Source organism: Emydura macquarii, unplaced genomic scaffold (assembly GCF_026122565.2).
Source record: "Emydura macquarii macquarii isolate MOO-44397 ecotype Brisbane River unplaced genomic scaffold, CSIRO-AGI_Emac_v2 contig_2897, whole genome shotgun sequence".
Lineage (NCBI taxonomy): Eukaryota > Metazoa > Chordata > Testudines > Chelidae > Emydura > Emydura macquarii.
In genome coordinates, this window is record NW_027133034.1 from 49,600,560 (window position 1) to 49,672,648 (window position 72,089).

General features: G+C 42.2%; 2 protein-coding genes across 4 annotated transcripts; both read left to right on the forward strand.

Annotated features, from left to right (window-relative positions):
- The first annotated feature begins 5,984 nt into the window (after window positions 1-5,984).
- S100Z (S100 calcium binding protein Z) lies at window positions 5,985-12,499 on the forward strand. Of its 3 annotated transcripts, XM_067568605.1 has the most exons (4): window positions 5,985-6,008; window positions 8,312-8,401; window positions 8,969-9,126; window positions 11,184-12,499. In XM_067568605.1, the coding sequence occupies exons 1-4, from the start codon at window positions 5,990-5,992 to the stop codon at window positions 11,352-11,354; spliced, it is 438 nt and encodes a 145-aa protein (XP_067424706.1). In that variant the 5' UTR covers window positions 5,985-5,989; the 3' UTR covers window positions 11,355-12,499. The 3 variants fall into 3 exon arrangements, with proteins under 3 accessions (XP_067424706.1, XP_067424708.1, XP_067424707.1); XM_067568607.1 differs by lacking the exons at window positions 5,985-6,008; window positions 8,312-8,401 and adding an exon at window positions 8,476-8,539; XM_067568606.1 differs by lacking the exons at window positions 5,985-6,008; window positions 8,312-8,401 and adding an exon at window positions 8,524-8,593.
- A 20,070-nt stretch (window positions 12,500-32,569) lies between these two features.
- On the forward strand, window positions 32,570-52,308 carry CRHBP (corticotropin releasing hormone binding protein). Its single transcript, XM_067568642.1, has 7 exons — window positions 32,570-32,697; window positions 33,153-33,246; window positions 33,848-34,005; window positions 39,472-39,682; window positions 42,335-42,483; window positions 46,034-46,151; window positions 50,407-52,308. The coding sequence occupies exons 1-7, from the start codon at window positions 32,617-32,619 to the stop codon at window positions 50,562-50,564; spliced, it is 969 nt and encodes a 322-aa protein (XP_067424743.1). The 5' UTR covers window positions 32,570-32,616; the 3' UTR covers window positions 50,565-52,308.
- The last annotated feature ends 19,781 nt before the right edge of the window (window positions 52,309-72,089 follow it).

The following is a 72,089-nucleotide window of genomic DNA, read 5'->3' on the forward strand; positions in this document are numbered from 1 at the left end:
TTATATTACAGACCATGCATCACTTGCAGGATTGGTTTCCTACTCTAGACCCAACTCCTGAGAAAGTGCTGTCTCCTACGTTCACAAGTCTCTCCATACCGGGCGACAGTTTCATTGTTCTGGTGGAGCACAGTTAGCAAGAGTGGTCACGATCATTGAGAGGCACCTATCAGGCCCTAGTCTGGGCCTGCCAAAACAAAGACAGAGGCCTTGAACTGGACTCTGTATTCAGAAGGGAGCCAGTGTTGTGAAAGGAGTGGCAGGGTGATCGATATAGTCACACTGACCTAGGTTGCTGAACAGAAGAGCAGTTGCATATTTTACCAGCCGAAGTGTTTTCATTCCCATATATAATGAATCAGAGAATGAAAGAAATGTTGGGCTTGGAGGGACCTCATCTAATCCATGTCCCTACACTGCGGCATGAGCATCCCTAGATCATCCCTGAGCCTGGCAGTTACTAACATTTATGGTCTAGTTTAGCACTGTCAGAGCCAATTCAACACAGAAGTGCTGCCTCCTTAAGTTATAATGCTACAGCTTCTCTCCCCAGGTCTTGAGAACAACTCAGCTACAGCAGTCTGAGGCCTAGGTCAAAACCCAAAAGCAGCTTTCTAACTGGGGACATTAGCCTTAAATAATGCCTGGAGCTGGCCATGCCAGGAGTGCAGGGCACACAGCTCTTGCACAAAATATACGCTGTGAACTTCTGGTAGTGGTCTCTGGCTCCCACTGGTATAATGGTATAATGCCTGGAGCTGGCCATGCCAGGAGTGCAGGGCACACAGCTATTGCACAAAATATACTCTGTGAACTTCTGGTAGTGGTCTCTGGCTCCCACTGGTATGGCCAAAGTGACCAGCAGCAGCACCTGAAGTGTTCCAGCAGAAACCTTTCTTGTTGAGCATTCACCTTGGCTTCCCTATTCAGGAACGGACTGGAAAATGATGCTGGCTCCCAAGGACTTATGGGAGTTTCTCTAGGGAACAATGGGTGTTTGACATCGTCCCCTACAATTCGCTGGAGCTCCTACAAGAGCTGTCAAAATCCCCCCAAAGCCACTAATCCATGGGTCTGGGCTGGGCATTGTGGGCTGTGTGCCCAGAGAGCAGTATAACCCCGACAGTGTGGTACAGTGCATGTATGGATACAGAAGGATTTGAAACCAAAACAGTGTTACAGGAATACGCTCTATCTGTAAGTACTGCAGTTACCTAATAGATAAGGTGCTAGTAGATGGCGCTCAAGATAACTTGTTGGGCACTGCAAATGGCTTCTTCCTCTGGCTGCTCTTAACAGCATTGTTCACGTGGACACATGGCATTGCTGTCACTAACGCTGGTGCTGTCCAATTGCTTCAGTTACCTATAGTTCAGTTTTGTAGTGCAGATGCACAATGTCAGAGCACCGGCAATCATAACGGCAATGGGTATACTTGTGTATAGTTGCAAATTCTTTTGTGTGTGTACCCATGGTTTGTTACACACTTGCCGTGGAGTTGTCTTTATAGTTGTTGTCTACATTAGACTTTTTGGAAAAATCGCTTACTGATGTGGTATCACTGATGCAGTTCCATCAATCTTAACATTGGTTGAAGCTCTAGCGTAGAACAGACACTTGCATTTTAACTACCATGTTGTCTAGACCTGCTCTGACCACATGGCCCTCTGGGATGGAATTTAAAAGATGCACATTGGAACTGGAGGTGATTCCGCAGCACAATTAAGGGATAATAATATAATATAATTAAGAATAATTTCGTCTTATTGCTGTTCTTTGCTCTCTCTCCCTACATGCTCTGGTGCTGGTGTGAAATGCTTTTGGTCTCTGTTTTCTTCACCCTGGGGAAGTTTGGGTTAAGTTCTTCAGAACCACGTATTTGCACAGCCTAGGGCTATGTGCTTGACTTTCACTAATGGAATGCACAGCCTGGATTCAGCAAAGCTGGTGTTTACATCCCATTGATTTAAATTGTCTTCAATGATATTTAAGCATCTGATTAAATTCTTTGCTGAACCAGGCCTTAGTAATCTGTGGGCAATAGACATTTCCTCTCTTATTTTTATCCATGATATTTGTTCTTTTGCTTGTTATGGCAAATACAAACCTCTTAGAATAATGAAGCCTATTGACAATACAAAACAAAGCAACATCTGTGTTACCTCGAGCAAATCAGACAGAAGCTTTAAACACTTTCAGCCGCCGCCCCTCAGGCAGTGTAAAGTCTGGCAGCCGTAACTTGGTGAGCAGTAGCATTTCTTCAACAGGACACTAAGGGGCAGCCGTGTACCAAAAGAAATGATTCCCAACAGTTGTATATGCACCGAGTGAAAGCTGATTTTCACACTATTTTATATAGCAATATAATATTGGCATTATATGGAAATAGGCAATGATGCCAATCTTAACACGCTCCCTCTCATGCACCCTTTGGGCAGTATTTATTGCTGCTCATGGATAGAGGTCAGGTCCGTTTGTTTGTCACCGCTGGACTGGACCTTTTCAACTCACAGACCCAGAGACTGAAGGCAGACGCCACCAAAAATGCAGCTAATTCAAAATGGCCACCTTGCTTCTTCCATCAAATAACATATGCTAACAGTGCTTTATGATTTACACTCACTCCCCATTCAATGTTGAAGTGGCCTTCTCTGCACAGCCCTCTCCCCGTGGAGCTCATCTCTCCCAGAAACCATTGTTGTTACTAATTATATTACAGCAAAAACAACGAGAGTCCTGTAGCACTTTAAAGACTAACAAATTTCTGCAGGCATAAGCTTTCGTGGGCTGCAACCCCTCTGGAACTTTTCTCAATTATATTACAGTAGCACCTAGAGGCTCAACAGGGATCCTGAGCCCTGTATCTACACATAGGTAGAGACAGTGCCTTACCTGGATAGCTTACAGTCTAAATAGACAAGACAAATAAAAGCTGGGAGAAAGGAAGGATTATTATCACCATGTTACACACAGAGAACTGAGGCACAGGCAGATTAAATGACTTGACAAAGGTCATACAGGAAATCTGTGGAAGAGCCAGGGAGTGAACCCAGCTCTCCTGAGTCCCAGTCAACTGGTTTAACCAGAAGCACCTTCTTCTTGGGCAAAATCTCAGTCAGGGTGTGTAAAGGGACTACCTCTTTTTGCAGAGCAATGAAATACCACTGAAGGGGTTTTAAAGGGGCCTAATCCTACAAGGTGCTGAATATCATTGGCGAGGCGCTGAGCACCCATGACTCCTGCTGGAATCCATGGAGGTTGGCAGATGCTTATCAGTTTGCAGCATTGGGCCGTAGAACACTTCATTATTTATTTATTCAGAGCTAATGACTGTGCCGTGCTCATGTATGAGTATGCAAGGTGGGGCAGGCACACGTAGCCTTTTCTCCCTCCTTGCCCCAGTCAAGCACAGTTGCAATCTCTTGATTGCACAGGAATTGCTCCATGTTAGCTGACATAACCATGTTGGTAAAACCCCTGGTGTAGACACAGCCATGCAGACGGAAGTGTGTCATTCAGGGAGAGATGGTCCAGCTGTGCTGGTAGAACTCCTTCTGTCCGCTTACACTGCAGCTCCAGTAGGGGGGCTTTGCAAGCATAGTTATATAGTATAGCTCTATCCACAAAGCATCTGTAGTGTAAATAAGCCCTCCACTCACAATCCCCTGCCTCCCCTCCCCCCGCACCTACTAGTGGAACTGGCCAGCCACATTGAAGAATGCATACTCCACCGTTCTCAGGGTGGAATAGTGGGCATGCTCCCGGTGTGCCTGCAGTGGGGTGGTTTCTGGCATGCATGGTGTCTTCCAGAGTTCACAAAGAACCTCAACGCTGGGCTGTGCCTTAATGGCATAGTCTGACCCTATGTATGAAAGCCTTGGATGAGATGAAGCAATTGGGCATTAATGGGGATTAGGAGAAATGTTTACTCCCCCCACACACGACACACACACACACACACACACAAACAGACACACACAGAGAGCAAGCTGTTTACAATTCACGTGAGTTTGAAGCAGGGTGAAACAAGAGTCAGTTAGAATTAGCACTCTGAAAGGATGGGTTTGTCTTGTCAATGAGTGGATTGCCCACAAAGGAAATGACTGTCTTGGCCTGGTCTGGAAGGTGGTGGAATGCCAAGTGCTAATGGCAACTTGAACTGCCAAAGCCTAGTGGCAGGGTCTCCGGTTCCAGACGGAAAGCGAGGTACTTCAGGGCTATGTAACTGGACTCCTCACTGAAAAGTAGAAAGAGCTAGCTGTATGCGGAGGCCTTGCCTACGCTGGGTATTTTGCACCAGTTGGTGTAGATGTGTTGGTGGGTGTGGCCACCTTGGGCGTAATGTTGCTGTATACCAGATAAAGGTACCTGACTGACAAATTCCAGAGTCGAACTGAGTTTTTGGGAAGCGAGTGGAAGAGGATCGTGGTGAATCCTAACATTCCCTTATCCCAGGGGGAAGTAGGCCATTCCTGGCCCATGCCAAGAGCACGGTGCTTCTTCTGCCGCCACAGCTCCAAGATGCTAGCCAGCATGTTGTGGGGAAGCAAGCGGACCCAAGACTTCACCCATTACATGCCCCTAACCAGCCACCCTGCCTACCTGTGTGGAAGGGGGAGGAGTGGCCCCACAAAGACGGGTTGTCCCCCAGGCTGGGGCCCACCACGTATGTAGCCCACACAGAAGAGTAAAGGAGTGCCTTATGCCCCCTGATATTGTTGCGCAAGTGTGTAGGACAAGGGACAATTTTCGCCTATGTGAGTAGCCCCATTGAAGTCAGATGGGCTATTTGTGCAGTAAGATACTAGCCAGCATGAATAAAGGTGACAGAAGCTGGCCCTATATGGTGGGTCGATTCACACTATTCACACCATACAATATGAAAACACGGCTAACCTTGCCATTACACCTTGGACAGCAATGGGTTTTATAGGGTGCATTTCCCTATTCAGGTGCAGGATCAAGCAGCTCTGCATTAACAGCTGTGGGGAGGAGTGCAGAGCTGGGACTGTCTGAAAGCAGCAAACACAGAAAATGTCTTCAGTGCTTGAGCTATAGTAGCTAAGCCAGCAGATCAGGCTGTGTTTAATTTTGCTTCTGATTATTAGGTCAGGAAGTTGAGAGAAAGTTTGGTCATCAACTCTGAAGGGAATTTATATAGGGCCCGATCCCACTGGGAGCTTTTCCATTGACTTCAATGGGCTGTTGTTAGCTAGCAAGATACAATATAGCCTGTATTAAAACAGAGCATGTAATGCAGCTTGAAAGGAAGGTGAAAGAAATTCATTGATTTCCATTCATTTGGGGGTAACCACATAATTCTCTAGGGCCCGATCCTGAATGGTGCCAAACATCCTCCCCTGTCCTTGAAACCAGCTGGACAGGGAGGGTGCTTAGCATCCTCCAGGGTTCCGATAACAGAGGAGCCGAGTGAAATCAGGACAGTTTCTTGCAAAACAAATGAAAAGAATCTCTTGACACAGCTGATCTTGCTACTAAAAACAAGCCAGACCCACAGAATAAAGGCTTTCTTGGACAATTAGCTAAAGTGAAGGAGTCAGCATACTGGAAGGGGCTATGCAGATTATATCATTGTATACATTATTGAGCTGATGTGGTGGAAAAGACAGATATAAGTTTCTTTCTTGTGTCCTGAGGATGGGGGCACTGAAAGTTTATACCTCTCATCTGAAAGTTAGACCTATTGCTTTCTCTGCTTAGCTAATTGAAGTTACAATGTTCAGTAGCTGGATGGTGAATGTGGTTCAGAGAGCTGCAGGCTGAATTATATATATGACTGTGGATGTGCCATAGTTTTCAGTACCCTTCATTTGTGGATTCAGCAGTTTTTAACTTAGGCTGTTTATTGAAGAGCCTTATTCAGGTATTTTTATTTGTCTTGTTTAATGAACATTTCTGAGCAATGGAGTAGGTATTAGTGACCACGGGAAGCTACAACCCTGAATGGCCCTGGCTGCTTCAGATCCTTATGTACCATATCAACAGTGGTGAGTAAATAGAATGATCCTCTAGTCACAGTACCCAGATTTATGACTGAGGGCTGTGTAACAATGTCACTAGAGTGCAAGGCTGCCTCCCAGTAGCACCCTATGGGTGTTAGTCACCCCAAAAGGGAGAGCAAGGGGAGGGGAGCACATGCTGCATTCCCTGCCTGGGTATAGTACAGGGTCAGAGCCCTCTGCACACTAGGTGCCTCCCAGAATCCCTGCTGGGATGGGGCACCTCTGTGAGTCCTCCCCATTCTGGGTCTTTGCCTAATAAGCACAACTGAGCCCCATATGTTTGCATTGATTTTTCAACAATCAGAACAGGCTCGGGAGCACCTTACCCTGATGGAGTTCTTGCCCTGATGGCGAAGGAAGCAGACAGATAAGGAATGAGATCTATCTATCAAGATGCTTATGTGGCCCCATCATTGTAGTATCTGAGTGCCTCACGCCTATTTAAAATAGACATGGCAATAACAATCTGTCTCTATTTCTTCCTAGTCTGTAGGAGAAACAGATTTATACATAGCATTTCTGTTTGCTTGCTTGTTTACATTTGTGTGTGAGAGAGAGAGAGAGAGAGAGAGGAAGAAGTTAGTGAAGGAAACTAAAAGAAAGAAATGAGTTTTGTATTTAGTTCTGAAAGCAGTGAGGGCCTGTGGTCAATTTTCTCTTGTGGGGGTGAGTTGCATAGGGCAGGTCATGCTCCTGTACAAGCTCTGTCTTCCACACCCACAAGCCTCACCCTGCTAGTCAGCAGTGTCATGGTTCCAGTGGAACGTAGCTGTCATGAGAGGTCCTGGTCACAGAAGGAGAGGCAATTCTTTGGTAGCTAGAGCAAATCCAATGGAGGGCTTTGATTATCAGGACGGAGATGCAGAATTGGGCTCTGTATTCATTGGGGAGCCAGACCAGAGAGAGGAGCTCAGTGATGATGTGTTCATGGCAACCTGTGTTGCTAAGTAGATAGGCTGCTGAATTTGGTATCATTTGGAGCTTTTCAGGGTGTTTGGCTTCGTTCTTAGGTATGGGGAGAGAGACAGGAAAAGAATGTCGTACAGGGAGAGAATACCCACTAGACATTGGGGTGAATGGGAAAATAGGGAGATAAAACATGTTCCCGAACTCTGAGGACTGGTAGCAGGAGATTCTTGCTGGAGGGTCCATGACTCTTAATTTCACTTCCCTCTTTGGTTTGACAAAGACCAAGACAAGGCTATTGACCTGCGGAGCAGACTGCAGGACTCATCTATAAATTTATTCAGCCCTTTATGTAAGAGAGGTGATCTGGTTTTTTCCTGAGTGCATTCATCCCATGATGAGGACCTTATCCAGCAAGGGTCAGATTCATAACGGCATCTAGACTCCTAAAGATGCAGATAGGTGCGTAGAGGGATTTCAGGGAATGAGGCACCGAAATGTATTTGAGTATCTGGGCCCCAGGCACTTTTGGAAATCTCACTAGGCATCTATTTGCCTCTTGATGTACCTAAATATCTTTCGTGGGCAGAAACCCACATCGTCAGATGCACCGGACGAAGTGGGTTTCTGCCCACGAAAGCTTATGCCCAAATAAATTTGTTAGTCTTTAAAGTGCCACAGAACTCTCATTGTTTTGCTGAAAACAGACTAACACGGCTACCCCTCTGGAACTAAATATCTTTGCAAATCTGGCCCCAAATGCCCAGACATTAAGGTTTGCAGCTCTAGAAATGAACATAGGTTAGATTAGACTAAATTGTGGTTTGGCTTGGAGGGAGTTATTTTGAGTTGACTTTTGTCATTGTCACTGTTTTCTAATTTTGATCTTCACATGGGCCCATTTTTAAAAGGTCAAACAATAAAAGAACAAATATTTTGCAGGTACCATTTCCAGCACTTCTGCTGCTTTCAGTGAATTTTTAGGTGACATATTCATAGTGAAAAAAAGTATTGTTACCATTCCAGAAAAGCGTGCTTGTGTCTGTGTGTCTAGATACTGATAAAGCACTCAATCACTATAGTACACAGGTGTGTGTCCATGTGTTTTAGAAATAAGGTGGCAATTAGCTAATGTTCCCTGTGTGAATTTTCTTGATAACATTTCATTTAATCTGTAAAATTGATAAGTCTCAGTTTTTGCTATGTGAAATTGCTTGTGACGTTCCTGTTATCTTTATCTTCATTATGGCTTTGTAAGATCTCTCCTTAGGTTTAAGCAAAGCATTATTTCCCCTTCACCTGAGTTCTATTTTTAGTTATTTTCCCAGTCCTCTGCTTCCTAGCAACTAATTATATTTCCACCCTTTTCTGTTTTAATGAAGGGATTGCTCTTCTCCTCCTCAGCGAATGCTCAGTGAAGCCAGCCCCCAGAAGGCCACATGGGGACAGAAGCTCACACCTGTTCCTTCCAGGTAACTTAAAAAAACCCAAAACAGTATGATCCAATAAATTGAAAGTTAATGCTCCAACACTTGAATCTGCTATCATTGGTGATTTCTTGCTGACCATCAGGGAAATTGGTGTGCTATGGTGGAGCCCTCAGTATAAATGTATGTACGATTTAGCTATCATTACCAGTTGACAATACACTTTTGGCTGAACAGGTAAGAGATAATGTACTTCTATCATATGCTTTCTTTATGCCTGTGGTTTCAACTTGCTGTACAAATGGTCTCCTGTTGATCATAGTAGCTTTGCAAACAATTCAGTACTGGATGCACAGTAGAGTTTTCATTTAACCCTTCACATTTATTTTCCAGATCTAATCTATGATGTCTACAGTACTATGTTTTGTTTTAATATCCAAGTCTAGTGGTGTAAACAACCATTCAATTGTATGGATCACATGAATACACGTTTTCAGTATTTATGACAACTTCTGTTTTACAGCTACTCCAGGTAGTTCTCCATCTCCTCAGATGCTTGAGTTCTATCTGATTCATGTACAGTACCAATTATTTTTGTTCTCTGTCCTGTAGCTGTTCCACTCCCCAAGATGCCTACACAGCTGGAGAATGCTATGGACACCTTGATCAAGATTTTTCACCATTACTCAGGCAAAGAAGGGGACAAATACAAACTGAATAAAGGAGAACTCAAACAGCTCCTTACCAGTGAACTCACTGACTTCCTTTCAGTAAGAGGCAGTTTCTACATTTCTTTAAATTAAGGTTTAGTGAGTGAGGGAAATAGCTAGTGAAGCTGTTGAAGGACTCTGGAACAGCATATCCTTATATAATCAAGTCTGTGCCGACAGCATCTAAACTATACAATCAAATGACAGCTGTGTTTGTGGAGCCAAAGAGAAAGCGTTAATATCAAGTGTCTTGTTTGTCAAGTTTGCTTTGAACCACCAGTCGCATATGATGAAAACCACATAGTTCACTGTATATTCACCAATTATTCAGCTGTGTGTTTGAACATCCATGCCAAGTGCAATCTAGAAATAGTAGGAAAAAAGATCTAGTTAAATCAGATTTAAATCAATTTAGTTAAAACTGTGTGTAGTGTAGACCAGCCCTCAGCATAATTGGATACAATACAGGTATATAGTCTCAGGAGGAGAGAGAATGTTGGAAGTGTAGTGAATGGAAATGACTCTGCAGTCCCAAACATACACAGACTGATTGCGATCAGCACTGGGAATGTTTGATGCTCTTTAAGGGCTTCTTCAAGCTTACAGTTGAATGGTACACATTTGTACACAGATTTATGGGCAATCCTGTATGTTCTAAATACAGCTCCCTATCTGTACTACACAGGTATTGCTGAGAAGAGCGTTCACAATCAATGCTGATTTGAATTTATTTATGCACACCTGTTATGTTCTTAAATCATACAAACTGAAATTCTCATGGAATCTGATACATAATTAATTTCCTGTATTTTAGTAATCCTAACAATTTTGTGGTTTTAAACACCAACAGCAGGATTTTTTTTTATAATCAATTTATGAAATGTCTTGGACTAGATTTTCTTTTTAATCCTGTCTATTGATTTAATATGGGAAGATTCTGCTGCCCACACTCTTACTGATTAGGACTTGAACTTGCTAAGTGAGGTGCTACCAATCATGACAAAAAAAGGCATTATCTGGCCCTATATAAATAATCTCTTGAAATTATAAATAGAAGTTTAAAAAAAACCCAAATAGCATTAATATAGTTGATATTTTAAAATAGACAGAATGGGCCAAATTTTCATTCAGCAGCTCCACAAATATGATTGCTTCATTTAAGTGCCTGTTTGGTGCTGAGTTCTTTTGAAAACCTGGCCCTATGCTGTTAACACTGTTAATCCTGATATACTGACACGTAAATGAAAATTTCACGCAGCTCTTATTTTTAACTTTTACAACATATTGAAAGAATTGATGCTACTTAAACTTTTAGCACATTACTGGATTGTATTATGTTATATAAGAACTATACTTTCAAGATGTGATAGTTAAGTCATTTTCTTACTAAACTGAGTACAAATTCAAGACATTGGAATAGTTAAAGATACAGTAAATGTAAAAAAGGAATTACTCCAGTGCTTGTGGGTCTAGTGTGTGTACCTTCAAGAAAATGAAAAACACTTTAAACCTGTAATACAAATAATGTCCAGATAGATTATATTTAGGATTGAAAGGATTAGATTCTTATCAGTAAATGTTGGTAAGCATTGATTTCACTGCACACATACAAACTGAAGAAAATTATTTCCATTGATAATAATCAAAATGTTCAGATAGGCATAGTAAGAAAAATGCTGTTTGAGAATTTATAAGAGTTTGATTTAAGGATGTTTCCTTGGGATTTTTTGACATGTGATGTTGACAATTTGTGTTTTAACAGTTATAAATCTCTAACTTTTTGAATATCAACATCTACTATCATTCAATAATTATTGCCTGACCCTCTCCATAATTTCCCATACCTGTGAAAATTTAAATTGATACACATAGAAAAAAATGCTTAGAAACCATAATTATGCACAACTGTAAAAATGTAAATAGACAAAAATACTTTAAAATAAATGGAAATTGGTCAAATTATATATATCTATATCGATATAATCTATATTGATATAGATATATAGATATATGTGAAAATTGAATTCTGCCAAGCCTAGCTATATTTAAGAAACATCAAACTACAGGTCAACAAATCAGGGTTTTTTTTAAATATCCTTTTCTTTTTTTCTTTCTAGTGCCAAAAGGATCTTCAGCTGGTTGATAAGATCATGAAAGATCTGGATACCAATAAAGACAATGAAGTAGATTTTAATGAATTTGTCATTTTGGTTGCTGCTTTGACTGTAGCATGCAATGATTTCTTCGAGGAACAACTAAAGCAAAAGGAAATTGGAAATGATGAGTAAATTAATCACTCAGACACAAATGTAATTAAATCATGTTTAGTTAGCACTCAACAGAATTTTGTGGCTACAAACTGTGTCGTGTTAATGTTATTTAATCCTAAAGAGCAGGTTGTCAGCTGATGTAAAGCAGCAGGACTCTGCTGACTTCAGCGGACCTACCTCAATTTACGCCACCTGAGAATCTGGCCCTAAGTATCTTCCAAGATTTATTTTCTGCTTTTGCATCATGCATTTATCAGAGGCAAGAACTCCAGATGACAGTTCACTTGAATGAGTTCCTGAGTTTTCACCCTTCCTACCTTCATTCACCCCTTCTTCACCCATCTACCTTTACCATCTCCCACATCTGAAGTGCTGCCCCCTCCACTGGCATGCATCCCATAGGAAACTCCAATCTGCTGCCTGATTTTTATTGAATTATTCAAACAGAAAATTTTCCTGATGAAAAATGAAGTTTTGTTGAAAAGTAAATTTTATTGGGAGGAGGGTTGGAAAATTTCATTTGACACAATTTTTTAATGGAAAACTTTGGAATGAAATGTAATGAAAACTTTCATGTTGTTTTGAACTGAATGTTCAATTAAATTTTGAATTGTGCTGTTGAAAACTCAAAATTTTTGGCAGGCAAAAAAGGGTGATTTTTTGACCAACTCTGCTTAGTTTGGGCCACCTTCTTCTCTGTTTTCATTTCTCAAGCCCAGCCTTCACTTGCACTGATAGGCTGCAATCACTCCATCCTCCCATCCATTTGGACAGAATGCATGGCTGCCTAACCTCGCCCAGGTTCACTTTGATTGTGTTCATACCGCTCTGTTCAACCTCTTCCCTCAGCATAAAGGACTTCATTTATAGGATACATTATTTAAATAAATAAATAGAGGACTTTGTCAACCAATTGCTTATAGGCGGCATGGAAGAAGTAGGTCTTCAGTGGAGATGTAAATGAGGCCATATCATGATTCTGTTTTCTTTGTGCTGCATCATTAAATGGGAGGACTCTTTGCAGGCCTGCTGCAGGGGAGGGCAGTTGTTGTGGTGGGAGGATCTTGCCAGGGAGAGGAGACACTTTGTTTTTGACCTCATAGAGACTTTAAATTTGCTTCTTCTTCCTTCATTGTTTTCCTCAGTCTACAATAAAAGGTATCTGGCTTGATAGTGCATGATTTGCTCTTGTGTATGGGAAAAAAGTCATTTCAGATACTGTCTGGCAGGGCATGACCTAAGACTGGAGTAATTGACTTATCTCTATCTCCCCAACCCTCAAACACCTTTCGATAGTGATTATACTATTTGTACTACATAATAGATCATTACTGTATCATAAGCCCTTAACAAAGCATCATTCCATAATCCAGGAGAGCATCACCAGCCATGTCTAGGAGCAGTTGTCAGCTCCAGAAGAAGAAGTCTGTCACCACCAGATGTCATGTCATGCAATGCTGGAGGCTGTCCAATAGTAGCAGAAGCCGAATGTGCCGCCTCTCTTTGCAATGTGTTTAGCTATGCGTTGACTGACATTTATATAGCATTCACCGAGGATTCACTGTGGGTGAGTGGCAAAAAGAAAAAAAGTGTCTACTGATTTTTTTCAATTTTGGTCTCAGGTCTTTCATGCCCCTTGATTTACATGTCAGTTTCACTTTCAATGAGAGCACAGTGACAGCTGGGAAGCATTATCTGGAAAATCAAGGTGTGATGGTTCTTGAGGTACCCAAGGCTGAGAGTCAGCTTGTTCCCCCCTGCCACCTCCTGTGAAAGGAAGACTTGCATATGCTTAAATGGGTGTCAGCTCCCTGACAACGTCAGCACGTTAGCTACTCAAGCCCTTTCCTCTGGGCTAGGTCAGCCCTTACTTTGCCTTGCAGGTTAACAACTAGTGAACCCCGGTCTCCGAGCCCCTTTGAAGCATTCCTCTGTACTGTCCAGCCCCTTATCCACTGAACTCTCTCAGAAATATTAAATCTGCTACCCTAATGGGAACAGTGTAACATGCCAGCCTGTAGGATTCAACTCAGGATCAGCTCCTTGTATAATACCACAGCACTGTTTTATATATCTAATAGGCACTGATAAGTTTATTATCAAAGATGCAAGAGATAGCAAGTAAGGATTATGGAAACAAGGGGTTATGTATAAAACAAAATCATTACATGTTTTCCAGAGATTACCTTAACTAAGCAGGCTAACCTTTTGTCTAAAGAAGCTTCTCCCCCCAAATGTCCTTTGCAGTGTTTCAACCACTGTCAGTTGTGATCCAGTTTTCATGATCCAGGGTGCAGGATAAGGTGTCTTCTTTGTCTTCTCCTTATATCCCCCAAAGTTCACTGTCAATACTTAGAGTCAAGACAACCATGTAACTTATTCTGCAGTGTGTTGCCTTCCCGTTGATTTCACATGCTCACGTTGTTGTCGTATGTAAATGCTATTTTCATTATATTGGCTTACAATGTGGAATTCACATGCTGACAGAATAATAGGTGAATAAACATCTTTTGTCCGGCAGAAAAACCAATTTGCCAACTCTGCCTTGATACAAAGTTTAGGAACATATTTTCAGCGTACGTAACTCATTGCTTGTGTCTGTATATGCATTTCACAGCTCTGTGAATGATCAGTGTGATCCGGGCTTTCATTTAAGATCTCACACAGTATTCTTTGATGAACCGGAATGTACAACCCAGGATCAGCATATCCTTGTAACCCCCTTGTCAGTTGGCATTGAGAGGTTCTTAGGGTCACACAAGGTACCTCTGTTAGGGTCTCTGGGTTCTCCAGAACATTACTGGTCCCCTAGTCCTTCCCCTTCGCCCAGTGAGGAGAGCAGTGTAAATCTTTAGACTAGGTCACATTGACCTTCATTATTTGCTTGGTCAAGTTAATAGTAGCCAGAAGTTAGGGGTGGGGAGGTCCCAGTTAGGACCAGTTTACTCATTACTAGTTTTAACTAGGAGGCCTTTGAAAGAAATCCTCAAAGCTGGGAAAGCTTATAAACCCACTGCCATTCCCTAATTAGATACTGAAAAAGAAGCAAACTGGACCCTTCTGAGAATTATGCCAAGTCACCGTTAGCCATGATGTGAGCCTACTGCTAATGGGAGATGGCAGTCACGGAGGAGCCATTCAATGAAATAATCCAATGGTCAGAATTTACAAGGGAATCAGCGTAGCATGAACTTCTTGTGAATGGGCCTGTCTTGCACATGAACTGCGTGTGACTCAGAGAATGACTCAAATCATATTGACTCCAGATTAGAGACAACAGACATTGTGTAAATCACTAGAGGGTTCTTGCTACAAAGACAACTGTCAAGTTCTATCAACTTTTAAAAGTGCCCTTTTCTGAGCACAGTCTTAAGACCAAACAGACAGAGGAGAAAATAGCCCAAAGCACGTTCAACACTAAAAATCAAAATGGCAAAATCCTCAGGGGGATTTAAGCCACCTTTGCCACTCCAGCCCTGGGTCAATTGTGTTCTGGTCCAGACCCTAGATATAAATTTATATCAGCTATCAATCCCCACCAAGGGAATATTAGGGCATTTGGAGATTGCCAGAGAGCAGGAAAGCCTCAGCCATGCTCCCTGTCTTTGGCACAACTCCTATGCCAGCTGCAGCATGGTAGCTATTATACAGGCCATTATGCTGGATGAGGGGAGAATCTGCATTGATAGTTGCACACATTCATTGTCTCTCTCTCCAAAGGGAAGGTTAAAATCATTACTTCTTTGCTTTAGACATGACAGCATTATGTTTTCTATTAGCAAGACCAACCAGAGAGAGCACGAGTAAGGTTGAAGATTTATCTGTTGAAGTTAATTAAATTTGCCCTAAATTCAAGAATGTAGAGACCTTTTTTTAATTGAAAAGTGAACGTGTGCTAGATGTGTTTTTCCAAATGCTATCAGCTCTAGAGAAGACACATCATTAACACTTAAATTAAAAAGATGCCTTTTATCAGAGTCTATCTGAAAAATCAATAGAAAAGTAAAAAGTGTTTATGGTCTAATATTTTTATAGTTACATTTGAGGTCGATAAAAGTTACATAGCGATGTCAAACAAGCTCCTTTCTAGCTATTATGAGGTTCTTTTTTGTATTACACATACATAACAGATGTTTAGAAGACAAATTGCATTGTCTTGAAACCTTCAGACAGTGACATTTACCTTTATTTCAGTTTCAATGATATTTTAAGTACCATTCGGGGAAATAACTGGATTAATGCATCCTGATGTGCTACAAATCTGTGTAAATAATCTTTTAACGTCCTCAAATGCTATAGCCAGCCAGAGATCTCAATAAGCTGCTTGATAACATCAGTGTAACAATGACGAATTTGAAATGGCGCAGTCCCTTCAGGCACTGATTTACCCAGTAAATCCACATGGCAACACCTTCTTTATTCTGTTGCAGCTTGGAGGTATCAAGTGGCTCAGGAGGTATTAGTGTTCAAGGTCAACTGGAATAACCATCATTGTACAACAACTTTCATCCATAAATAAGAGCAACCTGGTATTTGAATGGTAAAGGCACAAAGCCTCTAGTTGTAGTGGGAGGGGGGAGAAATAAAGAGCTGTTAAAAAGATCATGGCAGATTTTTCCTATTGACAATTTCCAATAGACAGAATTCTTAGTAATTGCATTCCATCAAGTGTAGTTAAAGAAATAGTTGAAAATGAATACATGGGATTATTTTAGGGGGGCCATATTGCAGACATGCATCTAATGCAACACTCATTTCCAAGGGACATCTTATATACAACATATGAGATACCATGCTATGAAAGGAATTTATTATGCAAGTGAGAATACGTAACATAGTGAGTTAGTGTTGGTTATAGAGTGTGTGAGGATTCATTTTATCAATTTATTTCAAAGCTTCTTATAAGTAATTTTGTTTCATGATCAAGGAATGTGAGCTGAAACACCATCAAGCCTTTAAATATTTTCATTGGCTAGGTAGAGGAGCCATGCTGCACTTCATTTCAGGCCAGACTCTGATACCTTTACTCATATTGAGGAGCTCCTTACGCCACGAGTGATACCATTCATTTCAATGAGAATGTTCACGGAGTACCACGCAATGCAAGCGAATTGGAATCTGGCCTTTCAGTACATGATGCTGTTGTTTCAGCCTTGGTCATGACATATCATAATTTGTCCTAAATACAGGCTTGTTTCCAGAGTGCCCTCTAGAAAATAGGACTGAATAGGCAACTCCAAGTTTTCTCTCTCTCCTAGGAACCTGAAGATTGTCCCTTTTCCTCCCAGGACCCTGAAGGTCGTCTCTTTTTTGAGGTAGCTGTCAAATCTATAAGGGAACTCAACACATACTGCCAGATATCCTATTTTATGGGCTCAGAATCAGTGCAGCTGTCCTGGGTTTCTTTTCCTCAGAGATGGCAACCCTTCAGTACCTAGCAGGAGCTGCTCAGCTACTCACAGATTTAGGCCCAAAGATGGTGGCTGAAAGGTCAGTCACAAATGTGAATCTGCAATCAGATCCATGTATATTAAGGCTCTTATCTTAAAGGACAGGAAGATTTGTTACACAGTGATGCGGCATGCATGTCTAACAACATTTTTGATTGACAGTTTAACAATTGATGAATTCTTCCTTACACAGATAATTCAGTCTGTTGCACAGTATACATTGTTTGGAGGAAAAATCAGTAACGGTGTCGACTTTATCTTGCTTCTGCCACATGATACCAAATGAGAGAAAATCTTTTACTATCTGGTAATTTATTTTCTAAACTAGCTCAGTCTGGAGCCTCTCCTAAGAGTTACAGTATCTCTGGCTACGTGGACTGGATAGCAAGCTGGGTAGTGCACATTAAACATACTAAACTGAATGCATAAAAAACAGGTAAGGTCACTTTCTTGAAAGATACAATTCAGCCCTAGCATAAGCAGTCACAACTACCAGTGCTGTTCACTGCAGCTGTATCTGCTTATGACAGGTAGAAATACAGGTAGCGTAAAACTGTAGAGCTCCATTGAAGTCAAAGGAGCTGTGCTATTTAATATCAGCTGAGGATATGACCCAAGGACTTTAAGCTAGTTTTAAATTATAAGTTGTACTTCCACATACTGGAGGGATTTCAGTTCAAGCTATTTGGAATGCAACTATCAAATATCCATTTCTAAAATCCTGCATCTAAAACTCCATCAAAGTTAAATAATAAAACAATTTTATGACACAGAAGATGCATTATGTAGAAATGCAGAATAAAGACATGCCAGGGGAAATGCTGAGTAAGGACAGATCTCAGGGAATATGGAAGAGGGACCTGTCCCCAGGAGTGCCAAATAAGGGCATAGCAGTCAGCGTTGCCAACCTTGCATTTTAGTTTTTATTGACATGAAGATCTGAAGTTGATTTTTTTGACTGACACGATGAATGTTTTACTGACATCACTAAAAATACCATAAACAACACAAGAATGTCACAAAAGTGTGTACTCGCTCACGATATTGGGTACACAGGAATTTGGAATTATGCAATTCTTTTATCTGCAGTTAATTGATCAGTCAGGTTCTCTGGGCATGTGCAATAATAGAAAACAGGAAATTGATAAAGTCACGATCAGTGTAGTTTTATGATACAAGTGATTCTGAATGACGACAGTCAATGTCAAAATACAATGTGTTTTATTTCTAGCCAATTTTACAGACATTTTCATTCATTTATGGATTTACTGACAGTGTTAAAATTGTACATTTTTTTACTGACTGTCTATAAATTTACAGACGGTTGGCAACCCTGTGGATTGGAAAAGGGCAGGCATCCAGGAATGCTGAATGAAGGCATACCTTATGCAGATCTAGAGGAGGACATACCTTGAGGGGAGGTACAAATTATAGCTCACAGTCCCTCATGGAGTGCTAAACAACGGTATACCTTGGGAAGAGAGATGGGTACGTATTTTTCAAGAAGGTGTTAAACTGACTGCTTGCATCTACAGCTCTTTTCCCCACCCACGGCCCAGTTCTGCAATCTTCACTGAGGCAGAACACGTGATGATGTCAATGGCCCAGAAATGATGTTCCAATAGCTGCTAATCAGCTTTCCTCATGCAACATCATCTAACAGTACTATACATTTCGTTTGCCGGAAGCTGGGAATGGGTGACAGGGGATGGATCACTTGATGATTACCTGTTCTGTTCATTCCCTCTGAAGCATCTGACATTGGCCACTGTTGGAAGACAGAATACTGGACCATTGGTATGACCCAATATGGCTGTTCTTATGTTTCTATTTTGAAGTTGGAATGGAATGGCCTTTTTCAATTACTCCATTCATACATCTACGTTCACGTTGTGCTTTCCGTCAGCACAGGTACAGATTAAAACTTTTCATTAAATCATTACACGTCTCACTTCCAAATGCTTTGTGCAGACTTTGGGTTGAGTCATAGATGACGATCATCATTAAAGCAGAGCTGGTAATGATAGTTCCCTTAAGGGTAATCTCACTTTTTTAATACAATGTTTGCCTGAGTCTTTGTAACCTGCTAAACTGAGAGCTTCAGTCTTCTCTCTTATTCCGTGTCAAAAATAGTGTTAATGCAACACTTGCCATTTAGCCTGTATAAAATCATTAGTGTATAGATCATTTACATTTGACATTTCTTTAGCCTCCCTTCCTGACAAATCACACATCCCTTATGTCACACTGTCCAGTGTTAACAAACAGTTCTCATTTTCCCTTATTCCAAGTTCATATTTATTTTATTTGTGAAGAAAATGTAGATTCAAAAAACTAAGAGACAGTCTGACTATGATCAGAAAAAGAAAGAACGTTCTATTAAGATTTTTATTTGAAGACAGGCTCTTGTGCAAATTTATCATGTTTTGAAAAGGAACGTTTTCAATATATTCATTAATTGGTTCACATCTTATGATGCTTCCATTTATTTCAAAGGGAATGGTCAGGGGCTTACTATGTTAAAAGCATGCCCTGGTAGGAAACCTCTCCAATACCTAGATAAAAAGTTCTGAGTGAAGGACTAAGTATGATCCTTAAGTGTGCAGTGTATTGCTTTGTAGAGTTTACAGCTTTGTAGGTGTCATTCAGTGTCTTAAGGCTGCTACTTTGTATGTGTGAAGGTAGGTGAATGCACTTATCTTATTTTCAAAATGTGCATAGAGCTAATTCTGCCTCCTTTATTCACACTGAACATGTATGTCTACACAGCGACAGCGGCACTATTGGCGCTGCTGGATCGATTCTGTGGGATCGACTGAGCGGCAGTGGAGACCTCCTCAATCGATCCGGAAATCGACGGCGTTAATCCACCCCTGCAGAAAGAGTAATGCTGTGTTGACCGGAGGGCATTACCACTTGGCACAGCGTAGTGGGAACGCCGTGGTAAGTAGAAGTTAGGAAGTCAACGGGAGATACGCAAGCTACTCTATGTAGCTTGCATTTCTCCTGTCAACTGCCACCGAAATTTGCCGGCAGCATAGACCCATCCTACCTTACTACATGAGCAGTTCTATAGAAATCACTATTCTTCATGGAGCAAGTGGGCCTATGATGACTTAGCTTTTTGTTTGTTGCAAATAAATTCTAGAAAATTTTAATATCCTGAAAATTTGGTGTCAGATATTAACGGGAGTGCTGCTGCTGCATAAGGGACTGAGAGTGGAAACAACATTCATTAAAAAAATAGTGTAAATTTAGAATGGTGAAAGATGTCATACTGACAACCTCAACAATGGAAGAAATTTACCTAACCACAGGAAACAGCAGTAAACCAAAGTGCGCTACAGGACTTTCAGTACAAAGCAGGACCCACGTGGGCAATTAGTGTGCAGCATGCTAAAGCATTGTAGATATACACACCAGCTTGCTCTACACTAGTTCTTTGTGTAGACAAGTCCTCAGATCACTCTATTTCTCAATCAGAGTCGATAGTTTTCCCAAGATGTGTCTGTTCCCAAAGTAAAAAAAATTGGCTGGAGACATTTCTAAGTATCAACAACGAGATTCCTGTAGCACCTTAACGACTAACAAATTTCTGTGGGCATAAGCTTTCGTGGGCTGCAACCCACTTCGTCAGATGCATCTGGGTTGCAGTGGGAAAGATTGAGAATCCCGGGGCATAATGGCATAAAGGAGGAGTTCTATATGCATCATTATTTATTGCTGCTCAAGGGCTGACAGTAGGCTTGGCACTGTACAAGAGACAGAGAAAGTCCCTCCCCAGAAGAGATTACAATCCAAAATAGGGGAGCTCAAAACTGTCTCAAAGTGTGGACCAGAGCATAATAGGGAGATTGACTGATTGATACCTCCCTGTACATTTGTAATTGCATGGGCCATCTCATCTGTTCAAGAAATCTCTGAGACAGGTACAGCAATTGGTACGTGGGAAAGGAACGTAACAGGAAAGGATTTTGGTATTTTCAGTGTTAATGTGATAATTGTAGCTATTTATTGCATAGAACAGGAACTTTTATTTGAGCCATTAACATTTTTCTACATGTAGAGATCCATTAAAATGCTTTTATCCATTTAAAAATAATTTACAATTATGGGACTATTAAGTGACAAAGCTTTGGACTCTTGTCATCCTTTGGCCAAATATTCATGGTCTTGCAAGATTGTTTCCAGTAGGAGGAGAAATTGGTGATGGACTCAGGTATTTCTTTGATGCAATCCTGTTTATTTACAAAGAATGTACAAGGTCTTGTTTCTCTGAACACAGTAGAGACAAACAACAGTAGGCAGTTTCCTTGTCCACAATTTTCAGGTCTGCCCCTCTAGTCAGTTCTGTGGCCCAAGGAAATCTCTCTCTCCGCTCCCTTTCAGGGATATGCTTACGACTGCTTCTCTTGTTGTGTGCTCACTTCCCTTTCTCTAACACAGCTTGCCAAACAATCCCCCGGCCTGTGCATTTTCAATCAGGGAACCCCTCCATAAAACTTAGGGCTGGTCTACACTACAGAGTTTTGTCGACAAAAGCTGACTTTTGTTGACAAAACAATGAAGATGTACACACTGAAATGCTCCTCCCACCGATATAACTCCCCTGCTATGCCGACATAATAAAACCACCTCACTGAGAGGTGTAGGGCTTATGTCAGTATAGCTGTTGGCTGTCATTCTTGTCAATTCACAAGAAAATTGGGCAGCTAGAGCCCAGCTGTCCCCTGCTCTTCTAGAAAGCTAAGTGGCTACTGGGAGTGGGGCAAGAAGCCGGGGGTGGTTGGACCGCTCCTCCTGGCAGGGGATGGGGAGAGGAGAAGCCTGGGTGGCTTCCCCCAGTTCCCAGCAGGAAATGGGGAGGAGAGAAGCCCACCTTGAGCCTGTGGGGCAGTTGGGCTCCCAGCAGGGAGATGCCAGAGGGTCTCTCAGCTCCCCACACTACCCATCTTAGGTGAATGGAAGTGCTCCTGATGCACATCACCTACCTAAGGAGGGTACCATGGACATCAGCCACTGCAGTAATTAATGCGATGGCTGTAAGTTGACCTAAAATAAGTTAATTTATCTTTCTAGTGTAGACAAGACCTTAGCTTCTGATAAGGCTTTGCCATGCAATCCACTACCTTGGGTGGTGACTCCTATTATTTTCAGCTACCTTATTCCATAAAGGGGCTTAATTGCACCTTCCATTTAGTTTGAATGAAAGGTGCTTAGCACACTCATCAGCTTTAACCAGATCTATAATAATCTATAGATCAAAAAATCCTTGATGGAAGCCACTAACACCTTCCAGCATAACTACACACAACTACATTGTTGGTGCTTCCAGTGTTTCTTTAAGCACCAGCCATTCCTAAAATACTTGCTTAACTGCTACATGTGAAAAGTTATCCAAAATGTTCCTTGTCTTTCCCCTTCAGAGTAATACTATTAATGTGTTATCAACATGTTTTCTCTCTACTCAGACAGAGAAAATTTATGAAGATAATTTATTTAATCATTTGACAGAGAAAATTCTGCTTATGTGAATTCAGAGCAGAAGAGGTGGAGGAAAAGAAAATAATTGAGATACTATAAACCAATCTGGACAAAGTCTCTGGCAATAGGGAAGCCCAATTCATGTGACCAAAAGATAAGAAAAAACATTAAAGTTGCAAGAGGACAAAAGGAAAAAGAGAGAAAAGCTGCCATATTTCTTAGGAACCTCAGTAGCAAATTGCAGCAACTAAAAGGACCTTTGGACCTTGCTCTGTCTCCCACCTTCTGTTAGATCTTCACTTCGGCTTCTTCTCATCCTCTTTTCTCTGATTCTCTCTGGATCAGATTCAATAACATGAATGCCTGTCTTAAGCTCTCTATCAAGGTTTTGTCACCCAATGAGGGTGTCTATAGAGACTTCAAGCCCTGTGTGAAAACTGCTTCTAATATTTCCCCCTGCAAACCAGAAATTTCAGCTCTGGAACTTCATCTTTGCTGGAAGCAGGAACTCCATACAAGATTAGCTTCAAATTTCTGGCTTGCTCAGAGAGTTTGGAACCAAAGGCTTGCCTGAAAATTATTTTATGTTGTAGTGTCCCATCAACACTGGGGCCCTGTTTTTTAAAGATCCTCAGCTTCACCTCCTTTTTTACAGTCACTATATTGCACTCATAATTAATTACAGGTGCAAAATTTTGCAAAAATGAGAGACTAAGATGAAAATCTGGCCCTACATGTTACATTGTGACATTTAAGAGCCACCAAATCTGTGTCTTCTTAAACGGGCCCTGCTAATCACATCAATCACTGATAATATATTGAAGGAATCAAAGTCAGTCTAGTGTCATGTATATAGTCCCTAAGTGACACCAGGCAATCCCTTTCCCTCCCCCGCAAATATTGGAAATTGGCCCAGCAGGATGAGACCTAATCACACATGATAAACAGCAAGCAACAAAACTTGTTAAGAAAGACCTGGTACCAATTCACAAGAGCACCACCAGGGAAAGGGAAAAGCTGGCACCTAAATTATGTTTGAGTTACATTAGGGACAAGTAGGAGGTAGATAAAAGCATCACCATGCTATCTTTAATGCCTGAGGCAGTAGGAAGCTTAAAGTTCATCCTGACATCTCACACAGTGCATCAGTCTTACCCCCTTCCCAGCCATCTTGATACCAGTGCTAGGAGCAGCAGTGAAAATCAGCACTATTAGCTGCAGGTGCCCAAGGCAGAAGGAGAAATCCTCTTGACTCATAGCCTTGGTGTCACATCATAACAGGCTCTTTGTTGCTCATGTCAGTTGAATAGACTAAAGTGATTGCGATGGAGACAAAATGTGGCTCAGACGAATGCTTGTGTGTGACTGGGTGTTGATCTGGTATCAGGATGCTCCTAGCTGTGAGAGGAGTCAGTGAGCAGTGCAGGGTGTGAGCTCTGAATACCCCTGCATGGAAAATGAAACCTTGATTAAGAAACTGGTGTTAGACTGAGGTCTAGATTCACCCCACCAGTAAAATGCACCCTCTACACCAATAAGGGAGGCTGCAGCTAAAAGGGGAGTCTCCCCATAGTGGAAGGAAGGCTGTGTTTACACTACTGCTTCCTTCAGGGGAAGACAAATTTAATTTCCAGCTGGGGTCCAGAACAGATCCAATGGGAGTGACCTCCAACTGGATGTGCTGAATTCAGTGCATCTCCTGGGCACTCTAGCCATGCCCTTCTCTGGCTAGTGACATGCATTTTTCAGGTAGTGTTGTCCAGTTTCAAGCCGCAGAGAAACCAGGGGCACATTGAGCCTTGTTATGATCTTTGGCCCTATTTATCCTACTTATTGAACTAACTGTGAAAAGTAATGAAAGTTCATAACATGTCACAGTACCCTGTAACAACAAATGTTGATGGGAAAAGGTGCAAAAGGAAGACAGAAAGACTAAATTAGTCCAAACAGAAAGGCCTACTGATATAATTCAAAGACTGTGTAAAGATCATGCCTGGTAAACAAGAAAAGTGTGGGACCAGACACCACTGAACCAAAATTGGTGTGTGGAAATTAGGCCTAATAGGTGAACAAATAATAAGAAAAAGGGCTATTTCACCCATCACTTCCTTTTGGGGTCCTCAAAAGAAAAGACTTTTTGGGAAAAAATTTGCACAATATGCTGACTGCCACTGCTACTGGCTGAGAAAGACAGGAGAACAGGAAAGGAACAAGTTTTACCATCATGGCTGCCACTGCCACCATCTTCTGGGACCACAAGGTTTACTGTAACATTGGTGGGCCATCATCATCCTAATCCAAGAGATGTCCTGACAAGAGTGAGCCAAAGAGAGGGACACAGATGACATTGCCACTTCCACCACAAAGTGATTCTGATTAAATCCTGAACATGATCTAGGATTTGTAGGCAATTAGTTCATTTTATCATTTAATTGTGTTATTGTCATGGTCAACACTTATGTTATTCCATATGCAATCAATGTGTGATGAATAGAATTAAGTTATAGGACTTTCAGAGTATAAGACTGACAGGTATTTAGGAGGGATGAGTGTATATTAGGTATGTAAGTAAAGCAAGTCTGTAATGCAAGGCCTACAGGCTAGGGCCTTGTAAGATTTCATCTTAACCACACCACGCCTCAGGCTTAAGGAGACTTGACGTGAGGGGTAACCCAAGAATGACCCTATGCCAGTAAAGTTACAAGATTACTGTAAAGGATGTGCCAATAGGTGATGTTCTGGAAAAACAGACTGCACAGTACCTGATTGTAACATCATGGAAATTCCTGCTTTGGCCACAGGTCACCATGGAAACATGTTTTTATATAAATGCTAATGAGAATAAGGGACATAAGAACAACCTCTGAAGAGCAAAGCACCCAAAATATATGGGATGTTGGAACCCTCATGCATATGCACAAGGTGATAAGCATGGTCAGAACAACAAGATAAAAGGAGCTCAGTGGAAAGACCCCCATTAGGAACCACTCCTCTATGGATGACTATGTGTTGAGAGATCCACCAGACTCTATAACATCTTTGGGTATGTAAGTATGAATACTGCAGTAGGTTTTGCATAGGGTCTCTCAGGTTTTGTATATGAACAAGTGACTTTAACCTTAATCATCTGCTTAGCACAACTTATAATACAGACAAGACTTTTTACTTGTGGCTGGGTATGTGATCACTGTCTTCATTCTTCGTGTGATTCGATGATTTCTACTCTACTGATCTTAAAACTGTAGTAGTACTGGAGCCGGATACACTGTAATTCACCATAGAACTATCAATCAATTTAATTTAAAATAAAAGCTACAGACTGAGTGTCAATCTGTTTGGAGAGGCTTGCAAATGTGGGTGCCAACCTCAGGGCAGAAGAAGGGCAAACCGCGAACTGGTTGTGTGTTCAATAATTAGATTTTACCAACTAAGTATCAAGTGTGAATTCCTCAAGCACTAGAACAGTCTTAATATGGAGTCCCAGACACTCCCTCTAAGCACCCCAGTCTATCTTTCCACCCAGGCAAGCCTGCCTTTGTGATAGATGGTCCCTTTCACCAACAATCACAACAATATTCAGGTTACTGCGAGTCCCAAAGTGACCCCAGGTCACTTGTACCTTATATCTCTCACCAAAGATAAAGCTTGTAGCCAATCCTATAATAAACTGACTAAAGATTTATTAACTAATAAAAAGAAACAGGAGAGTTATTTACAAGGTTGAAGCTGGTGAACATACACACCTAAATGAGTTACAATCTTAGGTTTCAAAAGGTTATAGAAGATGCTGTAATGTGCAAACTCTTTATGCCCTTTAGGGCTAACCTAAGCTAAGCAGCTTGGGGATCCCTTGCTTATGCTTTGATATATTGCCAAGATGCATAGTGATAACAATTCCTCCTTGACAAGGATTTTTATTCCCTGACCCTCAGCATTCAAGTTGTGACGGGACAAAGTTTTGTGCCCGTCCCCTCTTCATGGGTGCTGGGGGAGCAATCAACACAGTCTTTTGTCCACCAGTGTTCCACAATGGTTTGTCTGGTGTCTATGGGCCTCTTTTCGTTGGGTAGGAGACGACACCTGTTGTGGTAAACTAATATCATGCACTTGGTATAATGCCTCTCTCTTGGCTGTGGGGTTTCCAGTTTCGTAGCAAACTACTTATCACATGGGATACAGATATTATAAGCAGGATTAACACATTCAGCATCCTACAAGTCTAAACACCAAACACATTCTTACAACACTAATATCTATTTTAACAATGCATGTTAGCCACACTGGTTTCCAGCTATGCATTTGTCAGTCTTCAGTGAAGCCTGGGGGCCTTGGCATGAGCTGGCACCTGATGTGCCAGCATCACAGTAAGACTTTGTCATCCCCGTCTTCTTCCCTGTTTGTCCTTTTCCTTCCCCACCTTATTTCTTCTCTTTCCTATCCCTCTCCTTTTGCCGTCTGTTAAATACCAGTTTGGCCTTAGCTAGCAATGCATGTATATTTTGCAACACTGCTGTGAGCCTATGTCCAGAGAGGCAACCGAAAGCAATGACCTCAACCACCCGCTGCCAGTATCAGTTTGCCAAGTCTTGGAGTGGCCGATAAGGCCATGTGCTGTGCCCATCTTTCTCCAGCAGTGAGGTTGCAAGTGAGAGGCAGCTCCAGGGACAGAAGCTGCATTTTCTCCCTTTGCTGTTCCTTTCTCTCCCTTTTTGTGTGTGTTTGTCTTGTTTTGTGGAAACAGGATTGGATTATAACAATAACCGCTCCAGTTCAGTTCACCTAACTTCTTTCCCCCCTCCCCCCACCCAAAATGACCATTATTAGCATCTCTAATACCATCTAAAAGACTGTCAAATGGGGGAGGAGGCTTCCTTTTAAAAACTCCCCAGCTAGAGGGAAAGGGAAGAAGGCATGTCATTAAAATTAAAGCCTTACTTAACTCTTTACATTTCAAAAGCTTTAACTGTTTTTCCCTCTTTTCTGTATCCTTAATAAAGGGTTAAAATATTTTTAATGGTGTGTTTGCCATGGTACTTAAGTATTAATACATGGTATTAATCTCTTGATATCAAACCCTGAATCTTGTTTAACACTGTTTAAAGTTGGACAGTGACAAGGTCATGTTAACACCTTTGACTCTTTGGACCCACAATCTAAATTAATACAAAAACCTCTATGATTGCCCTGGCAAGGCAAACTTTCTGACCAGGAAGGAATCAAGCCCTGAACTTCCACTGGATTGAAAGTATGATGTGGCAGTGTTTCAATAAGCCAAAATCTGGTACTGCATCTGGAATCCCAGGTTGGGCTCCTTCTGCTTATGGGAAATTCTTGTTCCAGTGAATTTCAGAGAGAGCCTGCTCTTCATGCTGCTGGGGATGGACTCCTATATCACGTTCCCAGCGCAGGTTCCTCTTTCACTGTTTTAGATATCAGTTTGCAGACAAACCCCAGTATTTTGACAGTCTTGCCATGTAATCACATGTGGCCATTACACACACAGACCCCATGGCTGTCACTGAGGAGCAAGCCTAGAACCTTCAAGGCAAGTTTCTACAGCCTGAGTAGCAGCCTGAGTAGCAGGCTCCTCATCTCACTGGGGTTCTGAGCTTGAGGGAGACTCCATCATACACACTTACACTACGCAGGGTATTATACTAACACAAAGCAGCTCTTGGTTTCTGAAAGCATCTGGCAAATGAATTTCATTTAGATATTTGTACCGTTCAGCTGTATTTTCCCCAGCTCTTATTTACTTTAATTGAGAGCTCCTGTCTGAGGTAAAAGCTTAAGAGATGCTGTCACAGGGCGGGTTTCCCTCACTCTGGATTCCTTACTGCAAATAGTCCTCACCCAGAACTCGTGGCAAGTTCCATATCAACTGCTTTATTTACAGTCTGAATATAACAGAACAAGTTCCCCACAGCTTGAGGTTCTTAAATGCTCCCTAGACACAGGTGGAGAAAGCTCACCTCCCTGAGATTCTGGGCTTCTCTGGACCTTCCTTCCAGTTTACCTCGCTTCTCTATTCCTGTGTCTCTTTTAGCTCTTCTCATCTGAGGAGCTGAGCCACTTTGTTAATTGGTTAAATCATTCAATCCTTGGCAAATTATCTTCCAAATTTAGCCCATGTGGGGGCATTTACCAAGTGCCCAGAGTGGTGAGTCAGCCTTTAGGCTACTCACACTGTGTTACAGATGCTTACAAGCTCTGAGCAAGCCACTGAGAATTTATAGTACATGCCAAGAGGATTCTCCCAAACTCTCAGTTTAATCTCAAGGAAAAAAAAACACAACCTAGCTCTAATAACCCTAAATTCTATATTTGACATGACTGAGGCTGCATCCATGCTACCAGACTTCTTAGCTGTAATTCACCTGTGGTGCAGCTTCACTGGTGGAAATTCACGTAGACAGAATCTGAGTGTTTACACTATCTGCACAGCAACCTCCGCCATTTATGCCACTGGTGGAGCTACACTGGTAGTGAATTACAGCTATTTAGTTTGCTAGTGTAGGCTAAACCCAAATAATATGAGAAAAACTAAATTATTTAGCCTGAAGCAGGGTCAGACTGAAAATATGTTTTATTAGGTTATATAACTGGATATTAATAAAAGACATGTCCAAGCAAGTGTTATCATGAGTCAATTAATGGAAGGAAAAATAATGCCCCATTGGTTTGCTTAAGGGTATGCATGACATTTGGGATGCTTTTCACTTATAAAATATGTAAAAAGCATTTTGGATGCTGTGAAAACTTCAAATTTCTTTCTGGTTTGTTTGGTTTTTTTGTTTTTTTTTTGGTCTATTGTCAAAGTCACATTTCCTCAAAAGGTAGCTCTGCAATAAGAGTCTTGAACAAGAATACTGCAGTGAGAAATATGGACACTGCTCCGGTTAGGAAGTAGAAAAACCATAGTGACCGTCAATGGTCACAATTTAGAGTCTTGAGTGCTACAAGAGGCCCCAGGGGCCATAGTTGAACAGCCTGCTCTAAAGATTTATAACAAAATTAATTAATTCACAAAAGCTCTTCTTCAAAAGGAGTCCAAGAGAAGCATTTTTGGAGTCAATTCTGGTTCCCAAAAACTCATTGGCGTTATAAACAAGAGAGGGATTCACTCCATATGTTGCAGAAGGCTGTTCATTAATGAGTGTGTATTGGCATGAAGTAACAGTGAAATATTGCATACTGGAGCATGAAATTGCTAATAGTTCTCAACACTTTATGTTAGTAGACTTACAGATGATTTCAAGTTTAACCAGGACACAGGAATTATTCCTACAGTGCATTCTGAAAACTGATTATACAATATTGGAAATCTTATATTTCTCCCACAGCAACTGAATGCCGTACCAGGCCTTAGAATCATTGAATCCTAGAACCATAGAAGATTAGGATTGGAAGTGACCTCAGGAGGTCATCTAGTACAATCCTTTGCTCAAAGCAGGATCCACCCTGACTAAATCATCCCAGCCAGGGCTTTGTGAAGCCAGGCCTTAAAAATCTCTAAGGATGGAGATTCCACCCCCACCCCCAAGTAATCCATTCCAGTGCTTCACCACCCGCTTAGTGAAAAAGTTTTTCCTTCTGATCTATCAACCATAGAAAGGGTTCTGAGTAAGAGAGAATATAAATGATAATTTTTTATGATTTAGAAGACCATGTTCTGTCCTCACTTACAGCAGTGCAACCCCATTGACCTTTAGGGATCTGAAGTAATGTAAATAAGAAGAGAATTTGGCCCATGGCCTTGGATTTTGATTCTAAAGCTCAAGAGCCCCTTAAATGAATATCTAGAGTAATTTAAAAAAATATTTGGGGGGAGTGGTTTAAAGTGTGTTTAAATAATTGCCGCCGTGTGTTTCCATCTAATTGGATCTCTTCATGACTGTTTTGAAGTACAAATAATTGTATTCCTAGTGGGTAACTGGTTTAAATATAATAAGACCAATGAACCTCTTGCTCACGTTTAGGACTGAACTTGAACCAAACCTCTGTTTGAGGTTCCAAAAGGATCGGCTGTGTTCCTTGCCAACACATGTTTCTAGCCAGGACTAGAAGCAATGAACCACAACAGTGAAGCTGTTTGTGGCCAGACCAAAAGTGCTGTAAATCTCACAGGCAAGTCACTTCACTCACAACTGCACCCAATTTTTCTTCAATGTGATCCTGAGCATCTAGCAAATCTGAGAGATCAACTGGGCTCCTCAATAAGGTATCAGCCATCACTGGGGACACCTCTGGTGCATATTTTACAAAAGGCTTAAATTTCAAATGTGAGCAAAATCGGTGAGATTTAAGGACCACCTGGTTATGTTGTTACTGTTTATTCATTATGTGAGTGGCTTGTCACAAGCTTGAAATGATCAAGAACCTGGAAGTAATGTGTGACACTCTCACATGCTTACCAAACATTCTCTGTGTCTTCAGCTATTCCAGGGTTCAGGGCCTGAAAGCCATCAGGAGACATGCGCCAATGGACTAAATTCTGTGCAGTGTCTCCAGCGGGCTGCAGCACAAGAGGATCAGGCTTGGATGCTAGGCTGCTGCAGTGGTTGAATCAGAACTGTATCACAATTCTGAGACGGCAACATTTCAGCTATAGCTTTGACTTGTTCTAGATTTGCCCTCATAAAACAGTTGTCTGTTACGCTCTCATCTTGGCCTATATATTTTTTTTTACATTTGTTTTATTCGGTTTGAAAAGTGAACATCTGATAATACAAACTGAATGATGCTAAATTCTGCTACAGGAGAATGAGTGAGAGCAGGGCCCTGGCTGATATATCTCCATCTCCAATCAGATGTAATGTTCCCAGGGACTCTTGCTGCTACACATTTACTTCTCTAGTTTCCTTCTCTATGATAGCATGACCAGGGGCTTAGAGTTGTAATTTTCATAGGAGCCCGAGGCAATGGGATTTGGTGTTTTACTCTCTTAGGTGCCTTTGAAAAATCTCAGCCTAGAACTGCAGTATTTAAACATTTCAGAGCAGATTAATCGAAGACAAACCCACTATTTCATCTCTGGGTCGGCCACCAATTAACTACTCTGTTCACAAGACCAGTTTTAATAACTTTAAACAAAACTTGATGTCAGTGTTTAAAAGTTGTATGTGAACTGAATGCATGAGACATTTTACACACTGAGAAACAAGCCATTTTTGGAAAGGCCAAAAGATGGGGAGATAATTTCTCAGTTTATATTTCATTATGAAGATTTTTGATGCAACACAAAACCATAAATTAAAATACAGAGGCTAAGGGGAAACAGGTTACATGAAAGTAAACTCTAAAATAGGAATTGTGTGACACTTTCATTGACAGGATTCTAGTGATTAGTAAAGGACTCTAAACTATTGTCTCTGATGACATAAATCCCTTCAAATGGGCAACTCGTAATGACTGAGCTGCTGGGGAAATGCTGCTGCTTTCTGGGACTTGCTCTGCCCTCTCCCTCCTGCTCTTACCTCCACAGAGCCTTTGTGTCTGGGGGAAATTATATAGAACCTGTTGCAAATGGGAGCTGCTCCCAACCAAGACAGGCAGGGAAGAGAAGGCAGAGGTCCCTGACTGGATCTTCCACCCTGCTACTCTAGTAGCTGCTGGGTAGACCTTGTTCTACCCAGTATGCACCTGTTCTAGGAGAGGAGATCCCATTTGCCTACCTCCTGCACAAGGGTGTTGTGAGGGATAATTAATTAATGTTCATATAACACCATCTAAAGCACCTCAGTGTCTAGCAAACAATTGGTACGAGCCCTTTTAGGCACTGATAGCATTGCAGACACCCATGCTGTCAGAGGGTCCAGTTAACATAGTGTCTGAACAGGTTCTGGGCCAGTGTGAGATGCTGCTGATGCTGCTGTCACCATTCCTGGATGAGTCAAACTTCCTGGAGGTGCTGTGAAATTCCATGTAAGGGGAGAGGGATGCAGGGAGGCTCTTTATTTCCTGCTTTGCCTTTGGACAGACGGGGCTAATTCTAACTGTGGCAGTCCCATGTTTAGCAGGAGCAGAGGGACAGTACGCTTCTCCCTGTCGCTGATTAACTATGCCAGACAGGTAAGTAGAAAAGACAGCTGCCAATGAGAAGAGCTAGACGGGCTTGGAAATTTGTGGCTGTGATTTGGACCCTCGTCATACCGACGTACTTTGTCACTGAGATAGTTATTCAGTTACCATGGGTTACCCTATCAGTACAGGGACCAAGTGCCTCCCCTTCCAACGGCTCTATAAAAAGGGTCTGTCAAAGAAACCCCACAGGCTGCTGCCTATCAGCACAGACAAGAAAGAAAAGTTAGTGTGCCAGAGGGAGGGACCAGAGAGGAAGTGCCAGCATGGCTTCTGCTTTCAGACTTCAGTGCCACTGCATCCTGATCTTCTTGGCAGCACTCAAGGGGGAAACCAGATACCTGGAGGTGAGCAATGCGACTGACACTTATCACAACTCATCACACCTTCTCCTGCCTTCTTCCAACGCGCAGTTCCAGGTTTAGGGCGTCCTGTCTGTCTCCTCCTTCCCCTCCCAAATCCGCTGGAGCAGACTAGAGGGGAACACTAAAGGCAGTGGGTCCTCTCCCCCATTTAGTGGCCCTTTTCTTAGCCTGTTAAGGGATTAAGAGACTCACCGTGCTCTGTGCATCGGGATTGATCTCCCTCTCGCCAGCTCTGGTCCCCTCTCAAGCTGATTGCTTTAGACGGTGCCAGGCAGGAAGTTTCAGATGAAGCTTTCTCGGTGCCGGACCATTCCTGCGGAAGGGATTCCGTCCGTTGACATCTATTTTGGGGAGGTGCAGGGCGAGGGACGGCTGCTATGATGAGACCATTTCACCTTGGCCCAGGCTCTTCCTGCCCATGTGTTTGCTTTGCCCAGGTGAAGGATGCGGGTGAGGACGACCCCATTCTGCTCCTCAGTGCAGACCTGAAGCGGGAATTGTCCGACAGGCAGCTCTACCATCGGGCGCTCAGTGAGTTTCTTCGCGTCTCTGCTAAGGGGGGAGTCCTGGAGAGAGCTCAGAGCTGGGGCTCTGACCTGGGGGACCCTTGGGCAGGGGGCTGCAGGTGAGTTTCTTGGCGGGGCGGGGCAGATCAGGGCGGAGAGCTCAGACACGTGTGATCTGGGCTGAAGGAGCTCGGCAGGACGCTGCTGAGGACGAAGGATCCAGGCTTTGAGCTCGGAACTGGGGGGAGGGTCCTGGGTGAAGGGAGTGGGAGATGGGCCGGTCAGCTGGACCCCAGGCTCGGAGGTCCAAGCCCCTCACGCTTGTAGGCTGCGGGCCTCGGTGGGGGAAGGTATTGAGAGCTCTCGGGCGAGTTGAGATTAAAGGCGATCGGCGGGGGAATTGAACAGGCGATTGTCCACTGGTCCCCTTTTACACACACACACCAGCCGCATCTTCTCAATGCCCAGCCGAGCAGCCGAGCAGCCTCCGAGTTCCCGCAGCGTTCTCCCCGTGGGAGGAGGAGGGAGACGGGATCGGTGCTTACTGCGCTCGGCTCAGAGGGAGCCGGCCCGCGGCTCTGTCTCCCGGCAGGGCGCGGCGCTGAGCTGTGGCTCTGTCTCTCCAGGATGCATCGACATGCTGAGCGTAGAAGGGCAGTTCACCTTCACCGCCGAGCAGCCCCAGCTGCACTGTGCCACCTTTTTCATAGGCGAGCCGGAGGAGCTCATCACAATAGACTATGACTTCGTCAATATTGACTGCCAAGGGGGAGATATCTTGAAGGTAAGAGGCTGGCACCTCCCGAGGAGACTTTTATCCTCCTTCTCCTAGCCAGAGCGTTGCATCTGCGCGGGTTGGCGGACGGAGCAGAGCGCATACCCCGCAATGTGTGTGTGTACGGGTATGTTTGGGGTTCCAGAAGTAACTGTCATTGGGACTTGTGCTCCTAAACCCCGTAGGCGTTTCTGAAACTCTCCCCTGATGCGGGGTCAGTGCCTTCTCCACTGCAGTGCAAGAGTTTCAGAACTTCCCCATAGACTTTGTCTCCAATCCAACAGCGCGCCCCTGGCTATTTCTCCCCCCTGCTTTCATGTGTTACGTTTACGAGAAGCCGGGTCAAGGCAGGGCACCTCTCTTAGCCTCATTAGCGTTGCTTTGTTGTTGCCTTTGTAAGGCGATGAATCACAGGAACGCTGTTGATACCAGTGTAGGGCTCGGAAGGGCTGTTACCGCTAGAGGATTGCCACAGCGCAGTCAATTAGCATTAGTTTACTGACGAGTGGCTTGTTGCTTTCTTTCTCTTCACTGGATCCAAGGAGCGTTTCATGGCGTTCTCTTTAACCGGGATGAACTCCATGACTCACGGTCAGTTGTGTTCCAGAACTAAGAAAACGTCACTGGAAAACCCTGACTTCAGTGGCTACAGTAGGGAGAAACTTCCACCAAGATTTTAATTCAGTTAATGAGACCAGAGGGAGGCTTCAAAGTGCCTGTGTCATAGAAAAATAAGTTGGAAGGGGCCTCAGGAGATCATCTAGTTCAACCCCCTGCTCAAAGCAGGACCAACCCCAGCTAAATCATCCCAGCCAGGGCTTTGTCAAGCCGCACCTTAAAAACCTCTAAGGATGGAGATTCCACCACCTCCCTAGGTAACCCATTCCAGTGCTTCACCACCCTCCTAGTGAAAAACGTTTTCCTAATATCCAACCTAGACCTCCCCCACTGCAACGTGAAAACATTGCTCCTTGTTCTGTCATCTACTACCACTGAGAACAGCCTAGCTCCAGCCTCCCTGGAACCCCCTTTCAGGTAGATGAAGGCTGCTGTCAAATCCCCCTCTCATTCTTCTCATCTGCAGGCTAACCAAGCCTATCCTCATAAGTCATGTGCTCCAGCCCCCTAATCATTGTCCACTGTAACCCTCAGGTCCTATTCTGCAGAACTGCTGTCTAGCCAGTCCGTCCCCAGTCTGTAGCAGTGCATGGGATTCTTCCAACCTAAGTGCTGGACTCTGCACTTGTCCTTGTTGAACCTCATCAGTGTCATGACCTCATCGTGCCCCCTAATCTTAACATCGGAGGTGGCTATACATGTGTGGGGTCTGTGGATGAGGCAGGGGAATAAGAGGAGGAGGTGTAGAATGAACATAGTCACTTTTGACTTCCCCATGAAAATACAGCTCCATACTGTATTTCTCTTTTGTAGTCTCTGCCTTGCCACAGCTGCCACATTGCTAGTGAGTGATACTGGGGGGCTGAAGAAGTGATACTGGGGAGGCTGGTTCTGGCCTCCTATGGATCCATGACATTTGGGACTGGATCTTTTCTGCAGGTCAAAAAAATTAAGACAGAACTTCACAAGAGGACTGTGAATTTTCCTTCCCTCCAGGGGGGAGCCACTTGATAAAGATTTGCAGCTCTAGAAGATCTGGGGCCTGATCCTGCAGCTTTAGGTAAGAAGTCCTTACCATATAAACATAAGGATTCCTCACCTAAACGTTTGCAGGATCTGGAGTCAAGGAGTGCTCCACGAAAACAACTGATTGCTGAGTAAAAACAATGAGAAGGCAAGTGAATCAGTGCTCAAAGAGTAATTGTTCATTTAAGCTAATTGTAGTGCAGGTACTTAATTTGTTCTGGCAATGACGTGTTTACTGTAATGTTCTTTAGTGATCAGTACAATCCCCAGGGTGAGATGCAAAGGAAATGTTATAGCCAACTTGGTTCCAGGGAGAGAGAAAGAGAGACAAAGTGGATGAGGTGATATTTTTTAGTGGACCAACTTCTGTTGGTGAAAGTGCAAGCTTTGGAGCTTTGTAGAGCTCTTCTTCAGGTCTGGGGAAGGTAACCAGATTGTCTAAGATAAATATAAATCAGTCCAATAGAATATATTACCTCACCTATCATGTCTCCCTCATTAAAAGGAAAGACATGGAAGAAAAAGGTCTGACCCAGCACAAGCAGTAATACTGGCAGGAATTCTTCACTGAAGATTTATCATGCTGATTTTTCATGCTGAAGTGCCAGGGCTCAGGAATGACTTCTAGCCAATTAAAAACAAGTATTAAAACATTCCAAGTGGAAAAAGGCAGAGGCGTCAAAATAATTAATAATTAGAGGTTGAGCTGGTGACATATGTTTGGTGTTGATTCCAGATGAGGTGAGTCAAAAGCTTGGCTTAGTAATAATGGAACAGTAATAATAATGGAAGAATAATAATAAAAAAACCTGATGGTTTTAAACCATTGGATTCTCACTCCATCTTCCCTTCATTAAATACAACCAACATTACATCCTGGGAAAAGTATAACCTAAACATAAAATACATACATTCATCTTCTATTCATTGACTGAAACATCACCAGTTACTTTTAATCATAGAGAATATGGAAACACAGACCCTTTTAATTTCATTGGCAGTTTTGGATTAAACACCTGGTGTCAAAAATGCAACAAATCCCCCCACTAGTGGAAGCTGTTTAGTTTTGCTGGGTTGGGATATAATGCAAGATCCACTTACTGCAATTACCAGTAAGATTATAGCTAAAATAAACATTATTTTTGGTACCTATGGTATGACCAGCCCTGAGCAAGACAAAGAAGATAATGAGAATAAGAGCCACACAGGTGGCAAATTGAGATGAGTGTTACTCATTGGCCAAGGATTGCTCATACGGCTATCATGTTATTTTTGTTATCCCATAGTGCCATCCACTTGTTTCTTTCACCTACCTGGAATGTTAGATTGCAAATGCTTTGGGTAAGGGATTATCTGCTACTCTGTCTGCGCAGTGCCTAGCACAATGGGAGCTTGTTCTGGTTGACACCTCTGGGGCTAACATAAAAAGAACACATGATACATGCCCTTGATGTCTAAATAGGAACGTACCATCTAAGGACATCATCCTGAAAACCTTTATTCATGGACACAGCCATTTACTGATGTGATGCTACGTGCAAGTAGAGTTTGCAGGATAGGAATCTATATAATCTTAAAATGTACTTAATTATTCTCTGACCTAGACTACAGCTGCATTTCTGCACCTTTGATGTGGGACCAATACCTACCCACACAAGAAACTTTGTTAAATTGCTGTTAAGGCTGCACAAGTGCATTTCCTCTCAGCACATCCACCAAAAATCAAGGTGATCACCAGGTAAAGCAGCATTAGAATCCCAACCAAACTTAGGCTGACCAGACAGCAAGTGTGAAAAATTGGGACAGGGGTTGGGGGGTAATAGGCATCTATATAAGAAAAAGCCCCGAATATCAGGACTGTCCCTATAAAATCGGAGCATCTGGTCACTTAAACTCCATTCATGGACCTTACTGCTGGAAGATCAGAGTGCTCAGATGCATTCACAGACTCCTCGCTTCCATGAGCACGCTTTCACCTCCAACACACAACCACCCACAACACAACACAACACACACACACAGTTCCTCAGACTCTTACTCAAACTTTTCAGGCTTGTTGGACTGAAACGCTGGCTTTCAAACCTTCTCAAGTACTTGGAAGGCTGTTTGGGGTGAGGGGAAGGATAAGTGAGATGGATTCAGCAAGGGTGTGGGTTTGACAAGGGCCATAGCTACAGAACCAGAGAACTAGACATGGTAGCTTAATTTGTAATGAAAGAGGTGATGGGGCTCAAGCAATGCTTTAATTTGAAAGGTGTTATGACTTGGAATGTGCGGCTGTATTATTGTCATTACCACCCTTCGGGGCACTTCGGGGGGGCTGTGGTGGCACTCCAGGGGTGGGGGCAGAAGGAGGTCAGAGGCACTCCAGGAAAGGGGTGCCAGTGGGTGGGGGCACTCTGAGAGGGAAGGTTAAGGGGGGGTTGGAAGGCACTCTGGGAGGAGGGATGATGGGAGGGTGAGGTACATCCAGGGCAGGGCTCACTGCTGCGCAGGTCCCGGCCACACTCACCATTATGGTGGCAACGATGGACAGCAGTGCGTCGCTATAGGCCAGGAGCTGATGTGAGGCCTGGGTGCTGCTGCCCAGCTCCCTGTTGGGGGCCAAGGGCCACCTTCCCCTCCATCTGGGGCTGTGGCGTGGACATGTGGGCACTGGATGGAGCCGTGTCCTCCCGCTGCCAGGAGAAGGTGGGACTGGGGAAGAGCAACACAAACCCAGCCCCTGGCAGTGGCGCAGCCACCTCCTGCCTCCCACGGGCCAGGCCTGCCCCTGCCCTGAGGGGTCACTGCCCAGAGATCAGTGGCAGAGAGTGGGCAAAGGGGGGGGGGTGTCAGACCAGGCATTGCAGGATCTCTGGGGATGTCTGAGGGATGTGTGTGTATGTGGGGGGGAGGGAAGGTCAGCATGGGCATAGCTGGAAACCACCATGGTATGCTGCTGGCAGCGGTGCTGCCTTCAGAGCCGGGCAGCTGGAGAGCGGTGGCTGCTGGCCGGGTGTGTCCAGCTCTGAAGACAGCATGCAGCGGTGCAGAGGCTATGAACTGCCAATCCTAGAGGTTCTGAGGCTCACGCCCGGCACAAATTAAGCCCTGGTAGCAGGGCTTAGGAAGCAGAGAGGCAGGATGCACAGAGGGTAGGAAGCAGCATCAGGCAAGGCAGCAGAGTCAGGGAGGAAGCCTCAAAGAATGGATGTTGACCGTGAAGATGCATTGTTCTGTCAGCTGCCATCATGCAAAATATAGTGTTATCTTTCAGCATCTTTTAACACTGTTCCCCAATATGATCTCATATTTCCAGGAGCATAAAGCATTGTGGGAAATATCAAGTCCATAAGCATTGCCATTGTCAAGGCAGAGGAGTCTGAAAAAACACAAGAGCCTCTGTAAAAATGTCAGGAAGCGACTGATTTTTAATTCCTGTAGTTTTTAAACACTGGCCAGGGAAGGAGCTGGGAGGGGATGGGGTGGGAGGGGGTTGGAGTCTACCAAGGATTTGTTAAATGCAAGTTTGTATTCCTTTTTGAAGTGGAATCTTTGTGGGAAGGATCAGTTTAAAGTTTCATGTTTAAGGGATTAATGATTGCATATTCAAAACTATCTAGGGGATTTAGGAGCTCATTGAAAATAAATGTGTCCTGTGTTCCTAATTCCCTTATGTGCTTTTGAAAATCTCACTCAGACTCCACTTTCAGAGGAAAGCACAATACAATCTTTAACCGTGGAGTCACTTTTACATCTTTTACACTCTGTAATCCTGTACACTTCTGGAGACTGCTGACAGAATGCTGACAAACCAGAACTGTTCTTTGAATCATTGAACCCCTGTAGGTGTTTGATGGCTGGATACTCAAAGGTGAGAAGTTTCCTAGTTCTTTGGATCATCCTCTCCCTACTTCAGAAAGATACATAGATTTTTGTGAAAGTGGCAACATCCGAAGGAGCATCAGATCATCCCAGAATGTGGCAATGATCTTCTTCAGGGTTCACGAACCTGGGAATGGATTTACATTTACAATAAAGAAAAATGCCAACCTCTTCCGTAAGTCTGATTTTCATATTGCCAGGGTTCCCCTTGGATTGTCAAAAGGGTTACATTTGAATCAGGAACCAAACTGAAACTATGATTACAAAGCAATACAGTTGAAAAGAAGCTGGTAAACTTAAAACCGCTGTTAATTCCATCTCTGAAATCATTTAAAAGTCTTCAGTAAAGTGATAGATTTAAAAAAACCAGATTCCCAACTGGTGTAAATGGACATCACTTCAGTAACTTCAATGGGGCTATGACAATTTATACCAGCAGACGATCTGGTTCAGAAATTATTGATATAGGCTAAGCTTGTGTCTCAAGTTAAGCAAGTCAGTGAAATATGAGAGATTTTTTAAGAATGCCTGCTATATTTAAGATCCAAGCAATTTTTATTTCAAAGAAGATATGTTCCAGTCTATAATGCTAATATGTCTACTAAGAGTAAATGATATTTACTTTAGAGACCTTAAATTAGCAAATACTAGATCTGGGTAGGCAATGAGAAAAAAAAATATTTTATTTGAAATATATGTCGATTTTTGTCAAATTATTCTGTGGCTATATTTTCAAATTATTTGTCCAGGTCTGTAAACTGACCAAATGAAAAAATATTTGACTTGTATAATTGACTCAAAACATAGCACAGAATTCAGCAAACAATTTATTTGACAAGTATTATTCGACCCAGTATATGTTTGATAAACATGCTAACTCAGAGTGAGATTCTGCCATCCTTACCCAAACTGAATATGCCCTCCTTTATATTACAGGCCCAAACCATCCTGTGCCATGGGAGGAGGCTCAGATGCTCTGTGAGAATCCCCCATGGAAAGGGTGGGGTTTAATCTCCTCCCTCCCCATATGAAAGGCTGTGGGGGCTGACCCCAAGTCTGAATGGTCTTTGGGAGGTTTGTGCTTCCAAATGGGCTCTGATACCTCCTCTGCAGTATGGTTCCTTTGGAACCTGCCCTTGGCTCTAGCTGCTCTGAGAAAATGTCAATACCACACCCCAGGACCAGGATGGGAGAGATCTGTGTCGCTCTGATCCCATTCACTCCTCTCTTCAGCCCACCCAGTCTCCTACTGCTCCTCAGGATGGATTCTGAGCCAGAGCGTGGGTCCCCCGGATCCAACAGGGCAGGAGGTGAGCTACACATAGAGGGTTTTGTGTGTGGATCTTGCTGTACTGTGGGCCATACATTAGAATGAAGTAACTCATCTTTAAAGGCAAAATATTCCTTGGAATGAAAATATAGGATCTGAAATACAGCAGGTGGGCCAAAACCAATCAATCGCTGCTCTTCGCCACTGAGACACAAGCCTCCTGGTAAGCTGACATCAATAATGTCTGAATCCATAAATTTAATGAAGATTTTAAAATAAAATCAGTATTCATCCTCTCTGCTTTCAATGGGATCCCTTTCAGTGTACATGGGTTATTTGTGAATGTTTTAGTAGATATGTAATGTAAGCTAGGAGACTTCATGTAGTATTTAGCTTATTATTCAATACTGACCGAAGAGCTAGGTCTTGATCTTGCACTGAGAAACCCCTGCTCCCATGCAGAGCCCCACTGGAGTCAATTGGACTCCATGAAGATACAAGAGTCAAGTCAGGCAGAGTCAGCTGCAGGATTGGGTCTAAGGCTACATCTGCACTGCAGTCAGGGGAAAGATTTGCAGCTCATGCACACATATCTGCACTACCTTTAATCTAGCTAGCTTGCAAAAAATAGCAGTGAGGATGCAGTGGGGCAAACTTCAGTGTGGGCTAGCAATTCAAGCAGGTACCTGGGGGGGGGCAGGTGGGCTTGTATGTCCCATAAGTGTATCTAAGCACTGGTCTACACTATAAACGTATATTGGTATAACTACATCGCTCAGGGGTGTGGAAAATCCACACCCTGAGCAACATAGTTATACTGATCTAATCTCCGGCACTATGTCATCAGAATGGCTTCTCCTGTAGCTATAGCTACTGCCTGTCTGGGAGATGGAGTACTGATGCCGACGGGAGAGGTAGCTTCTTCACTAAGCACTACTGTGTTGTTAAGTGTAGACAAGCCCTAAATCACAAGCCCGTGCCTCCATATCCTCACTGCAATTCTTAGCAGACTAGCTAGATTAAAGGTAGTAGGGCTACATCTACAAAACCTTCGGGTTACCCCCTCAGCTGTAGTGTAGATGTAGTCTAAAATACTCAATTAAAAGGAGCTCGGTTAAGTTCTTTACCATGTGATATTACCTTCTGAGTGACATGCTGACAATTGCAGGAGAACAATGCCATGTACTAGCTAAAGGAAACGCTGAGTGAATCTTTTTTCAGCATTCTATTTATGATAAACAATGATAAAATGAGTTGTTCTTTGCTAGCATTCATTATTTGGGAACATGGGATACACTGAAGAGTGCAGGCTGGCCTGTTTTTGGAGTGTAATGATGAACCATGCAGTTCAGATTCTATTCATGGTAAACCACCAGAATAACTGCGAAAGTCAGCAGAGGTCCTCCTATAGGGCAGATTCTGGCCCTGTGAGTTTGGCCTGTGAGCTGCAATTACATCAAGAATGTCTAGAACACAGTTGGATGTATATATCTTTGCTGTATGCAGATTGTGCCTATTGTCCAAATAATTACACTGTATCTTTTTCTTGTGCTAAAGCTTGCAATGTCATCTCTCAGACCCCTGCTGGAAGGTTTACCATGGTAATTCCTCATCAGCACAGAAACTGTAGCTTTTCCATAATCTATCCAGTGGTGATAAAAATATCTGACCTTATATTGGGACGTTTAAATAGCCTCCATTTAAAGGTGAGTTGTTTGTTTGTGTCTTAGTAAGTTACAGTCTTTAGAGGTAGTGTAGTATAGATAATGAATGGGGTCATGCAGAGTGTCACTTGTATATTTACTATTATTAATATTTTGAGTGCCCTTATACGTGGTAGGCATCTCACAAGAAACAAATGGCTTCTGCCCGAAAGAGCATGCAGTCTACATTTGACACAAGTAGCGAGGTCCTAAAGAGACAAAAGGATAACGCATATTGTATAGTTGTGTGTGTGTTTAATATGACAGACATTAATAATAGGAATTTATTTACAATGAACCTAGTCCCATGAGGTGCTGGGAATCCTTTGCCCCCTCTTATTTCAGTAGGAGCAGAGAGGATTTATTAACTTGCAGAATTGGACCCGGGGTGGTTTGAAATCTATTGAAAAGGTATGAAATTAATACCTTGAGATGAGCCGGGGAAACTCTGCTAGCTGGATTCCTCTGAAGATCATAGTAGCCCATTTGGACCACAACAGGTCTTCCCAAGAAGACCCATTTATCATTCAAGATATTGTTTTACAAGCTTATTAGTATGGCAGGGGGAGGCCCAGAGCAAGCAAAAAGCCCCTTCAAATCTACAGAGAAAAGCAGATTCCTGTACACCTCAGCCACGGAGGAGCTGAAGAGGACTACACACAGAACCTAACAGTGAGCAGCTGTTAGTTCTAAAGGGTTCCAAGAAAAGGAGGAATGCCCAGTGTGGTAAAGAACATTTCCTCCCATAACATGGAGACTGGGGGGAGGAATGGGGCAGATTCCTTTGGCAGCGGGTGTGTCTCCTGTCTTGGCTCCTTTGCAGAACTACCAGCTAATAATCTTCAGGTTGTGCAACTGCTTTAAACTCTTCCATCACAGAGCTGGGGAGGAACCTGCTTGCCTCTCCATGGATTTAGGGGGGGCTCTTTGCTTCTCTGGACCCTAAACAAGATTTGGCCCTAAACAACGTATGGGAAAGAACAGCAAATGATTAAAGTTAAGGTATTGAATTTTCATGCAGCAGGCATCTCACAGCAGGTAACAGCATTGTTCAGGCTGAGAAGTTTGAAGTATAATTTGTAATCACTTCATAAATTCTGTGGCACACTCATCATATGTTGATTGGTACCATTGACATTTTTGTTTGTGGCTCAGAGATTGTTTAAGTAAAAAAAAAAAAAAAAGTCTGGGTGACTCAGTAAATCTTAAATCTCTGAGGACCCAGCACAACCCAGTACTCACATATCACCTTGCCTTACTGGCCATCCTTGCATGGATTTACATAGACGTCTCTCACCAAGGAGAGGGAGTGTTCACCATAACCTAGTTCTTAGGTTACTGCCAGGGCAAAAAACAATCCCTAATAAATGTAGGTCTCCTAAGTGAAAAAATAGAATTTGCCCATTATAAACTAGCTGAAAATGTCTGTGGGTCCAATCCTACCAACAGATCCATATCTCTGTTGTCACACAAGGGTTCCCATTTGTCTCACTGAAGTCTCTGGGCCTGCAATCACATTAATGGTGGTGGAAGTTGGCTAGAAATGTAACTTGCACCAATTTAGCATGTGTTGGGTGTGCAAAATGAGTGTGACTTAAACATTAACAGGCAGACAGGAGGTTGTAACAGGAAAAGTAATAGGGGAAACTAATTGAGCACAGCCCTTGCCATGAGCTGAAGCAGCAGAATGGGAGTTGGTGTATGGTAATGCTGGCCACACAGAATAAAATCTTTGTGGATTTCCGAGACAATGAGGCTGCAGAAAGAGACACTCCCCAGCTCCCTCAGTCCAAACTGAGGGGCTTCCACAGGATTGCAGGGAGGGGCTTCTTGAGTTGGCTCCAAAATCCTTCCTCACCCCACTCCAATGCATTTTAGGTCAGCTAAGTGGGGTTTCTGTTCCTTTCACAATGCTCCCTACAGGGGAAAAATGGGGGTGGGGGGAATATTGTAGTCTCCTGATAGTTTCATTATAAATTAACTTAATGAACAGCATAGCCCAGTTACATGCAAGTTGTCATGCTGACAACTATCTAGAAATGTAATGGGATGGTGAAACAGAGTGGGGCATTATCCTAATGTTAGGGCAAGGCAGGGAAATGTAAAAAATCCTTCTGCCAAAATTATACTTGAACAAATGTATTTTTCAAGACAAAATATTTTCAGTTTTAAGCTTTGAGAATCAGGTGAATAATGTTATTTTAGCTATGGAATCGTGATCCTCTGTGAACTGATAATGGATCAGTGTTGTGATCTAGCACATTCTTCTGAAATCAAACACTAAAGACAGATGAAACAGGCAAAACACCAGGCAGCCCTGACTTTCTGTGTATTGAACATGCATTGAAGACAGTGGGAGTTTTGTGTAAAGACTAGTGAACAGGACAGGGCCACAAATTGGCAGCTGGACTTCATAATCAGTGCCACATTAATCTCCCTTGAGTAGTTTGGCATCACAGGTATGTCTACATTGCCACAGAAGATGTGATTGCATCTCAGGGGGCCATATCTATGCTAGCTTTAATTTAGCCAGCACAGCTTAAAAACAGGAGTGAAGATGCAGCGGCATGGACTCCACTGTGGGCTGCACAGGCCCCGGCCTGCATGGTCTCCCTGGGGATGTACTTTCTTAATACACACTGAAGCCTTTGCCACTGCAGGTTCACTGCTATTTTTAGTCTTTATAGAGTCTCTTTTCAGATAGGATGAATTTAGATTCTATTTTAATTACTTTATATTTGCTATTGTCTATTGACACTAATCAGCAATATCAAAACATTGGAACATGCATCTGTTTACCCCTGAATTCAGTTATTCACTTCGAAAAGTATTTGTTTTCAACACAACAATTAATCTCATAAATTGGGTGAAATTTTTGGCTAAAACTTTTTTTGGTGAAAAATACAGATGCGGTGATACCAAAACATTTTGCAAATTCCTGTTATTTCATCCAATTTTTCATCTAGAAAACCCCCCACAAAATTCCAATAATGTCAAAATGAAACATGTTGATTTTTTTTATTCAAAATGACTTTACATTTTGTCATTTCCTTCAACTTGCTTTTAAAAAGTATGTGCATATGTATATATTTCAAAACTGAAATGAAACATTTTGTTTTGAACATTTCATTTGACCCCAAACGATTATTTTGACTTTTCAATTTGCCAAAAAATTTTTAAAAAATTGTTTTCAGGATCTACTTGGAACATCTTTGTTTTTTTTATTTGTCAGAATTGCTAGTGAACCAAAAATCAATTATTTGCACAAACTGTGTGTGTGTGTGTGGTATTGATAGTTAGGATTATATTAGCAGCAAAAATTCATTTCAATACATTTGAATTTTGACTAACTTTGCAAAGGTCATGTATTTCAATACCAAAGCTATAATATCCGACTGTATTAGATATGGTTGTTTGCATATATTGTATTCATCTTACTAGAACCAACAAGATCCGAAACCTTAATTGTTATTTGTAAAATCCATCTACAGTTAGATGACTGTTTAATTTATTAAGTATATTCAAAATGTATCTTTCATCTCTGTCTTTATAGAAACCATCAATAGGCTGCGCAGGAGTGGGAGATTTTGTGGAGCTGTTGGGAGGAACTGGATTAGACCCCTCCAAGATGTTCCCTCTAGCTGATCTGTGCCAATCCTTTCATGGTTCTGGTGAGATCTTCTTCTGTTTAAATTTTTGCATGATGAAATAATTCATTAGCAGGAAAGTGCAGCAGGAATCTGATTTCCTCGTAGGTTTGGGTACTTCACATGTAGCAGAAGCTGAGAATCAAGCTGTTCAGAGTGTAGCTAGTGTGTTTAATGCAGGAAACCTAAAGACCCCTAACTGGAGAACCTAAGAATGCACTAGAGACCACAGCAGGGTTAAGCTTTAACTTTTTTAAAAGAACACATGCATATTATAGATATGTCAATAGTCAATAAGAACTCCTGTAGAAGGACGTTCCTAGCAACCCATGATAAGGTCAAAACAGGGTGGGTAAGTTCTGAATGGAAAGGGAAGAGTACTTGATATGTTACATAAAGTCTGAAGTACAGCCATGCAAGTAAGCAATTTTTTGGTGACTGAATTGAAAAATTGAAAAAAAAAATCTATATCTATATAGATAAAGATATATAATTTCAGGTTGACCCAAAAGACAAATATTTAAAATAGTTTGGCAAACCAAAAAAGTTAAAAAATATATTAATTTCAGGTCAAGCAAAATATTTTGTTGAACTCAAAATGTATTTTTTTTAACCTTTTTGTTATAAAATTGAAATGTTTTTTGTTTGTTCAGATCAAAACAATTTGGCGAATTCAATATAAATTAGCACAATGTTTCATTGAACCCGAATCTACATTTTTTGACGAAAAAGAGTTCTGTCCAAAAAACTTCAACCAGCTCTAGTTCCAAGAGCATCCTCTTCCTTTGGAAAGGCAAAAATGTACTGCTTACATCATTTCCTCCAACATGTGGGACCTTAGAGAAGCTGTAAATCAGTGTACCTCAAATTTTTCAGGCTGATGACCTGTTGTTATTCAAAGGAAAAGGTTTTCACAGCCTCCTTACATGTACTATAAAAGTAAGAGTAAAATGTATGAGGGATAATAATAAGCCTACGTAATAAATTTTTGTGGGTGTGTGTTTTAAGAGGTTGACAGAGAATACTTGATCGTGAAGAGTAAGGGTGTATGGGGGGCAATGAGATTTTCTTTGCTTTGGATTCTAATTCAGTAGCTCGTGACACCTTCTCCTCCTACCCCCAATTGTCTTTCATGTTCCATCTTTGGGGTCACGATCCACTATTTGAGAAAAACTACTCTACACCAGAGCAAACAGAATTAAAAGTCTCAGACAAAAAAAAAATGTTACTGAGCCTACACAGAGTGTTCCTATGAGGTAATATTGTTTCCAAGGCAGCACTTGAATACAATGTGAAACAGTGCTCCAGTTAATGACAGACAGGGAAATCACACAATGCTATATTGTCGGTATGAATCTGAGGGGTTGGGAGGTGAGTTGGCTCAGGCACCCTCCAAATAAAAAGGCCACTTTGAGTTCTTGAAATGATTTACAAAGTTTAGTGCCAGATTCCGCCTCGGGCAGCTCATCACAGAGGAGGGTTTAGTGACAGGCTCAGTCAGCTCTGACAAGGTTTAGGGCCTTATGCATGGAAAACAAAGGTAGATGGAGAGATATAGCGGAATAATGGGGGAACTATGAAAAATACAGGGCTCAGTACTGCAGGACCTCAATACTGAGAAGTTCCATTGACTTCAGTGAGAACTCTGTGTATGCACAGAGGACTTACAGGATGAAGACCAGGGACTGGGAAAAAGAGAAGGGGAGAAGGGATTGATTTGGGAAGGGGAGAGAAGCAGAGGTAATAAAAAGAGAGGGGGAGAAGGTACAGTAGAACACAGTGGAAATGGAGGAAAAAAAGAAGGGGAACAAGTGTAGAAAAAGTGTGAGGAAGGAAGAGATGAGGACAGGTGAGAGAATGGGAAAAGCAATGACGAACAACATAACTCCTATAGAACTGACTTTTAGCATGCTAGATTAGTTTCAGCATAATGTGCTGCCACAAATCTTTAGGAACAATCTTCATATTTTATTGCTCAGGTTCATCCTAGAAGGGACATGCTTGGGCTCTGAAAAAGGGATAGGACAAAGATATATATTTCAAAGGTGAAGTATTGAGGAAGACATGAGGGATACATCTGCACTGCCTTTTGATTGGAGGGAAGGTTAATAGTAAGGAGAATGTCATATTCTCTCATTGGTAATGCAACGTGGAAACACAGATCTCATGATATTTCTTAATCAATGGGGTGGAATAACCATATAAATAATCAGATATCCATAGAAATGCAGTGCTGGAAGTAACCTCAAGAGGTTATTTAGCCCATCCATCCCACACTGAGGCAGGACCAAATAAACCTAGATCATCCTTGACAGGTATTTGTCTAATCTGTTCTTTAAAACTTCCAATGATGAGGATTCCACAACCACTCTTGGTAACCTATTCCAGAGCATATCTACCCTTATAGTTAGAAAGTTTTTCCTAATTTCTAACCCAAATCTCCCTGGCTGCAGATTAAACTGATTATGGCTTGTCCTCCTACCTTCAGTGGATATGGAGAACACCATCCTCTTTATAACAGCCCTTAACATATTTGAAGACTGTTACCAGTTCTCCCCTCAGTCTTCTTTTCACAAGACTAAACATGGCCAGTTTTTAAAACCTTTTCTGTATAGGTCAGGTTTTCTAAATCTCTTATTATTGTTATTGCTTTCCTCTGGACTCTCTCCAATTTGCCCTCATCATTTTTAAAGCATGGTATCTAAAACCAGACTCAATATTCCAAATGAGGTTTCACTAGGGCTGAGTAGAGTGGGATAATTACATTCTGTATTTTGCATATGACACTCCTGTTAGTACACCCATCTTTTTCACAATGGCGTCTCATTGTTGCCTCATATTCAATGTTGATGCACTGTAACCCCCAGATCTTTTTCTCCGGTACTACTGCCTAGCCATTTATTCCCTGTTTGTATTTGTGCATTTGACTTTTCCTTCCCAAGTGCCATACTTTGCATTTGTCTTTATTGAATTTGATATTGTTGATTTCAGACCAATTCTCCAATTTACCAAGTCATTTTGAATTCTAATCTTGTTCTCCAAAGTGCTAGCAGCTCCACTCAGCTGCTGTCATCCACAAATTTTATAAGCATACTCTCCACTCCATTACCTAAGTCATTAATGAAAATATTGAATAGTACCAGACCCAAGACAGTTCCCTGCAGGACTCAGCTGGACACATCCTCACAGTTTGATAGAAAACCATTGATAACTACTCTCTGAGTACAGTTTTTCTACCAATTGTATACCCACTTCATAGTAATTTCATCTAGATGACATTTCCCTAGTTTGCTTATGAGAATGTCAGGTGGGATTGTGTCAAAAGCCTTACTAAAATCAAGATATATTATGTCTACTGCTTCCTCCCTATCCACTAGGCCAGTAACTCTGTCAAAGAAGGAATTTAGGTTGGTTTGGCATGATTTGTTCTTGACAAATCCATGCTGGCTATTCCTTATAACCCTATTATCCTTCAAGTGTTTACAAATGGATTAATAATTTGTTCCAGTGTCTTTCCAGGTATTGAATATAGGCTGATTGGTCCATAATTCCTTTTTTTAAAGATAAATTCATTTTCTCCCAATATGTGTCCCTGTCCCTTTACTTTGTTGTAATGAAAAGAGGCAGGATTGAAGGATGGGACATTAAGTAGACATCTGTTTCGATGCTTTCCCATTAGCTGTGTTATAATGCACACTGTACTCTGACCATGAGTTTTCCTATGGAGTGTCGTCTTAAGAAAACCCTGTCCCCAATTTGGGCATGCCTTACTAGAATTTAAACACACCTTTATTTTAGGAGGAATCTTCTTGGTGTTGCCATATGCAAATGCTCGTTCTTTCAATAGGAAATCTTTCACAAATGGCTTATTAATGACACCTCCAAGGTCAGGAATGGTTTCCTTTAATTATTATCAATGGCATTTAATGTTCGTATACATTTCAGGGTACAGACATAGAAAAGGGGCAGGTGGCAATAATATGTGGAATTAGTGTTATTAAATAGAATGACATTTGGTGAAATGGTTAAACCATTTAAAATTAATAATAAAAATGAAAATACAAAATTGTATTTTTAATTTTTTTAAACGTTTTGATTTGTATTCAGTGATGTCATCATTCTACAGTCAGCTGGATGAAAAGTTCATCATAGTGGGATAGTTACTGTATAAGAATGGATACTTTCATCTATATATTTAGGCATGTTATACTCTAAAAGTGATGCATTTGTATTTAATAATTCCTAACACAATGTAAAACTCTATCTTTTCATTGATTAGCTCAAATGAAGATTGGCTGTGACAATACTGTACTACGAATGGTGTCCAGCGGCAAGCATATTAATCGTGTGTCATTTGAGTATCATCAGCTTGACCAATATGAATTGGAAAACAGAAAGGAGAATAGCATTGAGGAGTTCTGCTTCTCTAATATTTGAGAAACCAGTCAAAGCAATTTCACACTGCTAGCAAAACTATGGTCTTGGCTGATAAATAATGTACTTTTCACTTTAACTAACTGGTATCATCAAACTTTCTACTGTATAAGCATCCTTATCTTTTTCATACTAATCAGCTGTTCCCATGATCAATCAGGAAAAAATGAGCTACTGTATTAATCTTTCTATTTATCGTGATACTTTTTTTTTTGCAAGATTTGGGTTTGTTTATTGTATCCAAAATTAACAAATAGAACAGAAGACCATGTTCCCAATATAATTATTATTTCAAAAGGACATAGGTGAAAATCCTCTGTGTAGCTAGTTTGAGCACACATGAACACTACAAATTAATATAAAATTAAATTAGCAACTTTATCTTTTTATATCAGATGCACACACAAAAAGAATAAATATAGTGGACTGCACATCAGTTTTATAATAGAAAATTCATTACTAGTATGTGCAAAGATTGCTTGTTCATTTATTACTATAAATGTACTATTATTTATTTCTAATTACTTGTTTTTAATAAAAAAATTTGTAGCATGAAAACTTTTCCTTACGTAAGTCCAAACATGAACAAATACATTCAAAGCGTTGGCAAAATTTGAAGTTGCATTTGTCTGGGAGCTGTTTAACTCTCTGGTTAACGTCATAGGTCTTGTGCAGTTTTGCTGGAAATGATATTCTTGGACATCTGTCACTGTAAAACTATGGATCATTAAAGTAACGTTATGGCCATAAATTAAGTTTGTACTGTTGCATACAAATAGGAAGAATCTTACAGTAAGCGCTGATTTAATAGTTACTTAAAAACCTTGAAACAGAAAAGATAGCAAAGTGGGCACCATGATGAAAGTGTGGGTGTAAGTAACTACAAATACAGGCATTTTTGTCCCTGGAACTTGACCAGTCCATAAGAGGGGATGCTGTGTTAGTACTCAAAGAAGTACAGCTTCCAGAAGAATTACAGTATGTTGAAATATCAGCATTACACAAATTATCCTACCACCTTAGAAAAATAAGGCTCCATCTTAAGGGTATCTCAGGAGCCCTTCTTGATTAATTCTTCATGTCTTTGAAATTACTGTTGCTAACCTTAAGCCTTGTTGACAGTATGACTGAGATTTTTAAAATTGGATCCCTAAAATTAGGCTCCTATCTCCGTATTTAGGCACCTAAACAAGTATTTTGATTTTCAGAGCTACCAACCACCCATCTGCTCCGAATTGAAATCAGCATCTCTGAAAATTGACACTTCTGTAGGAGCCTAACTTTAGGGACACTGTTTTGAACCTATAAGTTCTGTTGTGGGTCGAGCAAATCATAACTGAAACTGGTGGGTGCCCCTCACTTACAATAGCTGTAAGAAACAGGCTGCTTTATGAAATAACAGGAGTCTTCATCCTAAACACAGGTACATACAGCGCCTTAACCAAAAGCACATGTGCATCTGCCCAGGAATTAGAATTATGTGGGCAGAGCGTTTATCGCTGGGTACTGTTTTGTGGGAGCGTGTGTGTCTGTGTATGAGAAGACAGAAACAGCCAGAAAGCCAAGCTGACAGTAACAGAAGTGCTAATAATGTGGCCCTGAGAGTGAGCTTTTGGGGCACAGTGCTGGCTGGAAAGGCAGGCTTGGAATAGCAAGGAAAGAAACTTTCTCCTGCTGTTTGTTCCTACTGTGTTCAGGGAAACAGGATTTTGTGTATATTCTTTGTAAATAAACCAGATTGCATCAAAGAAAATACCTGTCTCTCTCATCAGTTTCTCCTTTTAGTGGAAACAACCTGCAGGGCCCTGGACTTTGGCTATCTGTGTGTGTCAAAAAGGGGTAACAGTACAATTATCTTTTTGGAACCAGATCATGACACACTGCTCAGAATCAGTTACCAAAACCACACCTGAGTTGTGTCCACACAGACCTTTCTTTCTCACAATGCAATCACGTTGTGTGTGTATGTGTGCGTGTGTGTGTGAGACTCATCAGGCTTCGTATCAGTATATCCCAGGAAGACCTAGAATGCTAGCAGCAGAAGGGGAGAGAGGGCCTATTGTCTGCTGCCTTTTACATTGTGCAGTAGTTTATATCCAGGCCAAGTGAATGCAGCACTCTATCAACAGCATGAGTGGAAAGTGTCTGATCTGATGTTATTTTACACCCCCTTTTTGCACAGGTGTAAATGGCTACACAAGGTGCAAGGCAATGAAACGCCCAAGGGATGTATCCAGAGAACCTAGAGGCTGTGTGCACAGTGGCACCAGCAACATATAGGGCAATACACTCTGGCATGCCATGCTGTCTAGACAGGCTAAAGGCAGTGGTGGGCAACTTGCGGCCTAAGGGCTGCATGCGGCCCATCAGGCTTCTGAGTGCAGCCCACAAGACATTTTGTTAAAAGTTGCTCACACGCATGAAAGAATCATACAAGAAGCACACTGATGTGACAATTTGTCGAATTTTTGGCAATTATTAAGTATTTTTGTAATTTTATGTTATTTTATTGTAATATTAAGTAATTTTCTATAACTCGTTATGAAATATTCTGCTTGTATTAAATGTATTTAAACTTATTTGTGGGGTCATGGTTAGTGCACATGCTCGATTTCAATCTTGTGGCCCACTGAGATAAAGGAGGGCCACTCATTCGGCCCACTCACTAGCCTAGGTTGTCTATTACTGGGCGAGGGAGATTAGTCAGCCTACTTACACAGTGCAGTAGTGGGTTCCATCTACGTAACAAGGAGACAACCATGTATTGCATAGGCCACTGACAAGAGTGACATATGGCTAATTCATGAGTTTGCTAAGCATGGCAGCCATGTAGCACGTGGACACAATTGTTGTGCAGAACTTGTCAGACGGCTAGCCCTGGCACCATCCTCTGCTGTGGTCACCAGAACGCCCTGCCTCCCTATGAACAAATACTCTATTGTTCACTGTTTCAGCATTTTGTAATTTTGGATATGAACTCTAAACTGAAATCCTGGGATTGTAATGGTTGCTTACAGTACAGTAGGGATGTATTCTCATACGGCCAGTGCTGTTTTCGCACTGAGCCAAAGTTAAGAGCGCTCATTGCTTTTCCTCTGGATCTTGTGGCACTAGTACTGAATAATGGTTGTGTACCTCATAACCAAATGGAAGTATTTGTCTTGTGTCTCAGACTACGCTATGTTGCTACAGTTCTATTGCTTGGTTGGAGGATATGTTGAGAGGCAAACATGTAACAGCTTTTCTCCTTGTATTGGCTCTCTTATATGTACAGTGCATTAACCCTAATGTGCGGCATTTTGGAGTTTTGACTCTAAAACATGATGTGCAATTCATCACAAACTCGTGCAGTTTGTGACATGGGGCCAGGTGTGCACTCCACACTTGCAGCTCCCTCTTACCTCCATGATTTCACCTGCCCCACTGGTGATTCTTCAGCATTATGCTCCCACAGGGTTGGGATCTGTGGACAGAAGGAGGGGACAACCCTTTATTACTTGGGGCCACAAGATAGGGAAATTATGTGCTTCCCCTACCAGCCCTGTGAAGACCTACTGAAAAGGTGACCCAGCCTCCTGGGCTACTACCTTTTCCACCAATTCTCTTTCAGTGACTGCTGTGGTCAGCATGAGGTGGACGCTAGGGTGATATCCAGGGGCAATCCTTCCATTGACTTCAACGGGGCCAGGATTTTACCCTAGGGCTGTAGAGCTAGCACAGACACATAGTGTGTGCATGCGGACATGGCAGGTTTGGAACAAGTCCTGCAGCTCATTTTGGGAGGGGTTAAACACCACTCCAGTGGAATGATGTTAGAGCATTGGTTCTCAACCCATGGTCCATGGACCCCTGCGGCTCCACAAACTCTATCTAAGATTTCCAAAGGGTTCTGCACCTCCATTTGAAATTTTTTAGGGATCCCCAAATGAAAAAAGGCTGAAAACCACTGTCTTAGAGGAAACTCTCCCCACACCTTCTGTGCAGTTTTTATTGTGTGAGGGGTTTATCTCATCCATTTACATCACCGCCTTGCATTATAAAGTCCCAGTGAAGCTGGATCAGTGGCAAGAGCAGGTGAGAACACTGGGACTATCAACAGAATTTCAAACCTAAAAGGCACATTCACACAGGCTACCATGTTAAAAAAAACTACTTGAGAAATGTTTACTACTTTCCTCCCTGAAGGTGGAATTTCCCCCCTGAAACTACCCTGGTCCAAGCTGCAAGACAAGCAGCACTAACTCTTGGACTGGTGACAGATTTAGAGCCCAAAAGCTCAGGACCAGCTCGCAGATGAAAATGGCTGTTATACGCCCAGTGAGTGGTTAAAGCAGACTGAAACTGAAGAGCCAAAGAGGTGTTGGGAGCTGTTGAGAAGAGCTGCTTCCCTAAGCCAAGAAGAGGAGAGGCAACCTTCCTACTACTTTTAGCAGAGGAAGGGGAGTGGCATTCCTCACCTTAGTGCTTCTTTCTTTAACGCTCTTACAGCATTTAAAGGTAGCTTTCTGACTTTCTAATGGGACCCAGTACTGTTTGCTAGTCCTAATATGATCCAATATATTTGGTCTTAAAATAGCAATTTTATTTATACAAAAGCTATTTTAGGTAATTTTCAGAGTTTGAAATTTAGTTAGAATGGTCTCCTTGGAAGGTATGTATATTTGGGATCATGATACAAAGGAAGACTAACTTTACAGGTGGAGGGCTATAACAAACAGTACTCTCTGCAAATGTCTCTAGTAATACTTGAGTATGTTATACAGAGAGCACATGGTGGGTTTGCTGGCACGTGGCTGGAATGAACTGCACAATTCACTTGTCGTTTCACCACTTGTGATTAATGCTACCTTCCAAACACATGCTGGTAAAACTTTTATATGACCCCACACCATTGTGTTCTTTGCACAAAAACCATTTTTTTTGTGCTGCAGATGCAGCTTTTCCTCATGTGAAAAAGCACTACTTCTTTAAACCTAGCTTCCTATATTTATGGAGGCCTTAGTGGTTATTAAATGCAGAGAGCACAGCAGAAATGCGTCTACAACAAAATTGGAAGGCATGTTTGCTACTTTTGGCTCCTGAGAAAACAAGACAGGAAGCAGAGTTGGGAAGGAATAGGGCCCTGAGCATCTCACATGCAAACCTCTGACATTGTGACACACTTGTCAGGTTATCAGACTGCTCCAGCATACTGCCTTTGATTTATCTGTTTGTTCCACCAATGAGATCCTCTGCACTTACAACTCAAAAAGCCAACTAATCACAGATCGGCTGACATTGTCAAAGGGCAGAGGGCCACTACAGAATTTATTTTATATTTTTTTAAAATTGGTATTGAATTGCCTTGGTAACAATCAGGATGAACTGGTCTGTGATGACTGACAGTGGAAATAATCATGCTGAGAACAGGACAAGTGTCATCCTTCTGAATGGGAGTCTAAATATTTAAATGGCTTTCAGAATGCTTTATATTTCTAACTAAATGTACTGCTAACACTAATGCGATGAAACTGTGCCCTTCAATTCACTTGATTGAAGGTTGATTGCATGGAAGGTTTTATCTGTAATTAGGAAACAGTCTCCAAAAAAAGCTGAACAATGAAGAATGTAGGTTTGTAGATTGCACCAAGTGCTGGATGATATAAACAGCTTGCTATAGAATATCTCTATTCTTAGAAGATTTAAAATGGAACTTCAGTGCAGTCAGAGTGTTCTGGCTCAAACATACAAGGCAGATTTTATTCTACTTAAAAGGGATGTATATTCACCTGTACATACAGGCTATCTACACTAGTGAACCCCATTTTTGGAGATGCTGCAGACATGTCATTGCCTTATATAACAAAGAGAGATATTTTTTCCTTAAAGAATTTTTGTTTTTCTTCATGAACTCAATTAAAACTTCTGACAACCCCAAAGCTTTACCTACTGAGTACTAAACACAAACTAAATTATACTTCAGGGAAGTGATTCATTATAATCATTTTTATTTAGATCCACATTACTTCTGGTAGCTGAGTGATTTGCTTGTTGATAAATTGACGCACTTCCCACTTTTTTCATTTTGTCTTTAAAGATCAGCAACAACTAATCATAGCAACTATGGATTTCATTCACACATCATTTCCTATCAAAGAAAAAGCAGTATATTACACGTGAGTCACTACCAAATGAAAAGTTTTCATTATCATCCATGTTTCAAATAAAATTGACATTCATGGTATCACGCTGCCTCAAACTCCCATTAAGCCATCATTTACAATATTGACTAATTTCATAATGTTTCCTCTCGACTGTAATGCAAGGGGGTGTCTAACAAAAATTTGCTTTTATCTTTTTATGGAGACACAACTCTCATCCTTAAACTGGCCCAGACTTAGCATTTTTGAGTGGCCCCATGAAATAATTTCATGCCCATAATACCCATTAACCTAGCCTAAGGAGGATTCTTTAGGGTGCTCCCAAACACAAAACATCTTTGATATAAGTATAATATTGTCAAACCTGAGTTCAAAACTCACGAGATTGACAAAATAGAATAAATAATTTTTGTTGCTGTGCCTCTTGGTGTCTGAGCTCCCAATGTGTTGGTGACAACTGCAGACTGCAAACACATCCTCAATTGCACATGAAATGTGCTCACAGAGACATGCAGCCCCTCGTGCCCCAAGTCTTTCCCCCTTCCACAGCCTTCTCTGCTCCCCCTTGCAGCCTCCTATCCCCTAGTCCCCTGGTACGATCTAGCAGCCGCCCCCTGTCCCCAGCTTGTAGGTTGCCCATGGCTCCTACCTGCAATAACTCAAACTAGGGGAGGGGACAAATCTCCTGTGCTGCGCCTGCTACAGACTCCCCCTCAGAGCACACGGGGGAAGCACAATACTAGAAGCAGCAGCTTCAGCTGCTTTATGGCACTGTAGCCTCTAGTAACCAAAGGGGGAACCTAGTGACAGATGATGTGGAAAAAGCTGAAGTACTCAATGCTTTTTTTGTCTCTGTCTTCACAGACAAGGTCAGTTCCCAGACTACTGCACTTGGCAGCACAGAATGGGGAGGTGAGCAGCCCTCAGTGCTGAAAGAACAGGTTCAGGACTATTTGGAAAGGCTGGACATGCACAAATCCATGGGGCTGGATGCAGTGCATCTGAGGGTGCTGAGAGAGTTGGCTGAAGTGATTGCAGAGCCATTGGCCATTATCTTTGAAAACTCATGGTGACTGAGGGGAAGTCCCGGATAACTGGAAAAAGGCAAAGTTACTGCCCCTCTTCAAAAAAGGGAAGAAGGAGGAGGCGTGGAACTGCAGACCAGTCAGCCTCACCTCAGTCCCCAGAAAAGTCATGGAGCAGGTCCTCAAGGAATCCATTTTGAGGCACTTGGAAGAGAGAAAGGTGATCAAGAACAGTCAGCATGGATTCACCAAAGGCAAGTCATGCCTGACCAACCTGATTGCCTTCTATGATGAGATGACTGGCTTTGTAGATGTGGGGAAAGCGGTGGACATGATATACCTTGACTTTAGCAAAGCTTTTGATACGGTCTTCCACAGTATTCTTATCAGCTAGTTAAAGAAGTATGGGTTGGATGAATGGACTATAAGATGGATAGAAAGCTGGCTAGATCATCAGGCTCAACAGGTAGTGATGAATGGCTCGATGTCTAGTTGGCAGCCAGTGACAAGTGGAGTGCCCCAGGGGTCAGTGATGGGGCCAGTTTTGTTCAACATCTTCATTAATGATCTGGAGGATGGGGTGGGTTGCACCCCCAGCAAGTTTGCTGATGACACTAAGCTGGGGGGGGGAGTGGTAGATACACTGGAGGGCAGGGATAGGATACATAGTGACCAGACAAATTGGAGGATTGGGCCAAAAAAAATCTGATGAGGTTCAACAACGACAAATGCAGAGTCCTGCTCTTAGGATGGAAGAATCCCATGCACTGCTACAGATTAGGGACCGACTAGCTAGGCAGCAGTTCTGCAGAAAAGGACCTGGGGGTTACAGTGGACAAGATGCTGGATATGAGTCAACGGTGTGCCTTTATTGCCAAGAAGGCTAACGGCATATTGGGCTGCATGAGTAGGAGCATTGCCAGCAGATTGAGGGAAGTGATTATTCCTCTCTATTCGGCACTGGTGAGACCACATTTGGAGTATTGTATCCAGTTTTGGGCCTCCCACCACAGTAAGGATGTGAACACACTGGAGAGAGTCCAGCAGAGGGCAACAAAAATGATTAGGGGGCTGGAGCATATGACTTATGAGGAGAGGCTGAGGGAACTAGGCTTGTTTAGTGTGGAGAAGAGAAGAATGAGAGGGGATTTGTTAGCAACCTTCAACTACCTGAAAGGGGGTTTCAGGGAGGATGGAGCTATGCTGTTCAGATGGCAGATGACAGAACAAGGAGCAAAGGTCTCAAGTTGCAGTGGAAGAGGTTTAGGTTGGACATTAGGAAAAAAATTTCACTAGAAGGGTGGTGAAGCGCTGGAATGGGTTACCTAGAGAAGTGGTTGAATCTCCATCCCTTCCTGCCCCCCATGGGGGCTGGCCCTGGGCCTGGCTGTGCCCCCCGCTGAGTGTGCCTCCATAGCCCCCTGGGGGGGGTGTCCCACAGTTTGAAGACCTCTGATCTAGTCTGATGCCCTGTATCTCACAGGTCACTACATTTCACCGAGTTACCCCTTTAGAGAGCCCCATGTTTTGTGGGTGGCTAAAGCATAAATTGTTATGCAAAGAACAATTGTCAGAATAAACTGGGGATTCAGTTCCTAGCCACCAGAGGGTGTGTGTTCACCAGAACACACACATACAGCATTGTACACATTAACTAATCACCACTACACCCTATTCGGTAGTTAAGTATCACTCCCCATTAGAGTAGCAGATGAACTAAAACACAAAGGTTTGGTGATGACTCCCTCGTAGTCAAATGTCAGAGCTGGGATTCACTTATAGTCCAGTTGGTTAGAGGGTCGCAAATCTTTACTCTGAATCTCGTGCTTGCTCCCACGCTGCCCCTCCCACTCTGAGTAGCCCTTCCCTGTGGCAAGAAGTCACAAGAGTTGCGTAGCAGAGTAGACAGCCCCCTGGGAACTTGCAGCAGGCAGTTCCAGTGCCAGTAGCAGCAGCCTACATGGAACTGCCTATGCAGCTGCTAACTGGTGTAGGGATTTTCTGAAAACAGAGGCGTCTCTGGTCATGGGTTTTGAGACCCTAAAGGGCTCTTTGTAAGGGGCTGGGCTGGGGAAGACTGAAAACCTATAATCTCTGGGAAAGTTCAATGAGAAGCTTTCAACCTACGGACCACGTTTAGTCTATCTTTACAAGGAAGTCATTCCCCCCTCCGCCCTCGAAAGAAAAATGAGATAAGCCCTGGCACTTTAAAGTTCCTTAAATCGAGGGCAATGGTTCGAGGAGGTGGCTATGGGAGAGAGAGCTCTAACCACACCACCCAGACTGGGAGGGGGAGCTGTAGAGAAGTACTGCTCATCAAAGCCAGGAAGAGGAGGGGGACTGCACTGCCCCAACTCCTCTCTACTCTAATTCCTGATCAAAGAGCCACAGCTTGACAGCTGTGAGTCCTGTGGACCCCAAAAGCTGGCTCCAGCAAACATCTGCATTTGCAGTTTCTAAAGGTTTTCCTGCAAATACATTATGCAACATAACTGAAGGATAACCAGCTGAACAGGCGCTCTTTGTTCAACAGGGCAGGCAAAGGGCTAATGTGATCCTTGGATGTGTAAACAGGGGAATATAGAGCAGGAGTAAGGTGCCTGGTGGGCCCTCCATCATGACACAGGGGCAGCCATGCCAAGCCAGGTAGCAATGCCGTTCACTGACATTTGGAGGGGAAGGGGTATGGTTGTGCCAAACTTGAGTAATGCTGCAACTGTGCAGGGGTTTCCAACTTTCTAATGGCTGAAAACCAAACACCCCTGCCCCACCTCTTCCCTCCGAGGCCCCACCTCAGCCCTGCTTTTCCCCCCGAGGCCCTGCCCCTGCTCACTCCTCTCCCCTCCCCCACATCATTCACTCCCCCGTCTCGGGACTCACCTGCCACCTGCACAGCCGGGCTGGGAGGAGCTGACACAGAGCTTGCCTCCCTGCTCAAGCGGGGCATGGTGGGGCCAGGGCAGGGGCAATTGGGGCACAACAGGGCAAGGGGGGGGGTCGGTCCCCAGAGTGAGGAGCCAGGGTAATCGGGGCACAGTGGGTGTTGGTCCCTGGAGTGAGGAGCTGGGGCAATTGGGGTGCAACAGGATGGGGGTGTCAGTCCCTGGAGTGAGGAGCTGGGGCAATTGGGGCACAGTGGGGTTCAGTCCCCAGATCGAGGGGGAGGGGAAATTGGTCAGCTGTCAGCTGCTAAGCAGAGCAACTCCTCTAGGCTCCAGCACCAGTTGCTGCTCTTCCCGCCCTCCACACCCTCCCACCCAGCGGTGGAGGCCAATTACTGCAGCAACCAGACTTTTAGTGTCCGGTCAGCTTTCGACTGGACTTTCCAGTAAAAAACTGGACACCCAGAGGAGGGAGCCAGACCCAGACCTGTGGGACAGGAGCCACACTGCCTCTGTGGGGTGAGTCCAGTACAGCTTGCTCTCTAACACCCATCCCCCCGGGGTTCCTGCAGTGGTAATTTTTTTTTGGAAGGGTAGAGGTGGTGGTGGTGGTGGTGAAGGCTCAATTTCAGATTTTGCCCTAGACTCCCAAAACCTCTATGTGACCATGACCTTATGTTGCAAAATCCAGCTTGGAACACATTTTACAAGTGAGCTCTAAATCACTGAAAAAAGAAATTTTACCATGAAAATGCTACCAGAGCTTTGGCTGTACTATTCTTTGTAGAAGAGGAGGGCTGCTACAGTTTTCTTTAGAAAGAAAGACTTAAGGAAAGGACATTGCACATAGATAGAACAATGAGAGAACTTGCGTAAATTCAAAGCAATGTTCTATTTTTACCAATGTTAATTAAATGTTATCTGTTGCCCTTCATGATTTCAAATCATTTCAGCTATTGTCAAATCTCAAGTAGCTCCTTCATTTCTTCTTCAATGAAACCAATTTAAAGCCTCTTTCAGTGATTTGCTTTTAATTGGAAAGCACTCCCAAATGCAAGACCTAACAATATCTCTTCCTGTGGGCAATGATGTGCATGGATACTCTTGAAACAGATAAAGCGTTATTTGTCAATTATCTGTTTAAAAGGAATGCATGACTGGAATTTGTAGTGTGGTTTATTTTATTTATCAGTTTCTGCTGCTTCCCCCTACAATAACAATATAAGGAAATTGCAAGCCCCAGGATTCTGCTAAAGAATACAGAACTCCTCTGTTGAGTCACCCTAAGTTTAGGTGTTAGAACTCAGCGTAGGGGGTGGTCCTTTAGTTTTGGACAGGCCAAGACCTGCCCATCCCAGTACCTGCAATAGGTAGAACCCAACATAAAAATGTATAGTAGCTCATGCTGGAAGCTGGATTGTGTTCATTTCCCAGTAGGATAAGAGGGACTGGTGTTTCTCTGAGGCAATGAAAACTAAGTTTTGGGACAGAGAAGGTCCTTCAGGAAAAGACCAAGGAACAACCAAGCTTGGGGAGACTGAACTTTAGAACAAAATAATCACCAGCCTATTTAAATTAATAATAGAAGGCAAATCCAGGAAGAAATTAGAGCTGGATTATAGCCAGTATGTGGATTCTTTGTTCAGAGCAAGATGGGAATGCCATCTACTTACAACTACTTTTGTGTTTGTTGGAAGAAACTGGGACTGCAATAGTTGGCTAAAACTCTGTTAGCACTTTTGTATTAGGCTGATAAGTAATCTCTGACTTTTATGGGACTATTCACATGGGTGAGGTTTAATCTGAGAGCTAACCTTTGCAAACCTCAGAAAAAGTATGCTCTTGGCTTTAGCTGTTGATGTAGTTTTCTCTAAATATTCATTTCTTGAAAAAGATACAAAACCTACCTTATTTTCCTTCTCTGCTTACATTGGCATCTCAACATAGCTGAGAAACAAGCTGCAACTTGTGAACTGGCATTACCTTAATGAAAGGAACTCCATTGGGAAGGCCTATTTTAAGTCTATTGTCATGACACGGAAACCTCTAGCAAGCTGTATCAAGTGACACAATCTTAATTAGACCTTGAAAAAAGTGCCTCATTCTAACAAACAGTTATTTCCAAATACCTAGAAGTGCACTGTTACGTATCTAGCTTTTTAAAATAAATAGCTGGAAGTGATTTTGCACAGGACTGCCCTCTGATATCCTTATTCAGAATAATGGATAGCTCAAGAATACTTCTAATTACCCATGTTATCAGTTGTTGACTGAGTGTGCATTCTCTGTGTGCTGTGTTGGCTCTGCGCAGATAGCTGGCCCAGCAGATCTTGATTGAACTGCTCAAAGAGACCACAGACTCGGTTCAATGGCGAAGGGGCTAGGTCAGGTTTATTTTCAATGAAGCACAGTCCAGGCTACTCAGATCAATGTTTACAGTTACACTAGAACATGTGTGCTTGTTAAAATGGACTTGGCTCAGTGAGAGTCAGAATCTTCTTCTCCCCCCTAGGCCGGACAAAGACACCCCCTTTGTGACTACTCTTTTATACACTGATACAAACAAGTTATGTATTGCCCCTCTGACGTGGTTAGTTGCTACCCTTTACCTTGCACATGTTGGTTCGATCAAAACATCTCTATCCATCACCCTGTCATCCTGACCTTATCTTAAGAAGTGGTCAGTGTGTCCCTGCATCATCTTTGGAGAGTGTGTTTATATCATAAATTTGTATCTGGGTGTTCCAGTACTACCCTTCTGGAATGTGTTTATGTGAACATCTAGTGCCTAGGAGTGCTTGTGTTTTTGCAACACCAGTCATGTTCTTGCCAAATTCATGTGCTGGACAATGCACCTGCAAGCAGGGATCTGTTTTATAAGAGGGCCTGACTTTTGCTCATAGCCTGATTTTTGCTAACTTTGCTGTATATCAGCAGGGCCTGACTTTTTAGTTCAGGTCCTAGGCCTTATACCAGGCCCCATGCTTCAGACTCTCTCTTTCTACTGCAACCTAGAGAGCTTCAAATGCAATGTTTTAGTTATAAATTCAAGTCTCTTAACTTGTTTTTAACCCTGTTAGAGTTAAGACAAATATATTAGCTACCTCTTTCATAGGCTCATATCTGCAACGTGCTGAGCACTCCTATGAGTTATTGAGTGCCCTCAACTCTTCCTGATTGAGGGTATGGGTTTTTAATCAAACTTTGTTCAGGTCACATTCCTCTAAGGATTAGTTACATGCCAAGTTTGAACTTTAAAAGAAACCAATGTGTTTTGAATTAAAAAAAGGCATCTGAACAGTTCTTTAATAGTTGAAACACTTTGTTATGGTCGGTTAACTCACACAAATGAGTGGATTTTCTTTAAAAACTTTTAAAAAATCACTTCTAGGCTGAAAATTAAATATGAAAAATTTTAACCCAAATTTTTTTGAGTTGGGGAGGAGTTATGAAGCACTGAAATCAGGGGCTTTGCTTTAGCTTGAAAAATCTTTTTGATCATGACTATAGTGATGCTATATTATAAAGAGCTGCATTTTAATTAATGAGTCATTGATGAAATAGTGGTTTCAGTTAATTATACATTTGATTAAGGGGTATAAACATTCTTTGTTAAACCATACTGTACTATGTACTTTCACTAGAAAGGTGCTATACCTTTTCACTAGCAAACAATCTATATAATACAGTGGTTTTCAACTTTTTTTCATTTGCCGACCCACTAAAAAATTTTGAATGGAGGTGCAAACCCCTTTGGAAATCTTTGATATAGTCTGCAGACCCCCAGAGGGCCACAGACCATAGGTTGAAAGCTACTGACATAATATAATAAGTTTACAGGATTGTCACTTTGTCTGTGTTTCACTCTGAAGCCTAGAATGTCTGTTGAGTCAGTGTGAAGCAATGGAAACAGCTACAAGCATGGTGAAGAATGTTACCAGGTTCTGTCATCACTGGGAATCACAGTCTGTTTCTGCCCAATTTTTATATTCTCAGTCATTTTGACTTTACAAATGACACCTATGCAACAGCACAGGCTTTCAGCTACAGCAAGGCATGTGTCTATGTGGTGCCAAGAATCCTAGACCATTGTGATATCAGAGGTAATTCAACCAATCATCACCCTTACTCTACAGCTAATTTGCATGCAACAATTTAATTGGCTGCATGAGGAAGATTGAACAGATGGTGGATTACTTGGCTCAGCTACCACAGTTCCTACTGCATCGGCTTTCACCTACTTTAGTTTAAAAACTTTAAACTGGTAAAACTGAATAAAAATAGTTCAGAAGAAAACAGGATGGGACACTCCAGCAAACATGGTCCAGTTATTCTGATGGATAGTTTTATGTTCCAGCCCAGTCATCTAATCTAACATTCTACCTCAGGCAGGGGCCTCTCTGATAACTCAGAGAAAGGATATCAGAGATCACTGCCAGATAGAGAATGGTCCTTCCAAAATTCCACTTTAAGTTAATTATGCATTTCTGTCTTATTAGTGGAGGAAAATACTGATCCCAGCTGATGATCATTTTATTCCCTGAAGTGTAAGGACTGAAAATGAGAAGTTAAATGCAATGGTGTCCTGCATATGCAATATGGGCCATGTGCAGCTCCCACTGAAGTGAACAGGAATTGTGTGTGTGTATCTGAAGGAAGAATTTAGCTAATTTGGGTTCTCTTTTCTTAAAACACATACAAAAGCCCATGATAAATTGACTTCTTATGAATTTTTCATATCGGTTTTATATATCTGGCACTGTTCAGGAGTTAAGATAAAAAAACTAATTCAGTCCATTAAATTATGGACATTCTGTCATTCTGAATTGTCAAAATACACTTCATATCGGTCCGTTGAGTTTTAGTTCCCTAAAGAGCAAAACACATAAATAGACGTGTACAGATAGCAAATAACTCACCAAAACACTTCCCTGATTTCTCCTGAGGGAAGATTAAATGTATTAAGTTCTCTTGGTAATAATGTTCAGAAGGGAAATGAAAATGCAAAATACTCCTTTCTTCGTCTTTTGAGCACACATGAAGTCTTTCTGCTATCTTATATCAGGTAGAAAAAATATAAAAAGGTGATGCTTGTTTTAAGATAGCTGTCATAAAAATACTGAAGAAGTCTTTCAAGAGATGAAAGGAACATTAATTTTATATTTTGACTTAGGGTGAAGTATACTTCTTTCCATAACTGAATGTACAGTGTAAATTTTATTGCTTTAGATGTAATTTACAAATTAATTGCATAAAAAGTCTTTGGTTTTAATAACTGGTTTCAGCAGCATTTCAGCTTTTCTAGGGGGCTGATCCAACTCCTATTGAAGTCAAAAGGAGAAGGCTCAGGTCGAAATCAAGGTTGTCAAACCTGTCCTCTGACTCCAGCACACTTTTTTTGGCACTTGGGAAGTTTTTTCCAAGTGTTACTGAATAAATAGTCTCTTATTGTGTTCTTTTTTATGCAAGATAATAACAATTTCCAGAGAAAAACTGAAAACTGTCATGTTTGCTTGTCATTCAGTCTGGAAACTAGGCCTGTTATCTTCAGTTTTAGGTAAGATCTGGCTTCATCTTTCAATATCCATATAGCAAAGCTTTCTGAAAATGTACTGTATTTCTTGGCATGTGGCTGTCACTTTAATATGATGTCTCAAAAGAAATCTTTTCTTTTTGATATAGCACAATTATATTTTATCATAATATTGGCTTCCCAATTCATTTCACATTACTATGGCAGTGCTGACTTCATTGCCGGAAACAGTGATAACTTTGTGATGTCATTGGTGAACTAGATAAGAGACCAGAGTAAGAATTCTCTGAAATGTAAAGCGTTTTTAAAATGATTAGCTGTGTTTCTGCTATCTTACATTTTATGAGCTAACCTTTTTTTTTTTTAGAAACTGTTATCTTAGTCACCACATTAACATTGCATCTTAAATCCTGTGTGACTTATATTTGGCTTCTACATATTGTATATGAAGATGTGGATTGTTTTACTTTGGATAATTAATCAAACAATTACTAGATGATGTATTTTCTATCAGAATGTTTGTTTTGAATAATAGCAACCTCCTCTGATCCCCCCCAAACACTATTTTGATTTCTGATTAACATACAAATGTATGCTACATTTTTCTTGGGACAGATCAGAGAAAACTCTTAGTCCTCAGATGCTTTGTAGCTGAATGTACTGGCTGGCTGTCGAAGAATTCATAGAATCAGAGAAGATTAGGGTTGGAAGGGACCTCAGGAGGTCATTTAGTCCAAACCCCTGCTCAAAGCAACCCCAACTAAATCATCCCAGCCAGGGCTTTGGCAAACCGCACCTTAAAAACCTCTAAGGATGGAGATTCCACCACCTCCCTAGGTAACCCATTCCGGTGCTTCACCATCCTCCGAGTGAAAAAGATTTCCTAATATTCAACCTAGACCTCTTCCACTGCAACCTGAGAACATTGATCCTAGTTCTGTTACCTACTACCACTGAGAACAGCCTAGCTCCATCCTCCCTGAAACCCTCTTTCAGGTAATTGAAGGCTGCTAACAAACCCTCCCCCCCTCATTCTTCTCTTCTGCAGACTAAACAAGCCTAGTTCCCTCAGCCTCTCCTCATAAGTCATATGCTCCACCCCCCTAATCATTTTCGTTGCCCTCCACTGGACTCTCTCCAATTTGTCCACATCCTTACTGTAGTGGGAGGCCCAAAACTGGACACAGTACTCCAAATGTGGCCTCACCAGTGCCAAATAGAGGGGAATAATCACTTTCCTCGGTCTACTGGCAATTCTCCTACTAATGCAGCCCAATATGCCATTAGCCTTCTTGGCAATAAGGGCACAGTGTCAATTCATATCCAGCTTCTTGTCCACTTTAACCCCCAGGTCCTTTTCTGCAGAACTGCTGCCTAGCCAGTCAGTCCCCAGTCTGTAGCAGTAGAATTGTTTTAGCAATAATGCTTGAGAACGACTGCTTTAGAGCAAGCAGTTGGCTCTCATGCTTTTGGTCCTGTTTTAAGCAGGTAGTAGGACTAGATGACCTCCTGAGGTCCCTTCCATCCTTAATCTTCTCTGATTCTATGCAAATCATGGTTTTTAATACTTTATGAATACATTTATTGAGCTCAAGGAACACTGACAAAGGGGTGAGAGGTTCTGGTCTATGTCTTGGTTTATTTTATAAAACAATAATTTTTTGGATGTTGGAAAAAAATAATTAAGTGGAAGAGCTGTCCAGCTTCACAAGCAAAATGGGGAATTTCCTTAGTTAAGAGGGACTTGAGGCAAAATTTGATCCATGATGGAAGAGCATGTAGAATATACTATGGGAAATTAAACCTTCCATAATTTCCAGCAAAGAAATGTTGACTGGAGCACAGTAGCATTCGGCATCAGTCATAAGTGTAATTGTGACTCACATAAAGGAGGTCAAGTATTATACAGTCATTTGAGACTACCCATCCAAATTCAGCCTTCCTATCAAACTGTTAGGACTGTGGACATTCAGGGTAATGACATCACCATTGAAGAACACTGTCAGAATGGCACTGAGATGACATCTGCACTTGTGAGCGTGTACAGGTGGTTGTCCATGTACTGCTAGCATATGTACTCCTGCACTAAGGATCCACACATGTTGTGCTGGGTACATACGTATACTTCTGTTCACAGATGTTAGCACTACTGTGACCTTGGCTGCTGGAATGGCTGTGCTGAGATTGCTCAATTAGGGCAAAGTGCAAAGAATGGGGCAGGTAATCCCCATAACTGTTGGTTATTCTAATAATTAGATTCACCAAGCCAGCAACAAAACAGCTTCTATATACCTTGCTGGTTATCCAGAACTTAAAAACACAGTTGCCTTAAAGCAATCCAGCCTAGGGCTCCCACCCAGACAGTCAAGTCAAATATGATGAAGATTACTGAAAATCTTGTTCATCATATAAAAAATTCTACCAATCCCAAAGGATTGGACACACTACCCATCAGGTCAATGAACATTTCAGATCTTACCCAAATGCACGCTTACAGCCAATTCTTATGAACTAAACTAAGTTTTATTATAAAAGAAACAAGAGAGAGGATTGATTAAAAGATCATCATATATACAGACATGAATAAAGTTCTTAGGTCAGTTTCACAATAGAGATGGTAAGCAGCTGAGTTGCAAACAGTTCTTAGGTTATAATCCATATAGATAGTTCATGTGTAAAATCTGCATAACTTCTGCCATGAGAAATAGCAGGGTAATCCAGACTGGAGCTGGGACCTCAATCTTGCTCCTCAAGCTTCCCCTGTCAATGCTTAAACAGATTTGAGGTACAGAATCAGGGCTCTAGAGTCCTTTTATAGACCTTTAGGAGTTGTATCGATATCTTCTTGACAGCAGGTATTCCTTGAGTGATTAATAGGTGATTACTGTGGTTTTGAAGTAAAACCTCCTATTTCCTAATCACACCAGTAAGTAGCTGCATTAACATGAGACAATTAACCATCTTCAGCCATTTACAAATAGTTTACTACAGACTTCAAAGAGAAATAAAGACAATGATATTACTACATCCAAGTTTCATCTAAATCTTAATATCCCCTTTTGATCTCTGAATTAACAGAATATAGTGACAGACCAGAACCATTTGGTTACACTGATAACTTCTAACAATATATATGAAAATACTGTGATTGTATTTGTCTATCTTCTTCCTATTTTATAATAATACAAGTCTATCTAACATGACTTTGCTAACTACAATGAATGACCCAAATTACCACTTATATATTCTTCTAATATGTTTCTAAAGGTTGAATTTGGGTCATGTAGCCTGCTAGTGGCTTAATCCTTTCAGGCTCAGTGTTACAGCTACCATTTCAGGGTGGTATCCCAGAGTTCTGTGTATCACAGAGGGCACTCTAGGAACTCCTTGCCACAGGTTGCTGGAACTGTATGCCACCATTAGACATTTGGTGATGGCAGCTCCCAGTCATCTTTCTCTTCTGCAAGAAGGCACGGACCAAGTCCTGGAGGATGTGGTTCTGCCTCTGCTACTTCTTGCAGGACAAATGCTCAGGGGGTGCAGTACTCAACCCACTAGATCAGGGTTGTGAAACATCCGGCCCATAGGTCAGATATGGCCCACCAACTTTTTTGGTCTTGCTCCTGGCGGCAGCGCGCGTTGCCGCAACATCTCATGGCATTGTACTCTTTGGCGGCATTGTGCGCTGCCGCCAGAGAGTACAACGCTGCGAGATGTTGTGACAGTGCGTGCTGCCACCAGAGAGTACAACGCCGCAAGATCTTGCGACAGGGCGAGCTGCAGCCAGAGGGTACAACGCTGTGAGATGTCGTGGCATCGTGCGCTGCCATGAGATCTGTGTACTCTGGCGGCAGCACGTGGAGCACTGTGTACACGAGACACAGCGCTCCAAAAGGCAGGCGAGGCACAGTGTGGTCTTGGGGCATCGCGCAGTACTATAATTCTTAATCATTGATCGATTCTTTTAATTGTAAAATAGTAGTAGTTGTAGAAGTTAATTTACTGCAGTTTTTATATCGCTGATATCTAGCAAATAAAATACAATACTACATAAAAATGGCTGTGCCTAGTATTTCGATGTATGGTATGTATGGCCCACTTGAAGTACATTTAATTCAAATCTGGCCTGCCATAGCAAATGAGTTTGACACCCCTGCACTGGATATTTGACAGAATCAGGTCACAACTTTTTGATATGCTGAACACGGCTGACCAAGAGAGTGAGTGACTCTTCACTGTGGTCCCATGGAACAGATATTGTCATGCCCTGGAAACCTGGAATTATGACCAGTGACATTAGAACTGCTGAACGAGGAAGCAGACCCTCATGGAGCTGTATGACGAGCCTGCACCAACCCTCCAGCATCAAACCACTTATTTTCAGAAACCCATACTGGTGCAGTAGCAGGTGGCTATTCCCTTTGAGAAGCTGGCAACACCTGACAGCTACTATTCAAACCACTTCAGTGCAAACCACTGTCAGGGTAGTGGTTGGTCAGATTTCCCAGGCAATTGTTGCTGTTATCTACCCTTGGGTGGTTGCCACAACTCAAGCACCAGACATTATAGCTGGATTTCAGAGGATGGGGTTTCCAAACTTCAGGGCCCATTAATGGCACTTGCCACCACCACACTTTGCCCATCGGAAGGCATAAGTGAATATGTGAACCAAATAGATTACTATTCACTTGTTCTACAAGGTTAGTGGAGCACAGGTGCTGCTTCATGAACTCAAACAGACACACAGGAAAGGTTCATTATGCCAGGGTGCTCAGGAAATTGGGACTGTATTGAGGGGGAAGAAGGGACTTTAATCCCCAGAAACCATCTGGTTCTGTAGAGTGTTTCTGTACTTACAGTTATTTTGGGAGATCCCGCATACCTGCTCCTAACTTGGCTCATGAAGCCTTACATCAACATCAGTGACCCAGCCAAATGGGAATTCAACTATATGCTTAGTAGTTACAGAATGGTTGCTGGGTGTGTGTTTGGGCAGCTGAGAACTTGTGCACCTGTCTGGATGCCAATATGGTTTGCATTATCGTGGTGTGTGCCCTCCACAATGTATGTGAAGAAAAAGAGGAATGGGCAAAGGACAGGATAGGTTTGCAAAGCTTGTAAAGACAGCCAGATATCACCCATGTGCATACAGGTCCTCAGGGATGCCATATGCTCACACATCCTGGAATGGTGGGGAAGCAGATGGTAACTTCTGTGACTCTGCATGTGGGACATGTCACCCTATGCTGCTGCAGGAGAAGCAGAAGATGACACTGGCACTTAGTTGTGTGCCCACGTACTTTTGGGTTTTGTCCCCCTGCAGCTGACATTTACATCTATGAACCGCAAATCATAGTGTGAGGACGCCTCCTCCATGGTAACAGCTTTGATCATGGGTTTATGCAATCCCACTGCCATCTTTGTGCAAGGTTTTTGTTTGCTGTTAAGGCACTCTTAACAGAGATATTATTGGGAGCACTCAAACACTTATAAACAACTGTTAAAACATCTTTTTAATGGGTTGAGAGGGGCTTCAAAATGTCTTTCTTTACCGTATAGTTTATAGCACTTATTGGCTGTTTACCATGGCCACACCCAAGGTTGTGAAGGTTTGGTGTGGGTGGGGAAGGAGGCAGTGCTTCAACACTGTTCATTGTTTCATGGCTTCACTGTTAATTTTTTCTCCCTTCCTCTGTATAGTCAGTTAACATAGTCCCAAAGCCAGAAAGGGCTGAAAGGGCTGTTCATGCACCTGACAAAGTGGGTTTCTGCCCACGAAAGCTTATGCCCAAATAAATTTGTTAGTCTTTAAGGTGCCACAGAACTCTCGTTGTTATGTAAACTTTGTATTTTTAATTCTGCTGCTGGTGATGGGCACAACTAGTTCTGAGCACAGCACATTGGCCTCATCCCTCTGCTGCTTTCTTTACATTAGGACAATAAAAGCC

Bases quoted from the DNA above. Each gene is read 5' to 3' on its own strand.
- CRHBP (XM_067568642.1), top strand. From the start codon at position 32,617: ATGGCTTCTGCTTTCAGACTTCAGTGCCACTGCATCCTGATCTTCTTG. The intron at 34,006-39,471 runs GTAAGAGGCTGG...GAACCCCTGTAG, and splicing joins AAGGGGGAGATATCTTGAAG to GTGTTTGATGGCTGGATACT. The intron at 46,152-50,406 runs GTGAGATCTTCT...TTCATTGATTAG, and splicing joins CCAATCCTTTCATGGTTCTG to CTCAAATGAAGATTGGCTGT.
- S100Z (XM_067568605.1), top strand. The intron at 8,402-8,968 runs GTAACTTAAAAA...TCTGTCCTGTAG, and splicing joins CTCACACCTGTTCCTTCCAG to CTGTTCCACTCCCCAAGATG. The intron at 9,127-11,183 runs GTAAGAGGCAGT...TTTTCTTTCTAG, and splicing joins AACTCACTGACTTCCTTTCA to TGCCAAAAGGATCTTCAGCT.